The 71,813-nt window shown below is 45.3% G+C and overlaps 1 protein-coding gene and 2 long non-coding RNA genes across 3 annotated transcripts in view; 1 reads left to right on the forward strand and 2 right to left on the reverse strand.

Annotated features, from left to right (window-relative positions):
• Positions 1-2,358: 2,358 nt before the first annotated feature.
• Positions 2,359-11,398, reverse strand: LOC112944570. The gene is made up of 3 exons (XR_003248803.1): positions 11,337-11,398; positions 6,031-6,268; positions 2,359-2,443 (listed from the first exon to the last, which is right to left on the reverse strand). It is a non-coding gene; the product is annotated as an uncharacterized LOC112944570 (long non-coding RNA).
• Positions 11,399-18,747: 7,349 nt separating this feature from the next.
• LOC112944569 lies at positions 18,748-55,329 on the reverse strand. Its single transcript, XR_003248802.1, has 3 exons — positions 55,259-55,329; positions 22,558-22,733; positions 18,748-18,942 (listed from the first exon to the last, which is right to left on the reverse strand). It is a non-coding gene; the product is annotated as an uncharacterized LOC112944569 (long non-coding RNA).
• A 6,846-nt stretch (positions 55,330-62,175) lies between these two features.
• Positions 62,176-71,813, forward strand: part of CAMK1G (calcium/calmodulin dependent protein kinase IG) — a 13,296-nt gene continuing 3,658 nt past the window's right edge. The window contains exons 1-9 of the mRNA XM_026036135.1: positions 62,176-62,294; positions 65,933-66,050; positions 67,675-67,803; positions 68,387-68,461; positions 69,176-69,314; positions 69,631-69,754; positions 70,163-70,238; positions 70,794-70,906; positions 71,670-71,748. Coding sequence (XP_025891920.1) covers positions 65,959-66,050; positions 67,675-67,803; positions 68,387-68,461; positions 69,176-69,314; positions 69,631-69,754; positions 70,163-70,238; positions 70,794-70,906; positions 71,670-71,748 — 827 coding nt within the window. The 5' untranslated portion in view covers positions 62,176-62,294; positions 65,933-65,958. The remainder of the gene's footprint in view (positions 62,295-65,932; positions 66,051-67,674; positions 67,804-68,386; positions 68,462-69,175; positions 69,315-69,630; positions 69,755-70,162; positions 70,239-70,793; positions 70,907-71,669; positions 71,749-71,813) is intronic.

Raw genomic sequence — 71,813 nt, forward strand, 5'->3', positions numbered from 1 at the left:
CGCACCAAGCCACAGCCAAAGCCCTGTTTGTGTCTGGGCCAAGGAGGATGAAAGCCTGTTAGAACTAAATGGAGGCTACATTTACGCCAATTTTAAGGAATAATTGAGGTGCAGCGCAGGGGAATTTGCTGAACCGCTGTCCTTCTAACAAGAAAGAGCTTCTTTTGTCAGGCAGCACAAAAAGTCACCCTCATTAAATCAAGCCATCTTTATCAAAACCACATGGAGGATTTATCATCTCACCCATATGCCGGTGCCTTTCAGAGAGATGGGGGGGAAAGAAAGTGGGGGGAGGCAGAGCACGGAGCCCTGGTTTCTAGAGGGCTAATTATCAAAGCGCCAGCTCCTCGGGTTGGTATCAATCTTGGCACCACGCGTGTGGCTGTGCCAGTGTTTTAATCACGCAAACCCTACCTGTGTTGCCTGGGAGTATCACTGCAATAAATACTGGGTAATTGGCACAAAATGAACAAATCAGACCCAATGTAACTGTATGAAGGAGGACAACCAAACAATAACATTAAGATCTATAATTGAGTTAATATCAGACGCTCTTCCCCCCCGTGAACCTGCCTTCATCCTCAGAGTAATTGTATAATGACATTTATGTATAATAGACTTGTGACATTATAAATGACACTTATGTCAGGATTGTCAGGCTGTGACAGCCTCGGAGACAGCTCCAGCGAGAAATTAATCACTTCTGAGGCTCCAAAGTTGCTCATTTATCGCTGCCAAACAGGACGGTGCAAAAACAGGAGGGCGGCTGCGGCRGAGGCTCCGTGGCCTCGTGGCCGTCCCCCCGCGCGGCCAGCGTGGCAGGAGGTCCCAGCGCCCCCCAACCTCGCGACGGGTCCCCCAGGACTCCTGGCCACTCTTTCGTCTAACTCTCGTGYCTGCCTCTCCCCCGGCTCTTTTGGCCCGGACTCTACACGCTCATGGAGAGCTTGAGATTTCTTTAATAGTTTCCTGCCATCGGTAACAGAGAAGTCAGCATTTTTTCCCTAATAATATAGACTTTTTTGGTTCTCTTTTCTTCTCCAAGAACAACAAGATGTTATTAAATTCCAGTTTCTTCCCTCCCCTTTTACCTGGCCAGTTCCTTATAGTGTGCATATATCTTTCACTATATATGCATTTATTAATATCTATATATTTCAGTTTTCCAGATCTTAGAAATGGTTAAATTATTTGTTGAGGAGAAAAGGACATTTTGCAATGTACTGTACATAATGAGTAGAAAAAAAAAAGTGAGAAAACCTTCTCCAGATCAGTATAGGGGCTATTATTAGACTATCAAACTGTCATTTTTCAAAGCATTTCAATTGTCACAATTTTTTCTAATAGCTTCTAAAGCATTATCTAATGCCTGGGCCAAAAAAAAAAGGAGGATCAAAGCGTGTTGAAAAACACTAGTCAGACTGCATGACAAATAAGTGTTTGCAGGCTAAACTCTTCCTTCTCCATCTCCCTTCAAAAGATATTTGTGAACTTCAAATCAAGATCGTTTTATTTGTTTTTGGAAAATACTCGCGTCCTTACAGTTTTCCTCTTCTTCATAATCTAGAAACGTGTCAAGGAGAAGGATGACCTGGTTTTAGTCCTTTAGTACTGCTGTTTTAAGCTGCCAGGACTGACGCACAGGGCCACGCAGAGATCCAGGAGGATCCAAAAAGCACCCTGTAGAACAAGGCTGGAGAAGGCTGGAGGACAGAGAAGCAGATAGACACAAACATGCAAACGCTGTCTGATGTAGGAAATATCCTGCCAAACCATGAGGCAGGATTTGTTTTCAGTGCCTTCTGAACTGCACGGATCTGGTGGATGCAATGMCCACAGGAGCTCCCGGAAGCTCATGGCCATAGCCATCATTATGGAGAGGGGAATGTTTTCTCTCTGGGCAATGTGTTACCTTCTCCCCCAGGATGCTGAGAGATCCAGGAGCGGTGTTCTGGGCACCAAGGTGTGCCAGGAAGGTGCCGGCGTTTCATTTATTTCCTTCTGCCACCTGGTGGGTTTGCCCAGCTCTGCAGGAGCTGCAGCSTGCGGGACTCCGAGCCGCCTCTGCTCTGCTCCTCACAATCTGCACCGACAAGGAGGTTGCTAATGGAACATCTATTGTTAGCAGCCCAAAGGACAATGGAATCTACAAACTGATCCAGCTCAACAGAGTGTGACTGCAGGAGGCTAATTCCACATTTCTAATTAAATTACATAATTTTCTAGGTGGAAGCTTATGAGCAGAGGTGCAGAGTAATGATATGAGCAAGCCACAGAATCRCAATATAAATGTGTCAGATCTTAGGCTCCTGTCTAGATGGCAAAATGAATTATTCTACTTACATCTTCTTTAAAGTCCCAGTTTTCCTGTGTGTAATCCAGGCCTTGCGCAGAGCCACTCTCAGAAGACGGGGCCTCTCCAGTGGGTAAACGTCACACGCTCCTGCACAAGGAAAGCAGCAACTCCCCATCTCCCTGTATTTTCTGAATACCACCACTTTCTATRGACAAATGCCACTTCAAAACCAGCAACATTCCTGCTGTGAGGTGACTACTGGATGAAGGCACAGAATTGGAGTGCAGTCGCTTGTTCAGTGCGAAAACCATCACCACAACATCCCCACAAGCATCCAAGTGAGCTTGTGGTGGCACTGCTGGGGTGGCTGGCAATGGGGACTGGCAGTTTGGGCTCTGTTCCCAACCCTGATGCGTAGTGGCAGCTCGTGGTTACAGGTCAGGAGACAAAGCTCAGGACTCCTCTTCTTATCTGTGCCATCAGTTCCGTACCATCATTTAAGCAGCTGGAATCCAGTTTTGTGTTTTAGATATAATAAATAAATAAATAAAGATCCAAATGAAGATTTCTTGTGCCACGCACCTGCAAGTGAACTAGTCAATCAGTTCTCCAAAGCGCTGAGGACAGGGCCGTCCTCGGGTGTTTTTCTTTCCTCTGGTGGCTGCTAGATGCTAGTTTTGATCATTCTGGCTACCTTCTCTGTAATGTTCAATTTCAATACATTGATTTGGATGATGTACTGAAAATTAGGCAGATACTTCATTACATTGACTTGGGACCAAACTTGGAGAGACATAATCGAGCCTCTATGAATCCTRCAATCTCATTTAAATGATCAATTCTTTTGCTTACATACTTAAGCATGCTAAAAGGAGCCAAATAGGGAAACATGAATTCTCTCCTTAGTTGCTGGTCCTACCTAAATAYGTTTACGCTTTTAACAGTTTTAACTGGAATTTTCAGAAATGTCCAAAAGAGGTAGATACTGGAAGTGCACTAGAAATTAAGTTGTTAACTCATTTAAGTGCTTTTAAAAAACTCAGGCACAATGATCATCATCATTACATTGTACTGTTATTACTAACAATGACATGAATAATAACAATTATTACTGCTATTACAGTTACTGTTATTATTACTATCATTACTTCCTATAATACCTGGGATCAATTCAGCTAAGAGACAAATGCACTTCAGGCTAGGGAGGTAGATGGAAAGGCTACTGACAAAGTGAGTGCTAGAATAAACAATCCTATTCCTCTTCTTCGGCAACAAATGATAAAAGATATCCAGCTGTCCTAGCTCCAAGGAGGGGCATTAATATATCACCTGATGCAGTTGAGAAGCTTACAAAAATCTGGTTATATTTTTTAATCATCTTGCATTTTAGACCTTTAAAGTACAAATATGGATTTCAAACATATCAAGGGAACAAATTAACTTAGAAAAATGGCTGTACTTTCCAAGGTTGCACCTGCCATGAAATTGCTCCAAGTTTGCATTTTCCCTCAGTCTCTAGTGTGTCATTACAGCAGATTGATCGCCCTCCTCTCCCCAGCAACTCCCCCATTAGAGGGTTATTGTATGGAAATTAATGGGAGGCTAGAAACATTTCTTTTGCAGCTGCAGTAGTAGAAGTCAGTTTTGATTAAGCACTTAAAACCCAGCAGACTGGGGTGATCTCTTCGCTTTAGTTCCCTCTTTTATTATCACTGGTGTCAAGTTTTGTTACTTTAGCCATTCCCCTGGTACTCCCACTCCATCCTCGGGTAATAATAGGGTTTTTTTTTTATGTGCACATCTATTTTAAATATGTACAGACCGATTCTCATTGGTGCAAAGTCCCTTTACATCCTGTTTAACACGGCTGTCCGTACCATTTATGCTCATTCGAAAGGCTTGTTTGCTCAGCCCAAGGAGAGTAAGGAAGCACTGATGTAAATGAATATCAAGGCCTTGGATATATCTCTGTTCAATATCCCAACAGTAGTTATATTTGATGTCACATTTAATGTGTACCTGCTCTCTCTGATTCATCATGCTGTTAGATCTAAACTGCACAGCTAGATCCAGGTCTCATTGTCAGCTGGCGAAGAGCAGACATACAAAGTGGCTCTTATGAAAACAGCCTGTATTTTACAAAAGCCCAGTTATTAATCAAGGCCATGATGGAAGACAGGTGCTGAGATACCTGTAAATGCGTGACCAGATACAGTGCTCGGAGGATAACATTTCTCTTCCTTCATTGTCCTTAACGGTTTTCTTGCAAACAACAAATTTGGTGAGTACAAAAATACAGGGAGGGAAGTTTCTCTTAAACTGATTCCCCAGCATATCATGCAATAATTGAAAAAAATGAAACTTCACACCGTGTCAGCTAGAATTACAATCCTGGAGTTTGAAAAGAGAATAGAATCACTCTGAGCGCCTGCTGCCCAGAGCTACAAAGAGCAGGGCAGGAGGGGAGCGGGGCAGAGCCACAGCACTAAGTGCCAGGCTTCCTCTCCTGCCTTCACGTGGCCTTCAACAGATCAGCAAAATTTGCTTTGAATTTCATATACATACTCACTATAGGTAGGTCAAAACCTCACTCTAAATGTGCACTTCCAAATTATTTTTTTTGCTGTCTTTCCAACCGCAGATTAGCACAGGGCTATTGAAACCAAGGGCAAAGCGTGGCCTTGCCACACTGGGTCCTTGGACCCGGCCTTGCGGGAGTAAAAGCTGCAGCCTTCTGCTTAGGGCCGCATCTGCACCCGCTAGCAGGGGGAAAGGCAGCCGTGCGGAATCAGAAGGCTCTTGGCTTTATACTTGCAAAGCAGCACAGTAGCTGTGATCGTTTTCTCATTTTTTTGCTGCTTTTTAAAGCCTAGAGAAAAACCTGACACATCCTAGCACTCATTATGCTTGAAGCCACGTGAACATCATCAAGTTGTTTTAACCCACACAGAAAATCCAGCTAAAGGATATCTTCCCGAGCTAATGCATTCCTGGTGTTGGCTGACAACAGGGCCAGCCACTGCGAGGAGGGTCACGAGACTCTCAGTCACCCTCTTGCCATTCCAGGGCGAGGATTTGAATTTCCTATCAGCTGCAGCAGCAGCAATACGCTTTTAGAAATCATTCCCATGGCTGGCAAGTCTCTCTTGYAGATCAGATATGGGCTGACCTCGTGCCACTGAGCTGAACCCTGGGAAAGGTTAGGAATTTGAAATGAAAAATCCAGATCTGTTTTGATTGTTTTAGGCGACACAAATACTACAAATATATGATTTGATTTACACACAGGGCAGTAGCATGTGGCCAGGGAAGATCACRTGGTCAGTGTAACCTGTTTCCCTAAATGTAAGAATGATTTTCCATCACTCCCTACAAAGGCAGTCGAATTCTGGAAAGCACAAAGGAACCACGACAGTCTCAGGTGGTCTTGGGGATTCTTAAAGACTCCCAGGGTTTGAAGAAGGGTCCTGGTGGTACAGAGTGCAAATGAGAATATCAGCAGATCTTGATCAAACAGAAGAAAGTTGAAGCTGTGACAAGGATCATGGTTTAGACAACTGATTAAATGGCACTGAATGAAGGAGAAAAAAGCAGCAACAAAAAAGAACATTTAAGACTTTATATTGAGAGCTCATAAATCCATTCATCATTCATCTAAACAGACAGTGGGTCAGAAAGTCTACTCAGCACATGAGAGAGTAGAAGTAGCACCGAAAGTTGGATATAGCACTCACCTCACTATGTGAAGGATCTCCTCCTGGAAGGTGAGGATCTCCTCCAAAGCACCTCCGACATGTACAGGCTCTTATCCACACTCCTCAGAGATCTCACCCATAGGTAAAGCCAAGCAGCTTGGTGACAGTGATGGGAACAAGCTGCTGAGGGACTTAGCAGACAGCTGCATGGCACAGAACGGGCAGGGAGGATTTCTCTCACKGCAAAAGAGAGAAAATGTCAGCAAGTTTTAACAACCTGTTAAGAATAACAGAAGACAAGAAATGATCTACATGGGTAAAGAACTGAAGAAATTCGGCTCCCAGCCAAAGGACTGTAACTGCCATTAGAGAACAAATAAAACCAAGAAGACAATAGCAACAAAGCAGTGGATGACTGCAACTAGAATAAAGAATAAAAACTGCTGGCTGAGCACCCAGGCTACCGAGGGAACAGCCAGCGAGGGAAGGAGAGATGCACAGGCTGTGAGAGCCTACCAAAGCTGTCCATCACGAGCAATGGGCTCGTGTATTTGACTAATGTTACGGGGGCTTTCCCTGCATCTTGCTGCAGCAGGAATAAACTGCTGATCCACGTCGAAAGTGTCTGGTAGGCCTCCATCTCTTTCTTTGCACTAGCTTTGTAAGGACAACAGTTAAGTGCAGTATCTTGGTGAATTATGGTTGTAAAGCAAGAGCCTTCCTGGCTTCCCTTGTTTTGGAAACTTGTTTAAAGGCATCTTTCTCTCATGCTGGAGATGACATGAGAAAAAGTGCTCAAATTGAAGAGTGAGGTCTATAATTCTGAGCTTAACTGAGCACAGGTGTATTGCACGTGCATTCCCCAAGTGCTAAGCACTGTCAGAGATCCTGCCACAGCTCAGGATAGAACCAGGGAGAGGGTTACAGGGAAGGCTTCTCATTGTTGTTGTCCAATTTAGAAACGTTTCATCCAAGTTTTTTTGCTAAGCAGAACTAAGAAGCTAAAGTTCATGTCTGAAATACGATCTCAGAGATTGTAATTTTAAAATCTGGACTCATCTCTGTCCAATACCATCATGACACCATCCTCTGTTCCCACAACCTTAACAAACGGTTGTTCAGTGGATCGTTCCAGCATACAGCTATTTGAGGCATATTTTTACATTTCTGTCTGATGTGACTTACACATTTAATGACAAAGTGTTGTACTACAGCTCCCCATTTATCTTATTAAATGGACTCAGAACAGCTCTGAGAAAAGTATTTAATGTAAAGGAATCAATTAATAAGCACATTCCTCAGCAATCAATATTCAGTTGATGATACTGTTTAAATTATATATGTATAACACRAATATTTTTCTGCCTTCCTCATCTGTTTTAAGGCACATATTGAGTAGGGCAAAACAGCTCTGTATTAGAAAAGTTCAGCTAAAATTATTTTTTAAATAGACTACTTTTATGAACATATTATACAAAATAAAATTAGCCCTGAGTCAAGACAGTTTATCACTTCAGTCTCTTCACAGCCCATTGATTAGCCAGCTACTAGGAGCAGTATATTCTCTTTATTGCGTTTGTACTCTGTTGTCGTTATGCTGTTACCTGTTTCACATATCCCAACTGAGGCATTCGTAGCAATTACTTCCTCATGGTCTTCAGAGTATTTTCGTGCCTGGTGAGGGACTGACTTATGTTTGCAGGTGCAATACTGAATTAATACTATTTTGCCCCCCCAGACACAAATCAGTGGACTCAGTTCAATCCTATTGGTATTTTTCTCTTTTTTTTTCCATGAATACTGCCAAATCAGAGTTTTTACTACTCAAATTTGGACCATGMTTAGAAGAACATTCTACAACGTGGGTGTAAAAGTATTTGGGATTTTGATCTGCTGCATTTAATGCTTGGGCACCCTTTGGCCAATCAAATCTGCACCAAAATGGTGTCTTCATCTCCACTGAAGGGCAGAYGCATCCCCTGTGGTTGCCAAAGCCCAACACCAAAGGTGGTGCTGTAGGTATGGGAGATGGCCCGCTTTAATTCTGCAGCTTCAAAGCAGCCAAAGATGCTGGCTGCCAAAATAAAATCCCACTGGCATATTGAGACGTTAGGGATTATGGAAATAAATGTGAAAATGACATTTTTCCCCTTGTGAAAACAGGTACRAATTTTTACTTTAGTGTTCCCATGTTAAAACTTAAGAACAGCTACGGGCAAATTAGGACCAAAGGAAAGGCAGGAGGTGGGTAAGTATCAGCATCGAGTTCTTGCTTTTGTATTTTTAAATAAATAAATAAAATGCAAAAGATAATCAAGGTGCAAGGAGAGAATTTCCCCAAGGAATAAAGCAACTCTGTGGCCACTAGGTGTCTGTATTGACTCAAAATCATGACCTGGCAGAAAGGAGGCAGTCGTGTTGGGCGAGCTCTCCTCTCTTGGCCCTGGTTGCACTCATGATGCTGGACGTTCTTCTAAGAGCAACTGGGAAGATCAGAGGAGCAGCTTCCATCCGTATCAGTGGCATCTTTCAGGATAAAGTTCAAGCCACTCTTTCTCCTTCCTTCAGTGAGGACTAATTAACACGAGGTTGTTCTCACCGGGCACGTTAGGGTGGGTGGCTGTGTTGGATCGCTAGGTGCTGTTCTTGGAAGCTTTTCTATTTATGGAAATTAATGTCTTTCATTTCAGTTAATTAAGGCAGCCAGGAGCTATTGGACTCGTATTTCCAAGGAGATTAAAGTGTGCATTTAGAAGGCAGAGAAGGGCCAAAGCCCGAAGGTTTTTTTTTTTTTTTTTTTTCTGAACCAACTGGGTTTTCAGTGAGAAGAAGACATGAGATACAGATCCATCCAGTTGGGATTCAGCAGTATTCTAGCTAAATTCTGAAGTAAAAGGAGTCTAACAAGTTTAAAATGGACAAAATAACACAGGAAGCACCATTTGGGATGCATTTCTGTTTCCCATATTGGCCAAGAGCAGAAGTCTTCTTTGCATCCTTCCAAGATGCACAGAAAAACGTAAGTCAGCGAATATCACCTTGACATTTTCAATGTCCATCTGAACTCTCTGCTGTCAGKCCAAGATTTTTATGCTGATGGTAACTGCCTAGATGTATAGCAAAGCTATACGTGCTTTAAAAAGTCAACATAGCTTCACAACTTTAAATTGCATTTTTAAAGGATATGAAACAGCAGATCGTAGAAAAATACCCAAAAAAGTGGTGCTTTGAGATGTGGCTGAGGCCAGTGGAGAACAGCTACTCCTGCTTTACTCCTTGCTCTCGTATCAGCAAGCAGCTAACTTTCCTCAGGCTTCCCCATGAAAATGCCACATGAAATTATTCCCTGATTCCAGCTGGCCAGCTTGGTATCGGAGCAGAGAACTGAATCTGCTGAGCTAATGAAGCTTAGGCCAGGACCGTGTAAATACTGTAGGAAAGTATCTGCAAACATTTGTCCAAATGAAAGCTTAAAATTAGTTTCAATAGCACCCATGAGTCATAACATCTCTTGTTCACTCTCCTGGAGTACTTGCACAAATGACCTGTTGTTTAAAAGAATATTCAAAGTGTCATAAAAACACAGGAAAATACACGCTCCTATTTGAGTAGCTAAGCAAATATTCCCTCTGACGAGTAATGACATTAATGGTTTCTCATGCTGTTTGTGAACTTGGGAGTCATCTGCCTCGAAGTTTAAAAGATGCCATGTGAAAAATATTGTAGATTAGTAAAAAAGCACTGCAGTTTGAGAGAGGTGCTCTGAAAGAATTTACTAATATTTCTACTAAGACTTAATCTAGCATTTTTCATCTGCATAAGGACTCACTTAAAATATTGTTTAGCCAATGTTCCTTTAACAAGAAAATTATCTACTGGAGTACTCGATGGACTCAAATTTAACAAAGCCAAAACGGGGCAGCTGTTACTGTATAACAGGCACCATCTCTGACCAACTCGGGACGTTTAAGGAGAAGAGGAGRTGAAAAGCAGAAACTTGGGACTCTCAGTGGAAGAGTAATGGGAATTGAGAGCAAGCTGTGCGGGCTGCGGGGGCCTCCTAGGGCCAGGGATGGCRAGGGAAGCCCTGCAGTGCCAGGGCTCCTCAGCCTTCTGGCAACTGCCCACCCGAGATCAAGCTCCTACTAGCTCAGTAATCCTGACACTTGGCCAGAGCCTTTGACAAGCTGGATCTTGAAGAATAAACGCCCTGACAACGTTTGTATTTGCATAAACATCATTTAATCAGTTCTGTGCCATCTCATTTCTACAGTAGGCTGTGCCCAGACAGTTTCCAAAAATGACTTTAAATGGATTTAATTCTGGTGGGAAGAGTTTCATTGTGACAGTTCCTGAAGGCAAAGAGCCCTAGAGAAGAGGCTAAGCAGGGCCAGGTAACAAGAACATTCCTGCTCCGCGCTGCCATTTCAGACGTGCCTTGGGAAGAAACCTGCGCTTCGATGCCGAGTTCAGCCTAYGTGGGCAGACACTTCAGCAACAAGCATTGATGGGCGTATTTTAATAGACCAACTTCTATTCCAGGATTTTAAGACTTACAACTTATTTCAAAGATGATATTCTACAGACCAAAAAATTATGTATTGTCAGTAGCAGTGACAATGGTTTGTTTCAGAGTAATCTCTCTGTTTTCCCCTGGGGTTCTCTGATTTTATTTCCAGAACATTCACGCATATTTGACCCCAAAACTTTCGCTTCTTTCCTTGAAAGTACCTGCCCTGCTGGCTTCCTTGGATTGGTAGTTGGACTGGGAAACCTAGCTGAGAGGAACATCAAGCTTTTGGAGCTAATTTGTACATTGGTCAACAACTGTAATAATGGAGCTAAAATTACAGTATGCTCCAAGCATTAAACATTAAAGATCTTGCAATTTATAAAACTAATAAATCAAATATGCAAGTATTCAACTTCTGGCTAAATCTGGGTAATAGCTGCAGCTTCACTTCCCTGAATCAGAGAAGAGGTTGTGCACTTGAACGAACTCTGCCTCCAAAATCAYTGAATCAGCAGTAGATTTTGCAATGTCTGGTCAGCCTGTTTGACATTCCAAGATTTATGTAAATTTTCTTTATCATTAGAAGCTGATTTGCAGTGGCTCCTTTTCCCTCTCTCAGTCTCTCTTTAAGGTCTTTTACTCTGACTGAATTATTTTGTCCATACAGAGAGGGGTAGTTGCTTCTGATAGTGAAACATTTTTGAAAAACAAACCAGGTACACATTCTCATGTATGAAATGAGGGGATTTTTCTGACTTGAGTTAGGTTAATGAATGCTTCTACAAACACTCTTATTGACTTATATATATTATTTAAGGAAAGAAATACTTACCTTTCTATGGTGTATCTAGGCTATTCTTATGAGAATGCATGAGTAGGCTTCCCACCACCTTGGGAAAATCCTGGGGAAGAAAGAAGAGGAAAAAAAAAAAAAAGAAAAAAACACACAAGTTAGAATTTCTATTCTTTTTTTTCCTCCTCTCACAGCAATTGTAATGTTATACAAACAAAAATAAGAAAAAAAAAATGCAGTCTTTATCCTAGACCAAGATAGCTCCATGACACAATCCGTAGCATTGGGCAGGCAGGGATAAGCCCTTTCCAAAACACCAGCACAGTCACTCATTTAGTTCCAGGAGCAGCCAGAGAAGGTTTAGCTTATTTGTAGTTACTGACAGGATTCAGTGGCATCTGTGAGACTTCTCCTTGCTTTTAATACTGGGTAGTAAATAAATAAATAAGAGCATTATATGACTTCACGTAGCAATTTTGGACATCTTTTTCACGTTATTTGACCCTCACTTTCTTTATCAGCATAAGAGGCACGCTAGTTTGTGTAGCTTAATTCAGGTTTTTGAAGTACTGAGCGCCGCAGCAAAACGGCAAAGACAAGGCAACGASAGATGCATGAACAGACACCAGGTTTTGCCAGCAAGGCACAGGGATTGCCACTGCAGTTCTCCTAGCTCGAGTGCATTTGCTTTCCTTCACACCCTCCGGAGGTTATGGATTCAGTTTGCTGAAAGCAGAAGATCGAAACAAGGCGAGAGTGGAATGGAAATTTACTTCCATTTTGCTGCGACTAGGTTTTATGTGGAAAGTGCACCACACCCTCGCTATCTGAGCATCAGCAGGGGTATAACTCCCAGCGCTGTTGCTCAAGGGGAGATCTTCACTGTCAAGTTGATTTGTGATGGGTTGGAGCTGACAGATCGCCCTGGGGCAGGGAGGTGGTGGGTTTGCAAAGGAAGGAAGAAAGGAGATTAAACCTTGATCAAAATGTGTGGTTACCTATGTGAGGGAAGGGGAGAGGCAATGGGGGAGGTGGAGAGTGAGAAGCATGGGAGAAAACCATATTACCAAATAGGGAAAAGGTGAAAAGACATCAAGACTTCTTACAAGGCACCTAACCTTGTGGAGAACAAAGTTTCCTACCGTCCTGCAGGGTTTCCCAGACTTTGTCAAAATCAGACAGGCTCAAATACCTGAAGAAAAGTTTCAGCAAGAGCAGAGTCAGTTCTGAGCATTTTATACAGCATAGCAGAGTCACAAGACAGAGGAGTCAGTCTGTCCTAATTTTCAAATATACTGAGAATATAAAAATCCATTTGAAGCCACTGGAAAGTAAGAAATATTTAATACTGCCAAGAATAAGTTCCCAAGTGTTTCTTGTGCTCTCTTCATGTGCCTTGTTCCTCCCTTACACAATGAAGTCAATAACCCAAGGCTCCAAAAATTCAAAATGCGAGTATTTCAACAACTCCATCCCTTCCTCCTACCAGCCTAATGGGCTGATATCTCACCTAGGTGCCAGGAAGCCTCTTGCGGTCAGTTTGTTTCTATTGATCATGGTTTCACTGGTGGCTTATGAGAGAAGTAGTTAAGAACTGGTAATGATTGCACACTAAAAGGATTACCTCTTAAAACCATGAGAATCAATAGAAAAATCTCTCCGCCAAGAGCTCCATTGATAACCTAAGGCTCTGAACACAGAGCAGCCTGCCCTGCTCTGCCTTAGCACCCAGCATTTTTCTTTTTAATTGCCCAGTGAATTAAACTTTTGAAACCACTTAATTACTGGATTTATACTTCATGAAAGGAAAAGCTGTAATTACAGGTTCTTTAGGGAAGGGGGTTTCTCCCTTTACTCTAATTGTAAATAATTGACTGAAAAAAGGCATTCTAAATATAATGTTCAAAAAAAGATGTATGCTTTGAAGTCAATATTTGGTTTATACCTTTCTGCAAAGGATATGCACAAGAAACTATGTATTGCTTCAAATAGTATTAACTTGTTATTATGGCAGCCGTTAGAGCATTTAATCAAAGAGCTAGACCTCACGGTGCGAAATCCTGCACTAAATAAAGCGGCTGGTCTCTGCTGGGGGAGCTCGCAATGCATCCACGGGCTGATTCAGTAACAGGCAGCAAGGAAATCAACGGAAAGGAAGCAGGAAGCCCTGAATCCATCCCGACCCGCGCATGAAGGATCACTTTCCAAAGCCTCATTTTCTGGCCTCCTTGCCCTGATTTTAAATGATCTGCCAGCGCCACAAATTACCTGTAAGAAGGGATTTGGAAGCAGGCATTATGTCACTGGGTGGATTTTTATTCCTGCAGGGAAGCACACTTAAGCTGGTCTCTTGGAAGAATGAAGCTTTCTACCATCATTATATTACCTGTTTATACGGGGAGAAGAGTTTTCTGGGAGAGAAATTCACACTTGGACACATGCATTTCAAAGGACAGAAATCAACTTGAAACAAGCCATTGAAGGCTTGGGAAACATGGACACAGTTTGGAAACCTTGACATAAAGTACAGAACCCAGATGGTTTAAAAGCGAGTCTGATCTGGCAATCTCTTTGAAATACCTGCTGCAGGAAAGGAGAAAGGAGCTCTGGAGGCTGCATGCAGGGGTAAATTAATCTATTTATTTAACAAAGAAACAGGCCAACTAAAGAAAATGCATATTAAAAGGAATACAGTTGCCTGTTCTATCCCAGGGAAGAAAAAAAAGTTATAATTGGTCTGGGAAAAAAATCTTTATCTTCATTTTCTGCCAGTAAAGCACAACACTATTGAAAGATATTTGATCATTCTATTCAGTAAAATATTTAAATTATTCAGAACGACTTCTGGTTTGGGGCGTAAGCCGGCAAATTTTGGTCATTTTCTAGAGGGCCTTGAGGGTGTGTGATTCATCAGTCTAAACGTCTAGATCTAAACTAGTCACCTCGGGCTCCCTCGTGAGATAAGAAACAGGCCCTTGCGCGGCGTGACTCCTCGCCGGCYGGGGCAGAGGCTGCGAGCGGGCCGAGCGCGGCCGCTTCCACGCACCTTCCTCCAAACAGCGCCCGGCCGCGGAATCCTGCCCTCCTGAAATGAACCCGCGGAAATAACTGCAATTTCAAAAATAACGAGGGCTCCGGCTTTTCTAACTTAATGTTTGTGAGCTTGACACAACAAATATTAGATCAATAGTTCCTGAAATCTCATCTGCAAAATGAGGAAGAATTCAATTCAATAACATACCAAAGGGGGGAGAACATGAGGAAGAAAAAACCTTTTCTTGTAGGAAAAGCTCTTGCCATGAAGAAACAAGAAAAAGCACAAATGGAGGATTGTTTTAACAACACTGTTTGCCTACAGGATTATCTGTTTTGGGAAGCCTAGCAGTTTAAAGTAACTATAGGAAAGTGACAGGAAAAAAAATGGAGGGGGAAAAAACCCCCCAACTACTGCAGACAGAGGACAGAAAAGGCCAGGAAGAAAAAAAAATAATGAGAAAAATGTCACATAACTTTGAGAGCAGCATCAGCAGCTGCCTACACCTGGAGGGCGAATGAATGCAGACAATAGCCAAGGAAGCAAGCTGCATCTTGCACGCATTCCTGCGGCCAAGACAAGTCTGCGCAGCCACAGGAAAATTCCACTTTCCCGCCCTGCAGAATTACCTCCAACCTTGCTGCTTTTAAAAACAGAAATAAAATATAAAGCCGTTGCTAACATGGCCCTATCCCTTCCCCTTATAATTAGCTGGGTCTCTTTGGAAATCCTGGAGAGCAGCGCCRCGCTTTCCCGCTTCCCGTAAAGCCGGGAGCTGCGGAGAGCAGGACAGACACAGCCAGGAGAGCGACCYGGGCGGTGCTGCAGCCCCCGAGCCCTCTCGGCCTCCTTCGGATGTTCTGTGCAGACAGAACGATGTGCACATGCAACAGCCTGCTCAGTTCCCATTTCACCTCCTAAATGGATAAACAATGGATAAACAACGGAGCAAACAACATGTCACATTGTAAATAATGGAACATTAAAAGGYTAAAATGAACTTCTTCCAATTGCATGCTTTTCAGGCCGTTTTGCTTCTCTCCTGTGAGAAACTCCTCAGCCCTTGGTCAGCTACTGACCTAAGTGTGGGATTTTGCTCCAAAGAGGGTTAATAAGCACTTCATCACTCTGCTGCTGACTGCTCCGAACGCTTTTGGAGTACAGCACATTAACTCTTCTGAGTATTATCTGTGCAGYGAGTGTTCCACACACACAGGCAAACCTGAGGAATCCTATTAGCACACGAGCTGCAGCTGAACGGCATCAGAGTTTCTCAGGCCCCCTGTAAAACTTCAGCAATGTATGAACTTCTAGGACACAACCTTCAGGAAGAACCTGGCGCACTTAGGAGGCTGAATTTATCTTCATGTATTTTATTTGGATCCCAAGTTTGCATTAAAAAGAGCTGGGAAGAATAGATAGATGGAAACGGAGAACAAGCAAGAGGTTCAGTTCAGCAGATCCGTCTTTATGCTGCCTCCCTGCAATCCTCATATGCTGCCTGCTGAGCTGACAAGAGGAATATGGAGCTCCAATTTTTTTCTTTTGCCTCCTGTTGTCTTCACAGAAATTTAGAATGTGCTGCCAGATGCTCATTCACGCCAGAGCAGAATGAATAATAGTTTCTCCATTCCTAAATGAGCCCCTCTGATTCATGCTACGTGCTAGTTATTTGCTTCAAATACCGAGGGAATCAAAGTTTCTCATGAGCTCCCTGTAGGAAGATGAACGTTCTAGCAGCAGCTTGATTGGGGATGTGAATAAATAATGCTCATTTTGTGTATCTGCTCTTTGCCTGCAGTTCTTCCTCTCTAAGCAAAGCCCATCAGCATTTCCATGGATATTACATCCATTATCATAATAAGTATGAGGTAAATCTTTCTCACCCTCTTCCTGCTAATTCTGTCCTGACTTTGCTTCTATAATCTTCCACAGATCACATCTTCCATGGAGCTGCAGGAGCTGGAGTTATGAAGTAAAGACTTCTTTGGGCATGATCTCATATGTGTTGCTTTTTATATTTTTCCAAAGAAAACAGGCAAAGAGGAAACTCATAAAATGTCTGCTCTTTCTTATGTTGCTTCAGAACTAACAGGCTAGTAAATCATCTTTGAATGGGATGCTTTATGCTTTTCTACCTCCATTATGTATTATGGGCAAATTAATAAGTAATGGGCCTTGCAAGATAAAAAGCAAGGRAACCCATAAAGCAGGTGATGGAGAGGCATAATTTAACAAGTCAATGGAAGGTTTGGCTAAATCACAATTAAATTACACTGGTATTCACCAAAGCCATGTGTTATAGTGTTTTTCAATATTTCATTTAAAAAAAAAATCTTTTCACTAATGACAAATGAAGGCTCCTACAACCCAGAGGGAATGGAGGGGATGGCAAGGAGCCCTTCTTTACATCCCACGAGCAGACGCTGCTGTTCACCATCAAGGCGCTACCTAATCCCACAGCAGAGCTCCCTCCAGCTACACTCCTCTTCAGGATGGCTTCAAGAACGTGGAGCCCAAGTTGGTGCTTCCTCAGATATATCCTGCTCTTAGCTCTTGCTCCTAACAAATGCAGTTTCATCAGTTTGGGTAGCCCTGGGAGCCACCTACCTTCCCTTTAGGCTCCTAAAACCACGTCTGCTCCACTCCCTGCGTTCCTCCCCTTGCTCCGTGTTCTCCAAGGAAAGGGGGGGGGTCACCCAGGCACGCTGCGCCGCGGGCCCCCCCATCACCCTGGTTCTCCTTGGCTCTCAGCACATTGAGTCCCTGCTCCGCATCTCAAAGAAATGTACCCACGTGAATAAACTGCCATGGCAGAGGCTGGAATTTCTGTACRTTTTACCTGCAACTATATTGCTGTTCTGTACACACCAAAGAAATCTGTCAATCTTTACAACTTCTGCCACATAATCAGGATAAATTGGTACATAGGCCTATTCTTTCTTTTCTCAGAGAAATGAAAATCCTTTTATTGAAAATTTGCACTTGGAAAACTATTTTATCAATTTGGTAGAAGTGGCAATGGAAATTAAGGGAGTTTAACAGAGTAGGTGCAGCAGAATGATACACTAACTTCTTGATTGCTGTAAGTGAGCTAGTTCAGTGACAAAAATGAGAGCTATTGCTTTTACAGTAGGCTCTTAGAATGCAGAGATGAATTAAGTTGAATTGATGATGTCATCATGACACAATGTTAGTTTGTGTCCTCTAAGAATTTGCCCTGATGATGTCAAAATGAARTCTACTCTGCAGCTACTGGTAAGATCAAGGACAAACTTAAAGCCCTCTTACACAAAAATCACAGTGTCTGATATATATATTCACACACACACGTATAAATATATACTGATATATATACACACACACACGTGTGTGATATATATCTCCTAAATGAAGTCCTGTAGAAAATGGTTCAACAGGGAAACTCTACCACAGATTGCATCATTTTAATGCTCTTTTAAATTTTGTGTTAAAGCTTGTAGAAAGTAATCTCTGTCTTGCAAAGAATTGTTTTGCATTTGGAGACCTTAGGGAAATAGACGGGACTAAGTAATTACCAGGAAGCTTCCTTGAGTTGAATAGAAATGAACTGAACAGTCAGACTGCTATACAGTGCATTATGATAAGGAAACTAAAATTAGGGAATGATTAAAAAAGCTAGTCTAACCTATTTTTGTGGGCTGTAGCCCATTTTAAATTGGTGTGAATTTTTTTTAAAGACTGTATAAAACTGTCAGCTCCAAAGTTGAGACACCTCCATAGAGCAGCGCTTCCTTTGACCCAAAACGGGAGACGCCTGCCTCGACTCAGAGCTTTTCAAATATTTATAGACACGTTTTCTACTTTGACCCTAATTTGAATTTCACATTCATTTCTAATAAAATTTAAACATCTCCATTGTTGGCCAAATCTACTGAAATACGAGGGGAACAGGAGAGCAGGAACCATTACAGAGATAAAAATTCAAATTGGTAGGAGTGAAATTTGGCTTCACGTGAATTGCTGGGCAGAAGCAGCAGGTGAGAGAGGCGCAGGGACATCCGAGGCAGCCGGTGACACGTGTGCCTGGCACCACGGGAGCCAAATCCCGCAGGACGAAGCTCAGGGCCAGAGCTGCCAGCCCCACRGAGGGGACCAGCAGCGCAGAGGAGGGTGCGAAGGGTAGGACACTAGTAGATTCATGTCCAGAAACCGCTAGACGGGGTGACAAGAGGCACAGACAGCGGCTGTTCCAGCTTCCAAACAGTTCACACAGCCTGCCCAGGGCTCCACAGTTMAAACATTAAAACAACCTCCCTTCCCTTCCAATCTACCTGGTTAAAACATTAAAACTTTCCTTTCCCTTCCAATCTACCTGCTGTCCAGGCTGTGCACCTACCGCRAAGGCAGCACTGCTGGCCCAGACAACGGCACAGCAAAGGGCCTGACGTAAAAGTGTCTATAACRCAAACAATTAAAGATTATAACCTGCAAAAGTCCTTTACACGGGTTATCACAGCAGTTTAGCAAAGGTCCTCGCTTACACTGCTGTGAGAGTAAAAACCTGCCGTGAGTCCAGGTGCTCCTGCCCTCTGGTCGGCTGTGCAGCTCGTGTCAGACTGAAGCATGGCTCTGGGAGACGAGAGAAAGCAGGCTGAGGTTTTATGAACACAACTGTTTGAAAAAGCCATCACCTATAGATATAAAGAGAGGCGCCTTCAGCACTTCACACAAGCATTTATTACTACTTGTCATATTTTTTTTAATAAAAACAGAAAGATTTTTTTCTCCTTAGTTGAGGAGAGACAGAAGTTGTGCCCTTCAGGCAAACAGAATGGAGGATTGTCCATCTCCACATCAAAACGCTGCAGTGACTTATTACGATTATTACTGCTTCACCTCAGAGGTCCTGTAGAGGCTGGTTGAGATCTAACCACAGATGACAAAGGGGCTCCAAGAGAGACAAGGGTGCGAGACGGGGACGCACGGGAAGCCATACAGGTTGTAAGGAGAGCGGCCACCCTTCTCGTGATGCTGTTGGGTGGGCAGGGTGCAAACGTGTCCAAAAAGTGCTATTAACTCAGCCCAACAGCTCAGCACTACAGTCCTCCTCAGAAATGTATGTTGGTAGTATTTATGACAGCTAAAGGCAATACTGAAGAAATAAAACTGTCTTTACTAGCTCCTCCCAAGCTGGAGCACCATTGATCTTGCAGTTATTTCTATCACTATGCAAAGGGAAGAGAAATTGGTTTGGGGAGATGCCCCCGGAGGCACCTGGAAATCATCATGAGAGAGATAAAGGGAAAAAAAGAGAGAAATATTTTGCCATTTTGTCTCGTTCCAGGCGATTAGCTGAGCTGTGTGGTGTGTCAGGAGACGCCTCCAAGGAAGCCCAGCTGCATCTCGCCCCCTTCRCAGCCCCAGCTGCAGCCAGGCCGACCCGAGCGACCCCCCGGCCTGGGTCTGGCTTTGCTGATGGAGTCTGGCCAAGCCTGACACGGAGCTGCAGCCAAGGGGCTCCCTGCAGGAGGGGGTTACCCCGAGGCCCCTCCGAAGGCATCCCCCCTCAAAACCAGTTTCTCCTCAGTGCCCCCCTCTGAAGGCATTCCTGCTTTAATGAGAATGGCTAATTGCACCGGAGAGGAGGAAGAGGAAGAGAGAAAAAAAATCCTCCCTGAAAAGAGACTGAAAGCTCAGGTGTAGATCRCTAAGATGTGCTTAAAAAGCAAATYCTCTGCTACACCTGAAATACCCTCTTATCGAGGGCTAAACCACTGTCCCCCCTGAATCTCATGTCACCCTCCCCTGGGTGCTGTGCAGGCTTCTCTGGAGGAGTGACACCAGTGCCCAACAGAGCAGAGGATTTTTTAAGGCTCCTTCCTCCATAGGCTTCTGAAGATGCAGCTAAAATAAAGTTCCTTCACTCGAGGGCACAGGAAAGCTTACAAGGATTTAATTTTAAAGCTAGTTATTTGTAAAGAGAGATCATTTATTACTGAGGGTGAAATGCCAGAGGCAGAGTATTAAATGGCAACAGAGATTTTAATTCTTTGTAAGTTCAGGAGTTTCATTACTTTTCACATTGAATATTTATGCAGTAATRTGGCATTAGCGGCTGCATCTCTCTGTACTTTTTAATATGGCTGTATGGTTTCCAAAGAATTCTCCTTTTGTTCAAGACAAACCCTGAAATAATTTGTCCCTCATTTCCTACAAGGAGTCTCAACACCCGGCGCTTCCCAGCACGCTCACGTTGGGGTCTAACAAGATCCCTAGCTGCAAAACCATTCCTTGACTAAAAAGGAGCGGTTTTCCTCCCAAATTAAACATTACACACGTACCATAACTACAGAGCAAAAATTAGATTTTTGGTACTACTTAAATACTGCTCTCTATTACGTGAAAGTAAAGCACACAGTCCTGTGACTTATTGTTGCTCTTGTTAACATGCATAGAAATATTAATTTTAGAGAAGTTTGAAAAGTAGGGATTAAAGGATGCAATAATTTTCTTTCTTAATGTAACTATCTTAACAACAAAAAAGACAAAGAAAAGATATGTTCCTATTCTTGCATCAAAAACTATTGTCTACTACTTGATTTTTACAATCCAGCAGAGAGCAAATTTACTTGGAGTTAGCATGACAAGCAAAGCTGAAATTTAGGGGCTTTATGGCACATTTTTACAGGGCGATTCCGCTTTTATCACACGAGCAGTTTTGTACGATGCTCTAACAACTGCCCATTGTTCTTTCCTCAGCTTTCACTGGGGCAAATCCCCGTGAATTGGCAAATTCATATTATTCTTGTCATAAGGACAAACACATCTCCTCCCGAGCTGTAAACCTGTAGTACTATCAGCAGCATCTCAAATTTAAAGGCCTCACTCTTGCCTCCTGTAAGGATGGCTCTGTCACAGGAGCATAAAAATAATATGTATATAAACTAATCGAAGAAACCTTAGCATTGCCTTACAAAGCCACATCATGCAGCTCTTCCCACGCCTGCAGCTCCCCAGAGATGGGTAAAATCTAAAGCCATCSTCCCTAACGACACAAACACCCCTGCAGCAGTCACTGAAAGGGATGCAGCATTTTCCAGACCCCATGTACCACTTGCTTATGTGATCCCAGATTTTGATTTGCTTTGGAGCCGCTGCATTTAACCTGCAGTGACAGGAATCCGTTTGATTAGAGGGCTACATATGCATGTGTTTAAAGGGGATTTAGAGTTAAAGATGTAAGAAAATATCATCAAGGAGGGAGGTTTTTATTAGAGGGAGCCATTCTCTCCTATGTCGGCACACCTGACTGGGGGAGGAGGAGGAGGAGCTGGCTGTTGTTTTAAGCCTCCCTTCTCTTTTGTGCTGTGCCTGGGCAGGACCCGTGYGTCTGGAATGCACCTTAAAGCAGCCTTATCTCCAGACCTGATCATTACACGGCAGGTGGTGGAGCCTACTTTTATATTTTCATTTCTCTTATTTTGCTTCTCCTCCTCCAACTTCCCCCTCCACCTCGGGCTAGGAATTTCTGAACCTCAACCAGTAAACCTCTCCTGGCTCATGCACCTGGAATGCACTCTTCTCCATCATTACTTAGAAAAAATATTAAAAAAATAGTGGGAGGAAGGACATTAAAAGCCAGGCTAGAAAGAGTGCTACTCAAGATGACAAATGCCCACAATATTTTAAACATTTACATAAATTAAAAAGTGGATTTTTACTTCTGATCCTAGCTGCTTGCACTAGTCCCTAAAAAAGACAGTTTCTCCCTATAAACTGAGCAGTTTCTCCCTATAAACTAGCTGCTTGCACTAGTCCCTAAAAAAGACAGTTTCTCCCTATAAACTGAGCAGAGGCTGTTGCGGCGCCCCAGGGACGGCGGCAGGCGGACGGGCTCTGCATCCCCTGCAGTCTTCCCCCGTGTCCTACGTCTACTCCCTTTGAACATTTGGGAGAGGAGAGGATGCAGTGATGGGAATACAGCCCCCAAAGGGGGAAACTCGACAGTGCTAAGGCCTAGGATGGCAGATGTTAGAGCCTGGTATTAGAGGAAGCCTCTGCCAGCCCGACAGTGCCAGCCAGGGCCCTGGAGCATCGCTGGGCGATGTGGCTGCAGGAGGCACCCGAGAGCCCTGCCCAGCTCAGCACCCCGCACTCAGCTCCCTTGGATCAACGACCCATCCTACACGTGGAAGATCTCACAGGGGAGAAGCAAAATCCTTGTGCTGAGCAGATACTGATCACCTGGAAGCGTCCTCCGCTGGAGCTCCCGATTAATCACACTGCAGTCCAGGGTGGAAACGGGCTCTTTCCGAAGGCTTCTAAACTCCTGTGAWTCCAACTGTGAAAATATCTGGCTCGGAGCTGCTTCAGGGCCGTGTCTGAAACRAGCCCAGCAGCAGATGAGCCAATACAATAACCTAAACAGAGAGGCAGGAAACCTGCATGAGTTATTTGAATAAAGTCAGTAGTCAGCAAAACTCTGGAATTTCACCTTTGCCTTTTTTCTGAGGCTAGCATACGGCTTATTCACTTAGGTGCTAAGGCACAGATTGTTTATTTCCACGTTAGATTTAATACCACCAGAACGTCTCACRTTAATCTCAGTATCACTGAAAACTTGCTTTTATTTCTGAAAGTTTTAGGTAGTCGTTTACTTCAGAGGCACAGAACTGTTCCAGAGCAGGCAGTGACAGAGGGCATCTGCTCGTGGCAGCGGGCTCATTTTCAGCCTCGTGCATTTCCACAGCAGCTCGGCGCTCCGGCAGGGAAGGAGGATGACAGCATGTTTTGACACAAGTACTACAAGCACAAAGTTGCTTTCATTTCAGTTTCGTAGACAACATATTAGTAGCAAACAGATCCAAAGTGTATTTCTAGCTGCAAAAAGCTGTTTGAATTGTGACCCTGGACATGTTAGCAAGGCTGCCACTTTCAAAATGAACAACAGGAGTGATGCTGTTTGCCTAGACAGTTGCTATAGTTGGATTTGCAYCAAGTTCTCTGTGTTCTTACCACCTTTTTTCCCCCCCTCAGAAGGTCTGAATATGTTTCATATACTATTTATGCTACACTATCCTTAAACACCATTAAAACCTGAAGCTGTTCAGCAGCACACACCACCACCTCACAACGGGTCAGAGCAACAGAAAAAGCAACCGGAATTTCCACGACTGATCACAGAGTCAGCCTGCAATTATCCAGGATGGGGTAGAACTCATGCCTGGGATTTCCCAGACATTGCACGGCTGAGAAATAAAGCTGTAGATCCAGCGAGGATTCTAAGGGCTGACACTGTATGAACTACGGCTCGCCAGCCGAACAGTGCCACTATCATACCCAAGGGCTCGCTGCTTTTGCTGCGGGATCAGAGTCTTTGCTGCAGATGAAAGAATCTAAACAAGGAGAGGGAGATTGGTGTTCACGTCTCCCGGAAAACAAGAGCGAGTAGTGGGGAGCACCACGTGTCTGCACGCGCCACCAGCAGCCACACCACCAATTCCCTCCTTTGCATCATCACACCCTGGCCCTTCATCCTTTACGGGGCATTCATCCTCAAGGCATTAACTGCCCGTGACAATGGGATCTTGTTAGTGCTCGGTGCACGTCACAGACCCAGCCCGCACGTTCCTGAGCCACAGCTATGCCTCTCCCTGCTCCCGTGTTGCACATGCAGAGAGAACCTGTTCCTCACATCAGGAGGGGTAACAGCCACCCATCCCCTCGGCCTGAGCAGCCTTTTCAGCCCAGCAGTGCTAGCAAAACCGCTGTCTTCGTGCTGCAGATGTGGAGTGTTCGGGGATTTTTACTTTAGCTTGTTACAGCTGAAATGCAGAAACTGAAATTCAAATCAGGAAAATGCAATAATCTGAGCCCGCTGTTCACCAGCGCATCACCCGTTAAAGAGCAGGGCCCTTTATTAAAAAGGACATATCTTATTAAAAAGATATGAAACAAGTAATTTTTAATTTTATAGGGGAGATGGAATCATCACCAGAGACAGCCTGTGGCTACGTGTGATGATCAAGCCAAGAGGGAGGGCAGTGAAGCACTAACACAAATATGAAGCTAATAACTTTTTTACTCTTAGGGAAAGTACTGTTCAATCGCTGGTGCTCCAGGCATGTGCAGCTTAAGTGGAAATTTAGAGAAATTACATCCACCTGCTTCCATTTCTTACATTCGAGGGCCAGATCTTCAAGCCCGGGTAAAACAGTTTATCTCCATGCAGTCAGGCAGATTTATGCCAGCTGAAGATGTAGCCCCTGGTCTTGCACTCACAATAAGAAGCTTTAAAATACAAATGAGAATGAACCCCTTAAAACATATTCTCCGCTCACAGAACTCATGGGGAAGCACAGGTCTCCAGAACTGCCTCCTATCTTCCCAACGGGATGGCCTCTAACCTGGTAGTGTTAATTTCTGTTAACACATATCCAGACTTGAAACTACTTTTTTTTTTTTTTTTTTGAATGTTTGGTTTTCAAGTATTGTTTTCCATTCCTTCTAACACCTATAAGGCTAGTATTTATTTATGTATTTGGATAAATACAAAATGAAGAGGAATTGTTATCCCAGGCCAGCCTGCCGCCCGGAAGGGTACCTGTGCACATTAGATTTACCAGTGTGCTCTGTGGCCCAGCACAAGCGAGCACAGACGGTTCCTGTGAGCGCACACCCAGCTGTGGGCAGCCACCCACCCCTCTCCTGCAGCAGGAGCCCATGCACAGAAGGGCTGGTCCCTCAGTCCCGCCCGACGCGGGGCACAGGGGACCCCTCGCTGCCCAGCACGCTGCACGGAATCACTGGCAGCACCGGGGCCAGCACCCGGCAGGGAGCAGCCCCTACGGACAGGCTGCCACTTCTCTGCCCCGCAGCATCTCCACGCTCTGCATGGCCCTTCCCAYGGCGCCTGCACATCCCAGGACAAGGCGGGAGCAGCAGGCGCCCGGGATGCCCTGCACAACGATGCCCTGTGCCAGGCTGCTGCTGCCAACGCTGCTCCGTGTCCTGGCCCGGGGAACGGGCACAGGCAGAGCAGSCGGGGAGCCCCCGGGGAGCAGGGCAGCCCACGGTGCTGCCACACGCCCCGCGGCGCTGCACACCGAAGGAAAACGGGAACGCTGCAGGAACGGAACCCGGGCTAAGGCTAATACGCTGCACTTGGGTAACACGAGGGARCACCAGCTTCTCAAATCCTGTAGCCTTGCAAGCAGCGACGAAGAACAGTTTGCACGTGACTGAGAAACCAAATAGACCTGTAAGACAGCGAAGGCAGGCGGGTTCCCCCAGGGGCCCGAGGCCCCCGCTCCAGTAACTCCAGTGGAATGCGCTGGTGATGCACGACGGCTGTGTGYGCTGCCCATGTGCAGAACTGGTGAGCTCCAAGGCAGGAGAGCWGGGTTGGGGCACCGCGGGTTGCTGCGTTAGGGAAGGGCAGCGGGTACCGTGCGAGCCGCCGACCCTGCCCGCTTGGTTCAGAGCTGCTCAAAGGGGCAAGCCTGGTGAAGGAGGCAGCGGATGCTCCCCAACTCGCACAGCCAAYGGCTGCATTATGCAGCCTTGCAATAGGTGCAGAGCAGCCCGTCCGGCCCAGGGGTGGGCAGCACACTCCTGGCTGCARGGCTACAAGGCAGGCAAAGAACTTTCTTACCCAAAGCCAGCCAGGCAGATGCCTCCCAACACTAAGACACAGTAACTGAACTCGCTGCTTCCATATGAGAGCATTTCTTGGCATGGGAAGTGATCTGGGACATACAGACACACACATACGTGTCTTACTGGCAATGAACTCCACATTCAAGTCTTACTCCTAGTAAGTAAGGCTCTGTTGCCTTACAGGACAGAGCAGGAACCAGTCTCGTTCTGATCCCGTCTTGACTTTTTCCAGCTTCATTTGAGATTTTACCTGACTTAGGACCAACTTAGGCTACATTCAGCAATGAAAAGCCTCAGGCAAGGGCAGGGCATCGAAATACTTGCAGTGTTTCAGCTTGCTTTTCTGCTTCCTTATTCACCTATAAATGTGGAGCAACTCCCGCAAAGCAAAGCGGGCTAAGAAGGGGSCGAGCTGTCCTGCACGAACATGCCAGCTGCTGCCTGCCCCTACCCTGGCACACGGGCAAGGAGGGAGGCTGCAAGAGTCCTGCACAGCAGCCTAACACGTTCACATAAAGCAGGGGGGGTCCGCACTATTTTGCCACGTGCCTCAAGGTCCCCAGCAAGGCGGGCTGTGCCCACGGGGACAGGGGGCTCCAGCCCACGGGAGCCGCTGGACCCACGCGGTGCCGCTTGTCTGGGATAKCCAGGGCGTGCAAGGTTTCCCTTGGGATTGCAATTCCCAGGCTCACAGTTTTGCCTAAACAGCCTTCCTGAGAAAAAACACKGATCTACCGGAGGCCCCGCGGTGCCAGTGCGAATGCTCAGCTTGCTTTTGATCTTCCCAGGGCAAACCTCCGGAAAAGCTGAGCCCCCRGGGCCTCCCACTGCTCCCCATCGGCAGGTGAAGATTTCCGCATTACTTTCAACAAGAGGAATTCTTGGGTGTTTTTTTTTTTTTTCCCCTCCCTGGGAATAGCAATGGTAACAAAACTCCCTTTTGCTCACCCCAAGTAAAGATAATTCATGTGCATCTTTGCAGTAGCTAGCGCGCTCTTTCACYGTTTACAGAGTCAACCTGAGGTAGAAAGAGAAGTGTTTTAACTGTAAAACAGCTCTCATCCTAAAGCAGAGCAGGAACGAAACAAGCTCCGAGGCAGGATGTGTGTTTACATTTAACGTTGATTTCTTACACATCCCCAGAAATCCCTCTCAGAACATGAAAATATGAGATAATGGGGAAAGGCAGCCCAACATCTGATTCCAACACATKCAGAGAACAACGTCAACCTGGGATTACACAGAAAAAACTCTTCTATCAAGGTTTGCAAAATGTAAAACACGGTCTTGCGTGGTAGGGATTTTACTGCGAGTTAGGAATCTTCAATTTTTTTAAAAGGCAGAGATTCTAATCAAACCTGAGCTTCTTCTCTTATCTCATTATAACTGTCMTCATCGGAAATCCGGAGCTGCCATGTCASGCRAGACAGGACGGCACGGGAACGCAGYGCCTAACGCAAGAGGAGAGGAGGAAGCGGTGTTGGATGCCCTTTGCCTGCCTTGCTGCTAAACTGGTGCTATAGACCAGCATGGATTCTTACGAGCTCCGKGAAGCCGGTTCTACCGAGGAAAGTTAGGCTTACAGCTTGTTACCCCTCAGGGCAGCATCTAAATAACTGCCCTGGTAAAAACATCGCACTTCTAAGCAAGATAATTAAACCAGCAGTATTGGTGCTGGCTCGGCCTCAGTGTCAGCAGCCCCCAGCAGAGGCAAAGCCAAAACCTGCAAGTGCATCTGAGCCAGTCCCCTCCATCCTCAGCCACGTGCCCTCTATTCCCCTCCAACTCACATAAAGATCAGAGCACTGGCTAAGAATGATTCAAATTATCAGCCTCTACTTTAAGGGGAGCCTCCGAATTAGCCAGGTCCAGGTGTTCCCACACACCAGAAGATGGAAGGGCACTGCTGGGTCCTTCTTGCCAAGCCTGATGATCAAGCTTGTCCTGCAGACCCCACTGAGCGCAGTTCAACCTGCTGCAGTGTCTCCACGTGGAACCGCCACCAAGCCCTGCTGCCTTCACCTCCTCCCTTGGCTTTTGGGCCAGGGGGACAGGCTGGTGGCTTGGCCTTGGGAAGCTTTGCTTCCCAACTCACTGCAAATAGCATCCATTCTTCACTTCAGCAGAGCATGTGTCAGATCTCAAGATGTATCACACAATTTGCCAGCCCCCACACGTATGTTCCTTAACACTATCCCTGTTCTAGACTGTCGGCAGAACGGAGCCTTTCGCTGTTTTTCAGACCTCACATTAAACGACCCCAGGTCTGTGCATACGCACTCGGTACCGATGGCAGCGGCTGGACTCTGTTCAGAAGGGGACACGAGGCACTCGAGTCCCTAAAGCTCCTCGGCCACAACCAGATACTACATTGGTTGCTCTGAAGTCGAAGGGATATTTGTGTGCTGAAAGCCTGTGTGTCCTGTTCACTCAGAGGGATTGCTGCTCTGGAGWGCGCGCTGAACAAGTTGGGACAACGGCAAAGCTCAGCAAGGCTAGAGAGAAGAGCGTTCCCAAAGGCGTGTCTTTGGCTGGGGGGAGAATCCCGCCCAGATAAGCCAGCATGTATCTTCATGCCCACAAAAGGGAAGGGCTTGGGTTACTCACAAGCGCTCTGAGCTGCAGACAAAAGGCCAGGAATTAGTCGAAAAAGATGGCAGGTGAGCGTGCCAGAACAGATCCGGGGAGCAGGGAGAGGAAGAAGAAAAAGAACTGCTTCCAGTTAAGCTTAATCAATGAAAAAAATGACTTTACCAGGAGTTTTCTAGTCTTGAGGGATTTAGAAAAATATTATAAAAACACAGTTGAGCGCTCCTCCAGAATCCAACACCACCTATTCAAACCGAGCTCAACCTTCTCAGTACTGCACTTAGGAACACAGCTTTGGATAACAGCCCAACTGCTGGTGTTTCTTGGTGTGCACACATACGTACGCTGACACAGCAGTGTCCACTTGGGATACTCCAGTTTGCTGCAGGAAGAGGAGGCAATGGGTAAAAGGATAATTCAGAAGCACCTCTCTTCGAAAGAATGTCCTGGCCCACATTGAAGGCAGGGGAAGCGTCACTGTAGGAAACAGAGCTGAGCTTACAAGCCACAGAATAATTGCAAAAACTGGGAGAAAACCAGCTGCAAACCCCATCAGAGTTGTTAGCAGCGTTGCTGACTGCCCTGGATACAAAYGGGGTAAGATAAGGCAGACAGAGCCACTTCTGAAACCGTAGGGTCAGCCTCGCGCGTTGCAACATCCAGCTCACCCATGTGCTGCAGCATCAAACATCAGGCTGCCATCTGCCAAACTGGCCTGATTCATTAGGAAAGCTAATATTCCACCCTTGTATTTGTAAACTGAGCAGAACTTCACAGAAATGCTCCGTTTGATCCAGGTTAAAGGAAAAGACACACAGCTGCACCAGAGCAGTACAGACCAACCGTTGCACACCAGAGATGCAGAGCAAAGATCTTGGGAAAAATATTTTCAAGGGCTTTAAAGTTTACAGGTGAAATTCACTGGGGACAAGATGTCTAAACTCTCCAGCTGAAATGCTGATTTAAGATTGTTTATTAGCCTTATTTATCAAAGAGTGGCCCGTGAAAGCTGTCTTACAAACAGTAATTTGTTGCACAGCATATAGATCCGTTTACAGTTACTCACAAGTGCCAGGCTAGAAATTGATTTTTTGCAGAACTCAAATGCAGGAGCAAGTAGACAATTGAATTTCACATTTTATCAATCTTCTTCCAATGTTACTGGTTTTAAACACAGCTTTAAAAGACAAAAAAGTTTAATGCAGTTATGATCAAAAGCATGAATTTGGGAATTTCTGAAAGCTTCAGTTCTGGGCCTCTCATAGACACAAAAAAAAGCCAGGAACCTTTAAGTAATTCACACACGGCCATTCTGTCTTATCTTCAAAGACAGAAGAGAAAGAGGGCCAATACCTATAGAGCCTTGGGATACTGTTTTATAATTACGCCATAATCAATCTAATTATTTTGTTTGAAGGTTATTTAAGCCCTTCCCCATGACAGCCCCTTTAGAAACCCTCTGCAGAGTCAGGACAGCAGCTTGCGGAGTCTCCTCCTCTCCCCTGGAGGTGCTTTGGGATTGCGGAGCCGGCTGACGCAGCCCGCCTGGAATTCCCGGCGCTGCCCGGATTTGGGGCTGGTTTAGCCGTGTTGGCAGAGGGCAATTCCTGCACGGAAAGCAGCACGCACCAGCATTCCATTTAGCAGGGACAAGATGCATTGGCACCAAGGTGCCTCATTGTCTTCTCAAGCAGCTGCTTATTCCTGTTAACTGTTAAGCAACATCATTGTATCCTGACACCCGCCACAGCTTTAGACACTGTCTTTGTTCTTCCCCAAGTTTATGTTTTTTTAACTTGTTCCTTGCAAAAGCCTTTTTTGCCCCCCTCCCACAAGCCTGCATCACAGGAATGCTGCTCAGGGATGTTTTCCTGGGTACTGAAACGAGGTAAAAAAATACCACCCATGTACAAGAAGAGGCTGTGCCTCCTTTTTTCTCTGTGGTTTAGTGCATCATGAATCAGCTAGCAAATATTTCATACCTCCTCAAATGTGAGAACTTGAAACAGCGAAGTATCTAATTTTCTACTTTACTGAAATAGTAAATGATCCTTTCCAGTATCTCAGCACCCTCAGGCTGCTATTAAATTCAGACTTAGTTGGCCATCCTATAAATGCTGGCGGGAAATAACACAGCTACCGTGATCTGTCACCAGTGCCCTTTTAAAAACCCCAGAGTGCTGTGTTGAAACATGGACACGGCCTCTGGAAATAAAGGAGCAAGGATGCAGGTCACAGCTTGTTGGCTCTTTGCAGTGGTCCCGTAAATGAATGGCAACTTTTGAAGCAATTTAATACAACTAAGCCAAGAATGCATGCAACTTTTCCTCCAACACTTCCTTCTTCAAGCAGAAAGTGTTTTAAAAGAAGGTGATCCCTATTGCAGAGATGGAATTAAATGCCTTGAAAAGTGGCTCTCCTGGCACGTCCATCACAAACAAGTTCTGAGGTTCTGCAAGGGGCACTTCCCAACCATCTGCAAGCACCTGGTGTCCCCGYGATTGCAACAGTGAGAACACGGACGCCTTCCCGTTCTGCTGCAGGCTTAATGCTAAGCCTTCCAAAATGATGCAGAATTGCCAAGGATAGAGAACACTGTTGAGTTTGATGCCTCCAAAGGAAGAAAAAAGCCAGGTGTAATAATGTGGAAGAGCCTGATATTTAACTAAGCTGCAGAACCAGGTGTGCTAGCGAGTGCCAATTTCCACTGCCAAAGGGAAAATGGGAACAGAACAGAGGCCACATTTTCTTTTAAATCTAAAAGTGAAAAAGAARATGTAAACTTGCATGGAGCCTGGGGATGGGTGAGGATGACGAGAGGCTGCTTTTCTTTCCTCTGCAAGCTGCCAATGAGTAAATATGCCTGAACATTTAAAATAAAATTACTAGATCCCATCATCRGTTGATTGATCTCTGTACAGTTGTCTTGCTAAGCAGTATGCCTTAGGTCTTGGCTATATCCAGCTATTAAGGACCTGGGATCGCTGAACGTTGAAGCTAAGTTATCAGGACAGGTATCCTGGAAACATTTTAGGAGTTTCTGCCTTTTTCCTTGTGCCTTGCAAGAGCCTTAGCCTTAACCTTACTGTAGCTCCCACACTCCTGAGGTGAGTGAGCAGAGCCCACGCACACCCATTACTCACACGGTAAAATGCTATCCCAGAACAATGGAGAACACCAAAGATTCAGCCTTCCTCAGGTTTGTTATTCCCCAAGTATTGCTGCATTCAATTTTTGAGACTAGAACCGACAGGCATTTGAATTACCAGTTATTGCTRTTCCTTTTTAAAGCCTGCATTACAGGGATGGTTTTGCGGGCTTGCCTTTCACCAACACCCATTCCTGCTTCCATCCCACCAAGGCTGCGGCACACGTGGCACCAGGGACAAGCCCAACACGAGCTCATTGCAGTGGTGAGCGAGACCTGAGCTGGGCTCCCACGGAACAGTCACAAACAGCAGGTACTCCAGGCCTTACCAAAGCTACRGTTTTAGACTGGAGCAGGATGGCGCAGGGAAGAACAACTGCCCCGATCAGACAAGGCTTCTGGCCGCCCTGCACAAAGGGGACAGGATGGTTTCCCTTTCGGGCACCCGGGAGGCAGCAAGTGCTGCCGAGAGACAGAGCACGGGAAGGCCCAGCCCGGACCACAGCCACAGAACACAAACAGTCACCAAACACACACAGTCACAGCAGCAAAGCACAGTCACCAAACACAAACAGCGTTGCCAGGGTTCCTTTTACTGTGATGGGGAACATGAAGAATGCATGGTCTCAGAGCTCTGCTTAAACCTCATTCCTACGAAGATAGCTACCTTATAGAGCAGTTTCTTTCACCTATCATGCAAGTTTAGGAGGCAAAGGGGGAAAACCCTCAAGTAATTATTCTCCACCTGCTTATGGGCTGCAATTTCAGGAGTCAMGGCCCTGAGTTTTCCTGTTGTTTGATGTCTCAAACCTGCACACCAAGTAAATCATTGGATTCTGTGTTTTGGACAAATTTAGAGGTCAAGCTGACAAGCCTTCAAGACCACACAGGTTTCCTCTTTCTAAGCCAAGCTGTGGAATGTGCCATCGGATACCGCAGGGAAGAGCCTTCCTCCCTGACATACTCCATCAGCACAGCAGCTTTAGGATCTGTTGGCAGCTTTTTCCACCTACGTGCTGAAAGTTTAAGGGAAGTGATAGTTAAAATAACTGGATGTTATGGAACAGTATTATGTTCTTACCTAGCTATCCATTCCACATCTAGTTCCACCTAGTCCTGACAGCTGTAATAAGTGCTAGAAATATTTTTTCATCACCTTACACTTGTAAATAAACCCAAACCAGACCCTTATTTGCTTTAAGCAGCAGCTACTGCCCTGACTTCAAAGTGTTCAGCAGTGCAAAACTGGAGTGCTTGACTTGCTCTTTCATACAGCCCTAAGAAAATAAAACCAACGAATACGATAAATATAAATAAAATATCCTAATGATAATTTACCAGCACATATTTCTCAAATAGAGAGCAGTTTATTTTGTTCACGTCTCCAACAGATATATTTATTAGCTATTTGTTCTCTTCTGGATTAAATGGGAGCAAAAAATACAAACTTTTGATTTAGGATTGTGGCTAGTCACCACAGATAATGCCATTAAGCATTAAAACGAGCCAGCCTTGTGACGCGTGTCACATTCAAAGCAGCTTCAATCCTGAATGCCCATTTTATCCAGTTTATTCATTTCCTTTCCCAGTTTTTAGTGTTTCCCAAGTTACCCATTGCCTGCTCAGCTGGAACCTGTGTTATTGGACCCCTCGGCTTTGGTTGAGCAGCAGACGGCACTTGCGTGGCCGGAGGGCCCAGGCCTGGCCCACGAGGGCTCCGGCTCCCTCCTCGTCTCGGCCGCCCCCGCCAGTCACCCCTTTGCTCTCACTTCACATCTCGATTGATGGAGCAAAACACACAGGTTCCTAAACCCCTCGGGAGGAGAAACCCAGCCCKGCAGGGTTTCCCAGCTGAAGACCGACCGCCACGAGGACAGAGGTTAGTGCAAGAACCACCACTGGGGCAGCTTGACTCCATGCAAGCAGGAGGACACAAAGATTTAATAAAAAAAGGAAAGCCCAAGGTACTGAGCAGTTGACCTGACTGCTCGTGTGGCTGGAAYGAACATGAACGCTTGGAAGCCCTCTAAGGGACTATCACTAAGCTAGACCAAGTCCATGCGTGTCTGCCCTTCACAGGACATGTCTACTGAGGCTCCTGCTGCCTGGATGCAGGCRTTTCAGAGCTCCGGTCTCACTGAGACCATTTCCACCACTGTATTTAGCTGTGTCCCTGTGCCCAGCTGTGCCGAGCAAGGCAGTGGCGAGCTCGAGGGCCACCGGCACGGACACTGAAGTCAACACAGAGACCAAGACCCACGAACGGGCGGCTCCGCCGGGCAGCCACCCTCACACCAGGGGCGCCCAGAGCCCCTCGCTGCACACAGGAGCTGCCTCTCCCCGTGCCGGCCCCCATGGAAGCGCCCGGAGCCGCCGGCCGCGGGAGGAGGAGCCGGCGCGCGGCCCTCGCATTGGCTGCGCCCGCGGGGCCCTCCTGAGCCAGCGCCGCCATAAAGACGCGCCCAGGGACACCACCTTAAAATGGGCAGAACTGGTCCGCTCCAGCGCGACCACCTTCTATTTTTTGTGTGTGCTTTTTGTTTAAAGAAACCCTTCTCATTTGTTTCTGCTTCTCTGCCTACCTTTCTCCTCCCCTAAAAAACCCTCTCCTTTTTGTCTCACTGCTYGTTTCCAGTCCGTCTGCTTGGACAAGTCAACCCAACGCAGAACCTTAATAAAGGACCATTCGTTTTTCTCCGTTTCTCTGGAATTCCCTCTGAAGACAGAAGAGAAGAAAGAAAAGTCCCTGAATGTATTTACCAACTGCTTTTACTTTTCTGTCTCCTTAGTTATTTTTTATTTTATTTTGGTTTAAAGTTAAGCAAAGCTGTTGCAAGATGGGAATTTTACCTAGTTATCCAAGACAGGTGAGTGAACAGTACGGCTACATGTTCTTAAATATCATAAAACCTGTTGGCTTTGAATGGGATGTGGCTGCAGTCTAAGATACGGGTTTTTTGGAAAGCTGCTTATTGGAAAGAAAACGCGGGAGGTCGTAATGGGCTGCATCAAAGCTGGTCCTACAGCAAAAACGCTTCTTATTTGATACGGGCACCAAAGTGGTGGCCATGTGCCGTTTGGGCACCAAGGCCAGGGAACATTTTAGAAGGAAAAAATCAAGAATCAAGTATTTCTCTTAGGTGTCTTAAGTCTAATAAGAAATTGTTCAAAGCAGCAATTAAGCCTTAAACAAAAATATTTCCTAAACTGTTAAGAATTGGGCACAATATCATTTGTCTTCAGGGTCAGTGTAATTCAGTTAAAACCAAAAGAGCTGCCCTGGATTTGAGCTGGTGCAATGAATACCAAATCTGGTCTACCACTTGGACTACCATATATAAAAATTGAGTTGTTTCAATCAGTCGATGTTCCTCTTTATGCTAATGACTTGAGAATATAATATACACAGATATATCATGAAAAAGTCCAAGTTTTATGAAAGCAGTCGCTCTAAAGAACTCCAAGTCTGGCTTATTTTCCTCATAAAGAACACAACTCATTATTTTGACAGAGTTTGCAAAGTGCATTGAGGTTCCCAAGTAGCGTATTAACGTGGTGTTACGGATGTTAAATATTAGACTAATCCTGTGCTTTCCTTAGGGAGCAGAGCTGATCGCTAAGATCTGAGGAGCCTGGGGATAAGGGTTTTTGCTGGTGCACAGTCTTAATTCCACTGTCTGTTGGGTACAAGCATAAGAGAAGAGTCCAAAGGCCATCTCCACAACCTTGAAGACCAAGGATTGGGAACTTTGCAAGCTCCTTTAGCTACTGCTATAAAATCAGGTTCCTCTCTAATTTGTAATGCAGGTCTGGAAAGCCAGCCACAAATTTAGCTTATTGCTGTGTACAACCTGGTCCAAGTTGCATGAGCCAGAGGAAGGGCCTTGGAAAGGCCTTCCCATGGCAGCATCCTGCAGCCCGGCCATGCCGGGAGGCACGTGTGGCCACACGAGGGTTTGCAGTCCCTGGGCCTAATGCAAACTGCAGCTGACACGGCAAACACAGCAACTTTGGGCTCAGAGCATCTATATCTCTGGCCGCTGTAGACAAAGAAACATAGAAAGTTTTGCTCTTTTTAAAGTTCAGAGGAGCTGAGTATAATTTTATTTGACCTTTAGTTAAAGGTCCGTCACTTCTGTGGAAACAGATCTTTGCTGCCTAGGTGGAGGCATAAGGCTACAGCCTGGCTCAAGACTTCTCTTCTGGGACAAGCAAAAATCCAATTGAGTCTTGTTAATTAAAGGTTGAAAGATAAGATAGTGGTAACCTTTRGTATACTTTAAATCTGTTGTTCCAGACTAAGGGCTAGTCACCCGTTAGATGTGGGTGCCTGCAGGAGGTACTTCAAGCTTTTATTACTCTTTAGATGCAAGGCTGCATTGATAAGAACCTCTGCTCAATGTGGGCTCTTCCCAAGRGAAGGCTCCTCTTGGCTATTCCCTCGCTTGGGCACATGGGCTTTGAGAAGCCCAGGCACCAGGGCCCTAAATGGTTAATAGCTGCAGGCTGCCCATTAGGCACTTACACTGCTAAAGCTCGTTGCAACTTGCCTGATAAAAGGCATTTCAAATAAGCCAGGATTGCGTGGAGGAATTTCTGTTGATGGGTTTCTGCTTAGGCAAAGACCTATCCAAAAGGCTTTTAACAAGTCCTGACAAAACTAAGGGAGAGGCTTTGACACGRCAGTAGGTTTAGATTTAAAATGAAAAGGGGGGAATGGGAGGGGAAAGAATGAGAGAATGGGGGGAGGAAACAGCCTAAGCTGTTTGCTCTGTTGAGTCCCTGTCAGCACCTCCAAGGCTTAGTAAAGCTTGAGATAAAAATCTGACTGTTTTGTGTGTATAACCAGGCATTTCAGTTCATGCCCAAGTACAGCTTTCCCAACCTATCTCTATCTTTTGTACCAAACCCAAAGTAGAAGCTGAGGTTTCCTCCAGTTGCCCAAGTGCTGGGGAGCATTACCCAGACGGGTTACTGGACCACCCCCAACACCTCCACCAGGCAGCTCCCAAATTCCCAGCCTTTTCTAGGCTTCACAGAAGCAGAAGCTTTGGCCTTGGTTCCTGATCTGGTTTGATAGCCCCAGTGAAGCAATATTTCAAGTTCTTTGGATGAGGGGCAACCTGCAAGTCTACATATATGGAGTTGTACTCAAACTTCTGTATTAATTTAGCAGGTAAACCCAGGACATCAAGAGAGTAAAGTCTCAGTCTATAGTCAGAATTCTCTACAAGAATTTTAGAAATATCTTCAGTGAATAGATCCAGTCTTTCTTTTTAAAAAAAAAAAAGTAATTTTGACAATCCTAATTTTCTTTGCTTTTCTTTATCTCTTTCATAGATAGAAAGTTCTTTGGAAGGAGGCATATGTCTTCTAGAGGGTTGGGACAAGACAAGTACAAGWACAGCAATATGCTAGAAACGTTATGTTTGAACAAGTGATCTTTCTTTCTGTACTATTATTTATCCATACTTTACAACAAGCCTCAGACAATTGCCATAGCCAGTGAGATGCCATTAAGGCAGATTATTTTTACCTATACAGGTAAAATTTATATTGAGATTTGATGTCACAAGGGATTACCATGGTCATCTTGTTTGACTGCCTTTACAGAAGGCTGTAGAAGCTCAAGCAGCAGAGCTAGGACAGGATTTAGAGAAGTTCCTGTTTGTTTAGAGACCCTCGGATGATGGAGAACTTGCTACGTCCTTCAGTAAGTTATTCCCATGGTTAATATATTGGCTACTTTGTTAGAGACTAAAATTAAAATGAATAGAAAAGCTTGAACTTCTGCAATGGTTTGGATAGGGAAATCAGCAGACGGAAGCATCAGCAGCCCACATAAGCACTGGTCCTAGTTTCACACCTCCTGTGTCCCGCTGGACATCACAGATGTACCAGGGCTGCGATACTGGCCTGCACTGTGAGTGGATTAAGAACCATCCATGGATTCTGTTGTCCTTCATTCCACCGGAGTCTGTCTCATACCTAACCAGATTTCAGTGGAGTGAAGCACAAGAGACATGGAGCTGAGCCCGCAACGAGGAACCACTTCCCACCAAGGAGGGAACGCTCATCATGGAGATTTGGCTACACCAAGCATCCAGACAGATACCCACGCTGAGGAACGGAGAGCAGCAGTACTCCGAGTGCTTTAGTAACCTGGCTATTTCTTGGAAGTCTTCAGTAAGGAAGCATTTTAAAAATCTGTAATTTCTGCATAATATTTAAAGATTAAAGAGTCTACAAAGACTTTGAGCTGCTTTCTTGAAAGCTTAAATACCTTATTAGCAAGAAATTAAATCCTGACATGGATAAATTAGATGTATAACCTTATTTCTTTCAGTCATCTCCCTCCAGGAGCCTATATCAAGCAAGGAAACCCAACTATCCTCCTTTCCAGGCCCCGCAATGCTGCATTTCCTACAAGATTTCGCTGAGCAGTCTGCCAGCGACACCCACTTCCATCCAGCTTTCCTGCCATGGAGACTTCAGGATCTGGCAAAGCTTCATTAAAGTTCCAGGCCCGCTTATTTTGTAGTGAAATAAGCATAAATAAGATTTAAGTTGAGGGAAGATTTAGATTTTTCAGGCTGAGCAGGAGATAGATCTTCCAAGATGCCAGTATAAATTGCTCAAAGGTTAATACAGTTAAACATATTTGACACGCACACAAATGTCACTAACTAATCATTCACCAGTTGTAATTGCTTTTTCAAAGTGCTCACCTCCAAGACAAATGCTCAAAAAAAATGAAGCCTGGCAAATTTAAAACAAAAACAAATAACGTCCTTCTGCCATCAGGACATATTACTCACTTGGATAGATTTGTACCTAGATTTCAGGAATTGATGGCCCTGTGCTCGCCTAGCCCTGCGCCACGGCAGCCCGGCGCTTTGGGCAGTGTCGGTGCCCCCAGCACGGGCCCTGCTGCTCGGAGGCGACGYGCAGTGCCCGGGCGCACCGAGGGCTCCCGGCTGCCACGGGCACTGGGAACTTCCCGGCGCTCCCGAGGCGGCTCCCAGCCTCACTCGGAGCACACAGCCCATCTTGGAGGTCTTGTAAGACGGTCCTCCAGCTTCATGCTAATTGTAACTAAAGGCACAGTCTTGACTCCAAATTAAGTCACTACAATAACAGAAGCACAACATATTTTCAAATCTGTATTTCACCAATCCTTTTCTCCTTGCCCAGAAAACATTCCATCTCTATAGATTTCCTGAAATACACAGCAGTCCAAAAGAGATCCTAAAATATTTTCATCATGTATTTTTCCTCACAGCATCTCAGCAAGAGCARCATCTTACAGAAGCATTCCTTACAGTTATGATGATTAATGAAGGCGATAAACACATCAAATAGCTTTGGTTCCCCCCACCCCATTATCTTTTAGTTAGCTCTTCGTGCGCCACTCCAAGCGGAGGCTTTGCATCACGCTTTCCAGACGCTCCAGCACAACTGCAAGGAGGCAGGAGCGTGTGCTGCTGGGGACAACCCTCCTCGGTACACGGGGTAGTCRGTAAAGCTGCTTTGGAGGAGGCGGCAGGTGCTCCGCAGTGCAAGATCGCTGTGAGAGCACCCCGGCCTGCTGCTCACCGTGACGCTGCGCTAGAGACAGCAAAAGCTCGGCTCATTGCGAGTACCACACACAGGCTAAAGACCGAGCGTCTCCAGGTCTTAGCAGGCAACCTGGTGACTCAGACAAACTGTTCCGGGCGAAGAGACTGAAGAGCAAACCCAGCAGAGCACCAAGCGCCAGGCTAGTGCCRCACACCCTCGCTGCACACACAGCACCTGCAGCACGGAGAGGGAACCGAGGCAGGGGGCACGGGCCAGGCTACCGTGCTGGGGAGGGAGGCTTGGAGATAAGCGCGGTCCAGGCAGCGCTTGGTAGCGCCAGATAGCACAGCCTGGGAAGAGGTGCAGAGGCCTCCGAACAGGAGGACCTTCCCTATCGGAAATGGACTGGTGCAAATTGGAAGAGCTGCCTGGCACACAGCGAGACCAGGCTAGTTTCCAGCAGCAGGATGTCTGTCCCTTCCGACCTTCCCATAGGGAGAAAGATCAGAATAGCACTGACCATGGAGCGGCGAACACCCAAGCGCACACATTACTGGCCAATGCCACAGACTTGAACCCTTCTAACCGTTGTGCTTTATTGTTGAGTCTGAACAACTCACAGAAACCAATTTCACACTGTAGATGGAGAAGGGAGAGGATATTTGAGGCCTCGCTAACAGGAACCCAATAGTCTTCTTGGAGCTAGACCCAAATAAACATCGCATTGTGTCTGGTGTTAACAGAGCTGCTAAGCAGAGGGGAGGTTTGCATGAAAGGCCTTTAGAAATGGGGACTTGATTGACTGACTGATTGAACTTAATTGCAGACATTCTCTTAATTGTACACTTAATTACTGACACTGTGTCAAAAGATTTCTGATGCAGCACCTGGGAGACAACCTTGTAAGTGCCAGTCACAGCCAGCTGCACAAGATCTCGGGGAGGCACAACACATTGCCTGCAGCTTGGAGGGGAAAAAACCATAATATTTTAATAATATACAATTAGGGTTTCACCCMGTCTCAAACACACGCACGCACACACAATCACAGATCTCTTTGCAGGGAGGTCTGCAATACACGAGGAACAGAAGAGAGACAAAGAGGGATAATTATGGCACCATGCGGCAGCTCCCCCGTTTCGYGGCCTCGGCAGCATCGCCGGCGCGAGTGCTGCAGGGGAGGGCAGAACGCCACGGGCCTTGGCAGGAGCGCAACCGCTGCTGGCCACTCGCGATCCGGGAGCTCGGTGTATTTCATATTTAAGCTGTAATTGGAAACCAGTCCTACATCTTTGCAGAAGTTCAAAGTGAGTGTTCCCAGCAAYGATGATGGGTCACTGCACGTGCAGCGCCGGGCAGCTGCGGACCCCGGGGACGCCCTGCGGCACCTTCGCCCCAGCACTGCCCACAGCAGAGAAGCTGCCACGGCCTAGCAAGGCTCCACTGCCTCAGCCAGGCCTATTCTGGGGTCTAACTACACGGAGAGAAAGTTTGCAGAAAACTTTCCAGACTGTAGTGGTTCACACTTTGCATATTCCCTAAATAGGCTGCAAATATCAACAAGAAAACAAGAGGTGCAGTAATGCGAGGGCAGCATGTCAGGCATGAAATAAAAAACAATTATGCTCAAAGTATTTTTAATATGCTATATTCTGTATGACTAATGAATTATCAAAAGCTTTTATATAGGACAACGTCATTTATATAATGACATTGCATAAGAGTTTTCATCTCAAGAGTTGTTTCTTGCCTCCCAAACTACTCCTTTGAACGCAGGATGACAACCCAATTCCAAATGAGTAGAACTGTCCTGCAGCACAGAAAACCTACACTTTTTTTTTTGCTTCCTTCTTTTGAATCCTTAGCCTCGCAAGTCAAACGTTTGATGAAGACAGATAGCTATTGATAAAAGCAGCCATCCAAAAGCTGTCTCTTATGCTGAGGAATGAATAATACATCACATCAAGCAACATCAGCTACCTAACACSCTCAGAAACAAATCCTGAGTCACACTCTGGCCGCGCTACTGCTGCATGCGGCCAACGCAACCACAGCAACTTTAAGAAAGTTGCTTTGACTATTTCAGTGTAATTCCAGACTAGGCCATGACCAAACTTTCTTGGCATAAGGTCCAAGTGTCACAAGAAACATCAATGCAGACCACTAAGAAAACAGGTTCTTGCACTGGAGCCCCCACAGCCTCGTGGCCCAAGGGCACAAGCCGCAGCAGTCCCGGCTCAGCACCGTTCACACAGGGAGGCTGCACCGTCGCATACGGAGCATCCCCAAAACCTGTCAGAGCTGGGCAGACCCCGAGCAGCGGAGGCGGAAATCACGGCACGCTCACACAGACACAGTTTTCTCAAAACACCTGCAGTCTCATTAATTTACCTGTGACATGTTGCTACAGTTAATTGCCTTTGACAATTAGTAACATTTCAACACCTCCTTTAATGGCCCTATTATGAGAACACTTGTCCTCTGTGCAGCAGATAGAAGAAAATAGATGGGTGTACTTCCCATGCAAAACTCCTCTGCAGCTATTTTAATAAGAAACTTTTAAAAAGAGGCGATTTTAATTTTGCTCTGCTCACATTCTAGATGCACCGTGTTTGTTTCTCTGGATGCTCCTCCCTCCACGAGCCCCTGCAACAACCACCTGAGAAATGCACCGTTAAATTAATTACAGGGAAAAGTGCTGAGCACTTGCTTCCCTCCATTTCTTGTGCTTAATGTTTTATCGATTGCTTCTGTGTTCCTCAGAATAAATCCTATTTCCAAGCCAAGAGAGCCATGGCAGGCGTTGGAATGGAGAAGCTCTTGCTCCCGAGCGCAGCTCCCGCCTCATGGAAGAGCTTGTAAGAGCAACAGCTTCTTGGGCCAGGCGCTGGGATGGACTCCCCTTGCAGCCACAGGCTGCAGCGCCATCCCCTCGCTTGGGAAGAGGAGCGGGAGCAGCAKCTGCTGCCCAGGGGTCCGGACACGCACCGGCCTCGGCTCCCGCAGCCGGCACCTCTGCTCCTGCGGCCACGCTGGGGCTATTTGCTAGGACAAAAGCTCTGCAAGAACATTATTAGGTGCAAGTTTATATGCTACCGGGCCTCATTCTGTTATATGAGTTTGAGAAATCCTTGCTGAAATCTGTGTAAATTCCAGGGAATTCATCTATAAAGTGAGGTAGACACACCACCTAGCCCCTAGCCCTCCAGGTCTGCAGGGCTCCTCCTTTGRTTGTTTTCCCTTTTCCTCCCTCTTCTCACACTTCCCAAGCACAGCCCCACGCCTGGGGCTCCTCAGGAGCAGCGTGACTCTTGCTCCCAGCTCTTCTATGTATTTAGAGAGCTCAAGCTCCCGCAGCTGTCTGCCAYCAACTGCAGATCTCCTTTCAAATCTCTGCTAAATGCTAGGCTTCCTCTCCTGTGCCTGGGCTTCTCCTCCTCCAGATTTACTCTTACAAGATAGCCTGAGCTTCAAAGATTCAAATCCTCGAGCAGCAGCAATCAGTGCAACTCCACTAGTACCATCAAGGGAGACTGACTTACACGGACGTGCCAGTGACACCGACAGGCTTCACCGAAGCTTTTCTAGAGGACTGCCGCTGTAATGAGGAACCCGGCCCTCCAGCACACCCGGGGCTGCTGCTGTCCAGCTCCTGCCTYGGCAGCGGCTCCTGCAGCGTTTGCCAAGGGCCCCCTTGTGCTCCGGCCCCCCAACGATGCTGCGCTGCCAAGGCCGCCCCTGCAGCAGCAGCGCCCCGAGGTGCTCGCGGCTCCCCGGGGTGCTCRCGGCTCCCTGCGCCCTGCTCCCTTCGCTTCTACAGTCAAGTGCAGCACCTCGTCGCCAGCCCCGCTGGGTGTTTTCGTCACAGAAGCCCSACGGCCCAGGCAGGGCTTGGTTCCCACCGCAGGGTGGGCAGCCTGGCACCCTGCRGAGGGGAATGCGGCTCCGCTCCGTGTTGTGCCCACGTGGCATCTCGCAGGGGTCACCACGCGTGCGGGCCGGGGGCAGCACAGCAGCCAGAGCTCACCACCGCTGCCTTCCTCACAAGGAAGCCAGGCAGTCTGGATGCTCGGAGTTTATGAATAAAACAATGTTTTATTAAATTACTATTACATTTTGATTGAATAGCATTTGGGCTACACAGGAGCAGATATTCCTGAAAGTAATTGGTTTTCCACATCTGCTTTCCTTTCTAATTGGACTAATTACTTCAGTGTAGGATCATGTTCACTACTCTCCAGAAAGCAAGAAACCTTGATTTACAGTGAGAAGAGCAGCAATTAGAGTGAATTAATTCATAAGGCAACATCTAAATAAATCATATTACGAGAAGACAGCAATGTAATTATTGTGACTGGTGGCTCCCTTGTGGAGAAACATCGTGCTCAAGCCTAAACCAAGCAGCTCAGTTCTCCAAGGAATCCAGCACAGCACCTCTGATTTCACAAAACACGTACCACCAGTTTTATTTTTAAGACCTAATTGAGGAGCATTGTCAAAAACACGCAGGTCTAACTCAGGCAGCTGAGAAGCAACAAAATCCCACACCTCAGGATTGTCCTCTGAAACCACCCTATGGGCAACATCAGCAGCTGCAGAGCGAAGGATGCAAGCGAACGGGAGCAGAGGGCCGGGCTGCCTGTCCTGCCGCTCCCGCCTGCCCGCGCCCCTGCCCCTCACAAGGCTTTGGGGGAGCCTGGACAGGACTCGGCCTCTCACCTGCAGGATCCCATTGACACGAGCAGGGTGCGTCCTCCCTTGCTCGTGGCGTGCCCAGCGTGCCCATGAGCAGCAGCTTGGCTGCCCTGCACCTCCCTCACCAGCAGCAATGTCCTACCACGTCCTCGAAGACACCAGATCTTCCCCCGCTCCCAAAGGCATGGAAAAGGCCACCTCGTTCGCATGCGTTCAGGTGCTCCCAGGGACTCAAGTGCCATTGCCCGTTTTCTTGGCAGGGTTGGAGAAGGCAGCCTGTCCTCCCACGAGCACCTCGACATGAGCAGCGGCCGTTCCCCTGCAGACACCCGCTCCTTTCAGAGGTCACACTCAAACCGTCTCGCGCTGTCAGGCGCGTGTGTGAGCATGACAAGAATTAACATAACGTGAGGGTACAGTTTGTGTCCACAGCCTGACACCTCATAGCTGCTTTAGATCAGAAAGGCAAGTTTCACATCCTGCTAATTACCCTCTTCTAGCAAATGCCTGATCCTTCAGGAATTCGGGTGAGAAACTGTCAGTTCAGACAGGTGGAAACACATCCATTGATTTCCTATTCCTTTGCCATGGTAAATATAACCATCAATTATAGTTCCTGATGGCTTTAATATTAACAGAGGGGAAAAAAAAATCTTGTGGCTTTGGGACTTCAAGAATTCAAAGTTTAATTCTAAATGCAAAATAAAAGTGGATCTGATGATTCAGAATCATGGAGAAGGCTGAAAAAATTTGATTGATTTTAGCCCTATATACCCATAGTAAAAAGATACAAATGCAAAACTACTACAGAGCTCGCAAAGAAAAATATAAAAGTTACAGGAACCCCATGCATGTTAAAGAAATCAGAGAGGCACAAAAATAAATACATGCAAGTATCACAACAATGCAAGAACTATTTGCAAGGTAAGTGGAAGAGCTAATAATTCTCAGCCTTTATTCCTTTATCAGCCTTTATCATTGTTCAGCTAAAGGTTGAGAAGATTAAAACCACAATTATCAGCAACAGGCTTGCATAGAAATAGGCTTCTCTGCTGCATTTCATTCTTCTCCCCTCCTCGCCRATAACGCAGTGGAAGCAATGAAGAAATCAACATCTTCAACATGGAGAAAGAGCTAAAAAACATCCAAAGCAGCCCCAGCCAGGCCCTGGCCTGCCCGGCTCCACCTCTCGGGGCGATTTGAGGTCTAGCCCATATTTCATCCCATCCGATCTTCTCAGACAASAAATTTCTCTCCCTTAAATAATGGCAGATTTTTTTTCCCCCCTCCCCACAGGTCAAGCACTGCCCAGTTTGCATTTCCCTTGCCTGGTGCTCTTTCTTCCGCACTGCTCTCCTAATAGACATGGATTAATGAAAAATCACAAGGCTTCATCCTTATTGCCATGCAGCTCCAAGAAAGGAAGAGCATCTTTCTGGAACATTATGCTTGAAAAACAAAGAGCTTTGACTGTCAAGTCACTGATGTTCCCTCTTCACTTAAAAGCTTTCCAATTTACTTACAAATTATAGTGTTTTTAATGCAAATTAAGCACTAGAGAACAGTCTTTCCTTCCCCCAGATTAGCAAGAACCAAATTGACCAAGAAAGCCAAACATGGAATCTGGACACAATGAATATTTAAAATAAAGAGGCTGTTTAATTATTCTGATTGGTGAAGTAGGAGGTTATTAAAAGCCTCAGAACTGATGACAGGGTTTGAGCATGTGTTTTGGCTTTCTCAATGCAAGGAGAATATTTTGTGATGCTTTGTTTCTTTGTTGGAATTAACTATAGGCATGAAATACAGCTACACATGCTCAGACACCTCTGGGAAATAACTTTTGTTTCTGAAGCAAATAACGTGTTGGGAAAGGGAGAGGTTCCCCTAGAAAGCTGTGAATGAGAGCACACAGTCGGCCAATTTCTGCACCAGTTACCTAGATCATTTCAAGATCTCCAAAAATAAAGCCAATTTAACTCTGCCCTTCCTCCAATATGTCACACAGTTAATGCTCAGCTGCTATGTTTTCACTTGCACACACAGGAAAATCCCACGTCACCAGTACTTGCTAYACAGATGGACCACGCACAGCCTGACCAGAAAATAGTCCTCAGTTATCTGGTGGCTTATTTGCAGCGTGGTGAAGGCTACTCGATGTTTCCATGGCAAATCTGCAAATCTCTAGCCATTATCCCACGGGTGTCGCTGGGTTTGGCTGCCTAGCTGTGCCTTTCACTTGGAAAAACCCATTACGCAGCACTGTCCTCTTTGGCCCACGCTTCACCAAAGGAAGCACCATTTACTAAGGGAGAACGGAACAGGGGAAAATGCCCTTGCTCCGAGTGCCCAGGCAAGCAGACAGCAAAGCTACCCCTTGTCCTGGCACCAGGGGAGGCTTTTCCCTGCTCTGCTTCTGTAACATCCATCTATACAGTTCATCCTGGCAAAGATACTAGGGAGTGTGTTGCTTCCCCATGGTACAGCACAGTTGGACCCTTCCTGTTGGCTTTTGGATTTCATTTCCAGAGAGACTTGTGTTTTTCCCACGCATTTTCCATTTAGAGTGCTCATCTCTGGACAGCTGAGAAAACGGAGCGGGTTTCTCCCGCAGGCCCGGCCGCCTCTAGGTCCCGAGCGCCTGCCGCCTCACTCCATTTCACGGGCCTCAGAGTCAGCGCTGCTCCCTGCACTCAGCCACAGAGCTAAGGTGTTCTGGGCAACCGATGGGCAGAGGTGAACAAGCACAACTGGTCTGTACCTCCCGCTTTGATGTCTTGCCCTTTAGACATCCCTAACATTAGCACTGCCGAGGCCATGGTGGTGCCTCTGCCTTTTGACGGGCAGTGAGAAAGGTCAGAAGCCAGCAGAGAAATTCAGTGTTCTTGGGTGTTTTAGCATGGATTCCTATTCCTCTGGTTTCCTTGCTTTGACTTGGACGGTACTCACCAGACCCACCTCTGCCCCCCATCCCCTGCTCTGCACCAACTGCTTCATCCCCTCAAGACTCAAGCTGGAAGCAGTGCAACACAGTACCGCTAATTACCTTGTCTGCAACTTCCTCTAGGGCAGCAGGAAGGTACGGGGGGATTCACCCAGCCCAAGCCCCCCATCTGCCCCTTCCCCTTGGCTTCTTGCCGTGCAGGGCGATCACCTGCCCCATGAAGAACACAGGAACCGCGGGCCCACAACAGGGCTTCTGCAACAGCGCAAGGGAACACAAGCAAGGAGGGGACGAGGAACTGCTGAGCAGGCTCAAAAAAAGACCAGAGGGGAAATATTTAATGGCTGCTGAGCCAATTTCTCCATCATCTTGTCAAGGTATTTAAACATTTACAAATAAGGTCAAACTGAAAATGCTTCCAAGACATCCAGTCCGCCAAAAGCRGAAGCCTAGAGGCCCTCAGCTGTATTTTAGGTACCCAGGAGAAACTGCATTGGCTGTTTGGCTCAGAAACCCCAAAACGTGTTTTGCAGGGTCCCCTGCATCGCTCAGGCCCGGGGAGCATCTCCGGGGCACACAGCTRTTCCTGGAGCAGCTCCGCACGGGAGCAGCTACGGAATGCGGAGCCCGAGAGATTGGGACGAGCGTCTGGGAGCAGCAGGTGCCCCCACAGACCCCTCTGGAAGCTGCTGGTGGTTCCCGGCCGGGCAGCTCTGACCCTGGGCACACAGGAGCCCTGGGGCGCACACTGAGCACCCAGCTGGGGCTGAGCCCTAAGCTGGCCGCGGGAGAGCTCCAGATCTGGCACCTGCTCAGACAGAAACACGTTAATCTCCCTGCCTTTCGTCCGCTATAAATCTCGATCATATTCAGCTCAAGGGTTTTAGCAGGTCTCTCACTTCTGCTGCCAAAATAAAGCTTTCTGAATGCATAGGGAAAATCAAGGCAGTGGTTAATATGCAAGAACCCAGTTCTGCTCCAGCTTAGCCTCCTCCTTCATTCTGTCTCATTTTTGCCTCTGTTTGTAACAGGTCAGCAACACCTGACAAAAGCAGCATGATGAGTTTGGGCTACTTTGAAAATTCCCTAGAAAGCATCATTTTTGACACTGATTTAGGTTAAAATGTGGGAAGCAGAACACAGAAAAACACAGCTTCTCTGCCTCCCTATTTCTGCACTGTTCTGTCAAGAATATTGTAGTTTCTATTGCTGAGTGGTACCCAATTATCTCATTGCAAATGTGGACACTTCAGAATCTACAGGCAGGAGAAAAACTGTGTTCATAGCACAGAGAAACCTAAGGATTGATCCAGAAAGCGCCTGAACACCTGGGCGCCACCAAAAAAAAAAAGCCCTGCAGAGCAAAGGGACATTTCCTGGGCAATGGGAGCTGAGCCAGAGCCCTCTCCAGCCAGGAGGAGAAACCTGCCCAGGAAGCCCAGGCCCCTCTTCTCACTGCAGGGCCCAGGTTCCACCCGTGGGTGGCTCTTCCCAGTTGGATCACCGGCTCTTCCCACGTTTTCCCCCTGCCAGCAAAGCAGCAAGAGGCAGATGAAAACCTCTACCTACACCAGCTACCGAACAAAACCCACCAACTAACTGAGCAAACAAAAAGAGTTAAAGGAGATAAAAGCAGTTTGCTTTAAAGCAGCAGCTTTTCTGAAAGCCCACAGTAAATCTACGATTATCAATAATGAACACATTCAATGTCTTTTTTTTCCTTCCTCTTTTAAATCACTCCCTCCAGTGAAGAGGAATTAGTCTGGGGGTTGCTCATACRCTAGCTGCATTTTTTATCAGGGGATTGAGACTGCAAGAGATGGAGAAGTAAAATGAACATCAACAAGGTCTGGAAAAAAATAAGCAGCTACTTTATAGATCTTCCTCCACCTATTTGTCACAGCACCCCAGTAATGAGCAGTGGAATTCATATTTCTCTAATGACATTCACAGTGGTAGATGTTTTCCCAAATTCAGTCAAGTGACAATACAAAGTCTTTAATATGCAAAGGAGCCCTTTGTGCAACTCACCATAACTTTGGCACCTTGTCATGCTCTACAGATATTTCAGGAGAAACAAATTGTAATAATCATAGGAGTGAACAAGTTGAAGGAACATGTCACAGCAATAATGAAATCTTCAGTTGATTTTCATTTATATGTAGACATATATTACAGAAAACTAAATGTACTTCCTTGTATTACAGTAATCCTGCCCTATGGAGACCACACGCACATCACACCCCGGTGAGAGCAAACACTAACATCTAGTCAATCAGCGCCTCCCATTTTTCATCTCTGCCTCAGACACGCACGCGGATGCTGCCTCTTCCTGTCACACGCAGATTTTCCTCAGCTACCTAGACCTGCTGAGACACCTATAGCTGTAACTGAGGCAGCTGCACGCACCAGGTACTTGCGCTCTGCCAAACCTTCCTGGCAGGTTTGCTCCCAAGGAAAGCTGCAGTAATGACAGGTACCGGCCCTTGAGGAGGGAAGCACAAGCTGGGCCTTTAGAAAGGATGGACTTTACAATCACGAAATTGGAAGAAACTAAAAGAAAACAAGACTTTAAATGTTTCTGCTTCCACACATCTATCTGTGTTCACCRCATCTTCTTTCCCTCCCTTACACACCTGATCTCCAACAGCAAAGCACAGGCCTAACTCATGTCAGCATGCAGGAATTCCCCAAGAACATTGKGCAAGAGACTACAGTACATGCAGCAAGAGGAACAGAGAAACCATCATCGCAAAAAACAAGCAAACCCCCCCCCCAAAGGGGCTCCATGCTGTTGCCACCTCCGAAAGCAGCACRAGTTGGAGCCAAGCAGACCCGTCCGGGTTTGTGCGGCAGCCTCCAACAGTAGCCTTTGCCCCCACCACTCCCTTCAGTTCCAGGAGCTCAGTTCTCCCCAGGGAGGCCGAGGGGGCTGTGCAGAGCAGGACTAATCTCACCTGAGCAGATGCTCTAAGTCAACCCTCCATGAGTCAGGTAGGAGGAACTGGTGGGGAAGGAGCAGCCCCTCCAGAGAGGGATCCAGCCCGTTCCGAACCGTGTCCCTCGGCCGGTTGGAGATGAGTCTCTCCACTGACTAGAGCCAAGCGCAGCCCTTGGTCATTAGCAATGTSCAGTTGATGAATCTCATTCCATTTGTCTTTCATCAGCACTCGAGTCACTGACAAGCCACTCGATGAGAGACAGGTTCTGACAGTCGAGTAAGTGCAATTTCTGCCGTGGCTGCCAGCACACTAACACCCATTTCTGGTCACTGCATCCATATAACTCAACTTGCTAAGCTGCTGTGCACCTTCCCACCCATTTTGCTTCTAACCTTTGCAGAGTACAGTGGGATGCTGCATGTTTTCCCCTTTTGCTAAGTAGGGTGGTAAGAAAATAAAACAAAATTCTTCCAGCCTCCAATCGCTATGCTACCAAAGCCTTCCAGCTAGACATATCAAATTAAAATAATTGTCATCTTCTCCAAATAATTTTTAATTGATCGTATCTACACCACAGGTAGAGCTCATTGGCTAGCAAAGGTCTGCATRAAACAAAAATGTCCTATTTGCTTGTGATTTCCCTCAGGCACGGTTTAAACCATTACGATTTACAAACAACTTGACTTCYTATTAACACAGTTTCTTAATTGCTTTCCTGGGAAAACAGTCAAGTTATTTGCATCTTCTTTCTTAGGACTCCAGGGTTTAGTGCAAACGTTTAAGGATAGCTTTTAAATGAAGCAAAAGCAGCCTAGAAGGAAAAAGGGCTGGCCCGGAGCGTGGGTGCTGCGAGCGGAGCTCTGCGCCTCGGGGCGCCAGCGGGGACATGCTGGTGGCTTTGCACGTGCACAGGTTTGTCACCGCTTCTCTCCCCGGATTCTCCATGGCAGGGTGAAGTCTGAGGCTCATCAAGCAGACAATTGCTTTTTTTCATACTTGCCTTTTTAATACTTGTACACATTTTACCAAAAGTTAGTATCTGTGATCCAGTAACCTGTCTGCTACAGGGGAGGCACATGCACTTGAACGCTTTTGAGCACAGTTATTTATAATCAAACTTTCTTGGCCTCTACTTCTGCCAAAAGGCGCAAGCAAGGAGAGCACCAGAGACCTCAATATCACAGAATTGGGTTCCAACCCAACAGAGGTGGGAAGTGACCTCTAGAGATGACGTAGTCCAACCCTCTGCTCCAGCAGGGTCACCCACAGCACGTGGCACAGGGAGGCATCCAGGCTGGTTTGAAGATCTCCAAATCGCTCTGCACCCTCCCGCTATTCCTGCTCAGCGGATATTCATGGGAATACATGGCAATGTCCCTTACAGCCTGACCTTGGGTGCCTTCTGCATATCAGAATAACACTCAAGACAAACCTAAAACAAGTCAAACAATTAAAAACAAAACAAATCGAACAGCAGTACTTTAGAGTGGGCCTACATGCTTTGTTCCCTGAGATAAACTGATGGAATGAGAGAGTGGAATCGAGAAAAACCCACTGAAAAGCAGTGGCAGGACAGGAAGGAATAGAGCAGGAGGTAAAGGCACCAGCCACAGCTCTCACACTGTTGTACTCACACTCATCATTTCATCACCAGCAACAAGTGTRAGCACTGCCTCACTTGAATCTGTGCATCACAGAACCACGGTGCTCACCAATTCATCGTGGCTCTCAAGCACAGTATATTACAGACAGCTTATAGGCAAATACATTCTTATTCCAATCAAGAATCTCATCATTTTCATGCATTAATCAAATTCATGTGGTTCAAGACTCAAGTCCCCACATTCATCAACAATTCAAGTTGAACCTATTATTTAGCTTCAGAAAATTACCCACAGAACGTAATCAAGCATTACTTTATTAAGATGTTCRTATTACAGAGAGAGTGACAGCAGAGCTTCCCCTTTTCGGGCAGCCTGCTGCTTCCCCTGCCACGGACGGGGCCCGAGGGGTCATCTCAGCTGCGCAAGCTGGGAGACCCGGACGGGCGACCGCAGCCACTCGGAGCAAGAGGAAAGTGTCAAGTCACCCATAGAGTATGGTCAGGCAGAAGAAAGAAGGCCCTGTTCCACTCGTCAGCTGAAGTGCCACGGCTCCAAAGCAAAGACAGACAAAGCTACATCAAGGACAGTGTCCCACGGTAGCTGCCATCTCTCTGCTGATTTGCCTGACACAGCTCGATCCAGGGCTTTTCCACAGCTATCCTTTTTTTAACCCTCCTGAATAGGAAGCTTAAAAAGGGCTTGGAAGGACAAATGAGAGGAGACTGAAAAATAGGCTGCCAGCTTAAGAACATTCCCATGAAGCCGCTGCTGAGGGTCACAAGCCAAGAGACATAACATTAACCCGTTCACCAGGCAGCCTCCACCCGGTGTCTTTGGTATGGACATGAAGGGTGCAGCACAGGAACCCTCAGGCAGTGCCCGCTACGGGACCCTCACAGCTGCCCCGCTCCCTTGGCACCCCCGTCCTCCTCAGGCTCTCAGATAGCTTAAACTTCTGCTCAAGCTTTTCCAACAGTAAATTGTGTTTCTAGCCACAGGGAATGTCTGAGGAGAGCACTGCATTCTGACATTTGATATATGCTTTTTTYCCCCTCTATACATTTAGTTGAAAAATAATCAGGAGACTTTTTGGATCCACTAGATGTCTATGGGTAAATAAGGATGGCACACACACACAYATATATATATATCTGAAATGGAAATCCCCTGCCCTCCCACACATTCTGTAGAGGCCAATATGCTGTTCCAGCCAGGTTACCTGCACTTTTGTGAGCAAAAATCCCTTACAGTGAATAGTAACCGATTTGTCATTTTAGGTTGGAAACAAGCACTTTATATACCAGAACTAAATTATAAATCCCAAAGTTATATAGAAGTTGGATATCACCCACAAGTCACAAGTCTGTATTTCTTAGCTTAAAAAAAAAAAACTGATATTTAAGTTAATGGTAATTATTATTCAGCCTATTAACACCAACTGCATATACTGAGAGATGGGGTGAGAAGCTTCCTTTCATTTTATTGCTGAATCTGTGACTAGTTGCCAAACTTTTATTATGGCTGATAATTAGATCCTGTTAGTCGAGCATCTGCTTTTGCTCCAGCACCAAATACCGAGGATCCTAAGTGTTTTAAGAGGTTCTTAACTGGGACAGTAGCAATATATTTTAAAATGTTCTTTGCCTCCCTGGTCGGAGCTGGCACTAATCTGATGGCCTTTTGCTGAGCTTCTTTCCAACAGACAAATGTAATAAAATGATGGGTGGTGGCAACACCTAGGTTCCCTGCTTGTACCAGTACAATGTGCTAAGGTCTATTTTCACACTTAAGGTATCTGCCAAGGCGAAACAAAGCAAGCTGGAGCATACAGAGCTCACTGCAAGGTGCCTTTCCCAGCACGCCTATCAGTTCATCCACAATTCCATAAAACATTGTTCCCATGTCTCCCCAAGGCAGAAGATATGCTTACGAAATACATATTACATATATGCACTAGGATAAAACCAGAGGTTTTCATATGTAATATTGATAAAATCTCTCAAAATCCGCGAGGCTAATTTCATGAAATGTCAGTTTTGCAATTCCTTTGTTCTACCAGGAAAAGGTACCCGGGGCTCCAGTGACCTCCAGCGGGCAGCAGGGAGAACACAGCCCTCCTCTCGCCCAGGCTGCGGCTGCAAAGTCTGTCTGCCCCCCGGCTTGGGCCGTCCCGGGCACACCAGCTTCCCGACAGCAGGACAGGCTTCTTGACTTGTCTTCATGCCAGGTTTAAGGAAATTCTGCTAAAAGGCACATTTGCAGGTACAGGTGCGGTAAGCCAGCACTGCTGGTCAGAGCATCAGCTTTGGCAGAAATGCACATTTACTAGAAACAGACTCAAGACATAKCCTAAAGCTCTTAGCCTCACTTTTTTTCTTTCTTTTTTCCTTTCCTTCTCCCCAGTGAATATTTCTAACTATGGAGTTAAAATGTATGAAAATAAGACTAAAGAATTGCCCAGAAATCTGCTTCCATTTTCTTTTAAACTTCTCATCAGTTCCGTTGCCTGAGGAACAGGAGGGCAGGCCTCCTCACCCATCCTCCACAGTGCATTCCCAGCCACATCACCTGAAAACAACTTCCATCCCCTTGGGACATGCAGGCAACTCCCAGGGCATCCTCACCTGCTCCCAGGGAGATGAGGAACATCTGTGCAGACCTGCATGCTGCTTCTGCTGAGGCTGCCTCAAGACCCTGAGCAATCAGTGCAGATTAAAGCACGTTAAGTGACCAGGTCCCTGATCCAAGACAAACTAGCCATCGGCTATCAGTGGATGGGCTAACTTTGGGGAGTATGTGAGAAGCCAGCACTTCTAAGTCATCCCCAAAAGCAACAGAACATGCACAAAAAAAGAACCATCCTTCTTCCAAGCCATATGCCCAGGAGGACTCATCTCACACTGTTTTTGCTGTTAACAGTAGAATAATAATTATGCATTTTATCTGCTTCTTTGAACGGCAAGAGAAGTAACATTTCCATAAAAAACCATTTAATGTCCCAAAGCATCATTCCTCACTGAAGCGATACTCCACAGACGAGCAATTCTTCATTAGGGGAAAACACACCAAGACTACTGCCTAGTCTCTATTTGCTACTGTCTGCACAATATTTATGTAGAAGATAAAATATTGGCTGGAATCAATACTTCCCCGACTCCCCTATCCATCAGCCCCCCTTTCATTTGATAAAAGTCCTTCCATGTCACTTCTCCAGACTGATGAGATCACAGCACCTCTTTCCCGCATGACTGATGGTGCCTGCTTGTGTAATTGCCCAATAAATCACCACCTCTAGATCAAAGATTTGAGATCCTCTGGATGCCAAGGAGGCACACCAAACATCATAAAACACAATAAGTTAATTACATCAAGATTTTACCACCTTTAGACATGCTGAGTATTACTTGATGGATAGAGCTACCCTGAGAGATGCAGCTGAAGCCACTTCACTGCAGAACCAGGGTCCCAAGCCATAAACCTTTTACAGCAGGGACTGCTCACAGAGGCAGTGTGGCCAAAGGCCCCCAACTCTGTACTGAGCACTAAATCAGAGCTGTGAACAAGATCAACAAGATTAAAGCATCACTGCTGGCCCTCGCACAGGAGCTGCTCTGCAGCCCCTCCATACAGACACAGGGGCTTTGGTTGGTCTCCAAAGGAGCGTGYTTGTCTGCCCCCTCGTAGCCCTTGTGCCCATGCCAGGGCAACCGCAGCCCGGGGCGCCTCCTCTCCACAGCAAGGCCACTGGGTTGTGTTCTGCACAAAAGTTCAGAAAAATAGAGAAAACAGTGAAAATGCCAAGTACCTTTTTTCTCTGCCAGCTCTTGCAGTCTCACTTCCTCTCCCTGCACACCACGCAGCAGTAGCCTCCACAATGCCATAGCCTCCACTAGAGTCCAGCTCTCCTCTGCCTCCCCTTTCTCAGGGGACCTGCCCCACAAGGGCTAAATAGGCTCTGCTGCTCCCACCTGGTGGAGCCCTCAGCATCAGCTGAGCTTTTGCCCCCACTGTGTCTCAGTCACCTGCTGCTCGTTGGCCAGAGCTGCTCCTGCCCCACACCAGCTGGTGCCAATCGAATTACTAGGGCTGCACAGGTTCAATACACCCGTCCCTACACTCCCCGTCCTCATCAATGATGCAGAATTAAAAAAGGGAAAAAAGCTTTTGAACAAACACTATTCATCCAATGGGGAATCTCATTACATTGCTAAATGTCTTTACTGTATTTTACTTCATGATAGGCTCTCCTAACTTAATAGAGTACTTTGCAAACTCAATCTTTTAAAAGGTTTTCTTACACAGATATTTACTTTTCTTTGAGGATGGGAAAAATCAGGAAAGAAAATTAAATTACTTTGCTTAGTGATCTTAATTACCTGAAATAATTACCTTTAGTCAATTCTCAAACAAGAAATCTCTGGAGAACAGTGTATTTTAGTTTGGAAAAAGGAAAAGGAATTGCATCCAAAGAAGAAAAAAGGCTAATTTTTTAGATATGCCTAATTAATCACCTGAGTGAGGAATCCAATCAAAGCTTCTCAAGTAGACTGCATTATTAGAAGTTAGTTAGAAGGGGGAAAACCCAACTGAAGGGTTTAAATGAAAAGAGAAACTAAGACCAAAAAGTCCTTCAGTCCTCTACTCAGGTAGAATTTACCCTGCTGTTCTCCTTTCTGTAGTATATTATGATGACTAAATCCTAATGAAAGTGCTACTTAGTAGTTATAACATATTTCAGGCCTCCTAGATGAAAAGTAAAACTGTGCTTTTAAAAGCTGGGATGGTTCCACTTCACTTGCACCTTCCGTGTCTGTCTTTGCTTACAAATAGTTTCTCTACTGAATTTCCTTGTGCAGAGAAGTTCAGCCTAACTTGTCACCTTCCAAGGACTTAAAAGCAGGATAGTGTTTAAGGGTTCAATCAAAGCAAACAAACTGCTAAAAATAAACAGGCGTCCCATCTGTTGCCGAGCAGTCAGGGGATGGGATGAAAGGCTGTAATAAACACCTTGAAATGGGTATCTGAGAAGTTCTGTGGCTTCAGGAAAATGGTCTGATTTTCTCTTCCTTTCCTAACACAAAGAGCTTTTCATTTCCTAAGGGGGAGAAGTAAATTCCACGGCATGGGGAAAGAAAGCAAATATATACTGGAGCTCAAAATGTTAATGATTTTCAAATGAGCCGCTGCTGATAAACATGATTTCCCTGGCAGAATGTGAAACTCTAGCCTGTGTGTGATTGGAATTTTGTGCCATCCGAGTGGGTTATATCTGTGCACAAAAAGCAGCAGGACAAGCAGCATGTATTAATCACATTCCCATAATACACAGGGAAAATATATTCCTTTCTTTTCTGAGACCAAAAGCCATTCTGTAGCAAAATCTTTGCACAAGAGATATTTTGCAAATCAACGAATTTATAACAGAATTTAATAGAAACTATTGCTGCGGCAAAACACATGGAAAACAGAGGGTGTCTTTAGAAATGCAGGGCCAGTGCAGGACTGTGCCAAAGGCTAAACTGCCGCCTCCTGTCGCATGTGAGAGCAGGAATTTYCATTAGGAATCATTTTAAAGGTCCCTTACTCAACCTTCACCTACTCCTTTTTGCAGTAGGTGAGGCAGACCCCCTGGGTCTCTATCGTACCTGGCGTGCTGGCGCGACGGTGCAGCGCGGGCAGGACGCAGTGAGCACCGCGGCGAGTCCCCATGGCAAGCCCRGCATCCCTAAACGAGGAACATATGAAAAGCCAGCTGTCACTTCTGTAGGATTGCTATGACCTTATGTATACTTCTACCTATACCTCACTTAACGATACAGCCTGGTAGGAGAGATCACACTGCTGCAGAAACAACGTGACTGCCCCATTCCTGTACCTCAGGAATGACTTGTGTCTTGTCCAGTCTCAGCTTTATGAAGAACAGATAAATAACACGTGATAAATAGTGAACACATTCATTAGAATTAAAAACCATTCRGTCCCTGGCTGCTAGATGAGGATCTGGTGGGTATTCCTCAGGGAGCAAGGGAAGGGTTGCTCTGCGAGGGCTGCCAAGAGCTCCACCAGCCAGGCACGGCATGCGATCCGTGCACCCCAAAACCAGAAAAATTGTGAGTTTAGATTTTATAAATCAGAAACAAAGTGTTTAATTCTGAACAGAGCGCATCATAAAAAACATGCTGAATAAAAGGTCTTCATGCTAGGGAGACGTCTGCACAGAGCATTGCGGGAGCGCGACAGGTCTGTGAGCGGGTTCTGGACACGCTCTGGTTTTGGCGAGCTTCCTCCTCGTCCCCCGCGGGGCYGGCAGCCTGCAGGACGTCACTGCCTGGCTCCTCGTACTGGCACTCATCTACTCCAATGTATCATGTGTGACACTTCTTTATTTTTAACTAGAGCAGAAAGGCAATAAAATAAAAAATAAGAAGAAATGGCTGTGCTGGGAAGTGTCCAGTAAATTGGACTTTGCTGCTCAGCCTACTTCATGTTAATTTATTAATACTTATTGTATAGTATCAATATATATCAATATGATACACTTTCAATAATTATAATAATAATATTTAAATTCAGTAAAGCATCATAGCAGAATGATTTCAGGCCTATATCTGCATCCTGCAGAGAGCTTTCTTTTGCAGAAGGGCCAGCTCTGCCTGAGGAGTTTGGTTTTCCTGGCTCCAAATCCCATGTCTTCTTCCAGCTCCCACTGTGTCTGACCTTCGCGTTTTTCCAAATCTGTTTTTACAAATTAACTTATGAGAAGACAGCACTGACCAAGTGGCACACACATGCACAAGACGCATGAGATGATGATAATATAGCCAAGGAAGCTTTCATGCTAAAGCATCCTTAATTTTGTGTGGAGCTTGTCTATGTGTGTTCTGACCATGGCAAATCTAAACTGTCTTGAATATTTTGGGGCAAATCCTTGTGAAATATTTAGAACTTCTGCTGTGATTTGAGACATGAGATTGTTATGAACCAGAAATCTATAGTGAAACTATTTGTAAGATACAGATCCATAGGGATCACCTCTAGGAAATGTATTTACAAAGGAAAAAGCAAAAAGCTATTTAAGGTCAGGAGAACATGACAGCCAGATAGCAGTGGAGCTCCAAACACAGACTGTTACAAGCAAAAAGAAGAACTAGGTTCTTTCAGTATTTTTGGAGGCTATTTGTAAAGTCCCTGATAGTGCCACATCGTGTGGCAGGAATCTGAAGCTGCTCCAAGAGAGCAAAGAGCCCRTGGGGTGGGATGTGTTCACATCTCGCGCCTTTGGGAAGGATGCTCTGCATACTCAGCTCTTCTCCCTGCCAAAGCCAACCTGGAATCGGACACCTGACAGCTATTTCAGTTCTCTGCCATATAAATAATGAACGGTTTCATAGCGGGCGGAATCCAATGGCACCAGATGACTCTGGTAATAAATCAGGAGAAAGGCAGGTGGTCTCCTGTCCAGCTTCTCAAGCTGATGTGCAGCTGAGGAGGGAGGTGGCTCTGCGGCAAAGCCCATCAATACCAATCTCAGCTGTTGGAAGGCGCAGACTTTTCAGTGCCTTTTTAAAGCCTTGTGATCATTCTGGTCTCATGTGAGAAGTCTGTCTGGTCTCACTAATGACGCTCCCGTCAATACCTACGTGTTTGGGAGTCTGAAAACAGCATCTAAAAACATCTCCTTCCAAATAGCCGTTATTTTAATTGGCTGTGCATCTTCCCACTTTCAGACCTCACTAACACCAATGATTGCTACCTCTTTAGCACTCAAGCCCCCATCATTACTTCTATATCTCCCGAGTGCCCATAGAGATCTGGGAGCYTGCTGGTATTTAGCACATATTTGAGATTTTTTTCTGTTCTTTATTCAATTATTCTAGCTTTATGCTCTGATAAGCCCTGTCCTGTGCACTGCCCTGTTCTACAGGCTGGAAGCGGCATGGTTCCTTCTGAGAGAAGTGGTTGCGTATTCTTTTAAAGTCTCAATTTCAGTTACATATGTTGGATCGATCTTCTTAAACAATGCATACATTTAATCTCTGCATTAGGATCACATAACAAAGGCAGATTCTGAAATTCAAAGGTGTTAGCTGGCTAATTTACATCTTATAATGATGATTTTAGTGATGTATTTTAGAAGATGCTGCCAGAAATACTGCTGAGTTTGAAGGCTGTTTTGTGCACAGTGCTCAGAGGAAGAGCAGATGAGACATTTTCCCTTCATTTTTTTTTGGCAGGCTGAAATTTCCTGTGCGTTCACAAGAGGGAGCAGCAGGCCACAAAATAGGAGGCAGGAAGGCCCCCCCGACTAGGGGAGGCAGTTAAGGATAAATGGAGCCTGACACATCATTCAAGGACATGTTTGGGACATATCCTCTAAGGATTAACAAATTCTTATAAAGGCAACCAAAAATAATTTGAGATTAAGACATAAAAATATTTTGGGGAGCTGTTAAATACCTGGGGTATCACCAGCTGCTCTGGGCTCTGCAGAACTGGAACAGGTCGGGGAAAGGGTGACTGATGCTCAGAGGGATGGAAATGATGGAAACTTCAGTAATTCTTTCCAAAAGAGGCAGTACAGATTCAAAGACAGAATACCTAATTGCAAATCGGCTCTTTTAGAATCACTCTATAAGTAAATATACCTGCTGTACAGGCAGTTTTAAAGCAACACAGAAAAGCAAATAATACTTACATTTCCTCTGTAAGGAGACTAGAACTGAATTACACTTTACTTCAAGGAGCTCTTCTAGTGTAAAACCTTCCCCCTGCTCAGAAATCCCCAATGGGCTGTTCAGAGAAGTCCTTTATTYATTTTTATAAGAAAAAAACAAAACATCCTTGATGAAATGCGAATATAATTTGCCTTTAAATAACCAAGTGAACCAGTTCTCAGTATAAAAACGGCCCATGTTGCTCTGTGTGACCCTGAAGGGCTGCGGGGAGGCAGGAAGTGCAGAGATGCGCTTTGCACACGTGGCCATGTGCTCGCCATCAACACAAGTCCACCAAACCACACATTTTATCATTAATTCTTGGTGTTTACTTTCTGAGTTCGTATTCACATTCAAGGAGTCAGGCTTAGCAACTTTTCCATGCTTGACAACCACCTTGGTTAGGCCTTCAGTACAAGAGGCCTTGCTTGCCCTCTCACTGATAATATTCAGAATTATTTCCTTTTCTTGCTTCTTCTCAGAGTTATGCAGAAATGAGTTCCCATGTCACCAGGGGATATCTGAACTAAAGTCACCCATTTCCTCCTTATCCAAGAGCAAGTGCTCTGACATTGTCTGATGGCTGTGACGTGGGAGCAGGACCTGCCACCAAGGCTGACTTTCTCGCAGGGTTCCTCAGTGTGTTGTGACCTGCGAGTCCAGCCGCTCTCCGGAGCAGCAGCCAGGGCCCGCGCTGCGGCCCCACTTACCCAGGCCTGAGGGGCCTTGCTGACATCCTCGCAATGGGCTGCTGTCATTTGCACATGGTGCTCCCGGTTTTCATCACCCTTCCTCACTCCTAATTCATGCCTTTAAAAACTAGACTGTTACTTGAGTGTCTTTGGTTAATAACTGCTATTTTAACTCAGTCCCATTGAGAGCTCAGGAAAAGTCCCTGAACTGAATTGCCTGTTGTCCCAGATTTCTGCCGGGCAAGGTTGAGAGTCGTTGTCTTGATGGAATCATTTCACAGTGGAAGTTCACAGGGGAACTTTTTCCCTTTCACTCCCACTGCATCGTTGGTGCTTTTCGCAGCGTTTCTGAAGGCCACACACTGAGCAYTGTACAGTCCAAAATGGAGAAAGAGATTTTCATACTAGAAACTTCCTACTTCAAAAGATCAATGCAGATTCCAACAAGAATTTACCTAGTGAGTAAAGGAAAATCTCACGATTCAAAACCACATCCAGATATTCTAACCAAAATCCTCAGCACATCCAGGAAAGGAAGGCAGAATTCTGAGCAGACTTGTGCTTGGAACCAAGCTACTAAAGAAAACAATATTAAGGAAAAATAATGCAATTATCTTCTATCGCATTAGAGTTGATATATTTCCGAAATAAATCTAAACTTTGCTTTACTAACACACACTTTTCTTTTCAGGCATTATTCTAGATAGCATTGGAAATCAACTGCATAGTCAGTAATGTTATTTTTGTCAACTGTGAAAATTCTCCATTACAGAAAAGATGCAAAGAATGATCTATATTCCCTGTATTCCTGTCATGCTTCTCCAGAATTCAAGCACACGGGGTTGCTGAAGGCAGAAATGATGGAGAGCGTCTCGCTGCAGGCGCTGGAGTGAGGGGCCAGCGCAGCCCCTCGGCAGGGCGCATCTCTGCGCTTCCTGCCTCCCTGCAGCCCTTCAGGGTCACACAGAGCAACACGGGACATTTTTATACTGAGAACTGGTTCACTTGGTTATTTAAAGGCAAATTGTATTTGCATTTCATCAAGGAATGTTTTAATGCCATTTTTTTAAGCTGTGAGAAGTCCTTGCTGCTAGGAGGACCCGAGCACCGTTCAGTTTAGAGGGAGAGCAGAATTAACCATGAATGGAGCAGTTCCTGCGGGCAAAGCGCTCGGGCTGCCGGCTGGCGTTGCAGGTAGCGCCGCTGCCGCTGCCGCGCGYGCACATGCACAAGCACATGCACAAGCAGCTTATTCTTTGGCAACCGACTGCCCTTTACGTGCTGCCTAGTTACCGTCACATAAAAGCCATCTCCTTCATCCCTCCCCTCCAATCTGGCTGACTCTTCACGCCGAGGCTGGCTGAATCCCTACAGACCTGGAGGAGCTGAGCAGGAGGAGCAGGGAGCAGCACTTGCTTTGTTTGTGCTGACTTGGGTAAGCAAAATATTTCCTTAATAACCCTTGGCTTTTCCCAACTGTTCTGTGTAACAAAGCAGGCATTAAGTTGGATTCTGGCTAACCCATTTTTAAAATGAACTGCATCCGTTAGCAGGAAAATGCAGGAATATCTCCTTGCACAGACAGTCTAATATTCTACTGTGCTCATCTGTTATATTTAGGAACTTCATAGACAGATCGGTTATAACATTTTTCTTCAAAACTCTTTTAAAAATGTGAAATATTTATATTGAAAAATGTGACTCTGCAAGTGTTCATCAAGGACTCCTAAGTTAATGCATTGCTTTTGAATCAACTGAGTAGTGGAATGAATACAAAATGTATAGATATTTTTCTAATGGCAATCTCATGTCTTCAGTTTCTTCTTTGGTTATTCCATTCTATGAATACACAGGCTGCCTGTTAGTTAATTCATTCATACACACTGTGCTTGTTTTGGTGGGTTTTTTTTTTTTTTTTTTTTTTTTTTTTTTTTTTTTTTTGAAAAGCAAATCCCTTTGACTTTGTATTCTTCTCTTTTTTTTAATCTAAACTTCTAATTCTAATGCCAAAATCATGAGGGAAGCATGCATCTTCCCATACGCCACGTAACTTGTCACAAGATTATTAATCATGTCTTACAATAATTTTGCTAATGCAGTATATCCATTCAGAAGCAGAATGTCTGTCTGTAGATGGATCTGTTACWGTGAGATAGGAAAGCTGAACAAATTTCTTCAGGAAATATTTAAGCAAGGTCATAATAACACTCATTACATTCTAAGCAATGATGTGTCATTTGCTGGATGAGAGAGAATACAGCAGCAGTTACRTTTATTGACTTAGTCTCCAGAACAGCCCAAAGGTCAGACATTAATATTGAAACTACTWTCAGCATATAGTTGTCAGATTAAATCCTGTTACTGCTTAATTTGTTATGAGGGAGGTGGCATGCTAAACACATTAAAGCAATACTTTATACTTGTCTTTTATCACCAGAAGTCTTTACATGCATTAATGAATATTTCCTTTTTATTTTGCAATCTTAATGCACTATTGTTCTTGTACTAGTAAAAGGAGAACATAGAGGCAATCATAAACCCCTCCCTCATATTAGGAATTTATAATGTGTGTTGTTCAAGTGTGGGTCAAGTRTGTGAGAGCAGCCCCCATCCTTCATGGGTCCAGGCACTGCCAGGACAGGAAAGCTGCCCCAAGCCCGGGACTAAGGCGATCGAGCATCAGGATGGAGCTGACCAGTGATGGAAGTGGGCAGACACACACATCACCTGGCAGGAAAAGCTGCCAGCCCAAGGACAAAGTCTGTGTGCCCAACTTGTATGAAGGTGTTTTCTATTCCTAGGGTAAATGAAGCTTCTTCAGCTAAGCAAATAGATATATTACGTTGTGTTTATCCACACACTGTGTACTGGCATTGAGAAAGGTCAGGGCATTGTTGGACAAATTCAGAGCCTGAATAAATAAACAAAATAGGCGTATTTGTCAAACACTGTGTTCTCTAGAACTGCAGCAGAGAGCAACACGTGGCATAGACAGATTAAGTACAAGAGTAAAGGAAGGGTTCACAGAGCATCCATTACCAAATTCACACATCCTGGAATTCAGTCTTCATGGCTGGGTTTTGAGGCTTCACGTACAAAGCTCCAGTGCAAATGGCTTCTTTCTGTACAGAAAGGGGGAAAACATTTAGTAAAATGTGATCCAGTTCAATAAAAGGAGGCAGACAAGTATTTATCATCTGAGAACCTATACAGTTTTTACATTTTAGGCAATTCAAATATATCATTGTTTTGCTCTCAAAATAGCACCACTTATTTCCATTTTTCACAGCAAGGCAGGCTGAGACAGGAAATGATTTGTTCATGATGAAAACTGAGAAAGCAGGAAATCAAATACACATGTATGGAGTCACAGCGATTCATCTGTCCTTTCCTCTAGATATCAGCAAAAACAAAATGCCATATCCATACAGTAACAGAAGGAGAAACTATAAAATGAACAGATGATTCACAAGCGACTAAAGAAAACACACAACTCTTCCTTTTAGAAGCAAAATCCATTAAGAAATAACATGCACAGAACTTTGTAAGGAATTAAGTGTGAAAAAAATAAGAAAATAAAACTTAAATTAGCAAATGTTGGTCAGATTTTATACTATACATATAAGTATATATATCCCCTTCCGTCAGTGCCCATTTTCAATGCATTTCTTTTGTATCCTGACCATGCAATGAGCATGGTCTTTTCTCTCTCATCTACAAACTTCATTGCTCACCTTCCAGTGTATTTCCAACTTCTGTAATRCTAGACCTATTCAGAGCACTGAGATATTTGTACAACTGTCCCATCTTCCAAACCTTGTGCAATTTCTAACTAATTCTCACTCCCACAAGTGATGATAGTCCAGTCTTTGGYATTGCAATAGTCCTGCACAGTCTGTACTCCTGGAGGTGGGAGAGGAGCTCGGGAGGGACAGGCCAAAGAGCCCTTTGGGGCTGGGCTTGCAGGAGCCTGGGTTTCTGGAGCTCCAGTTCAGCAAACCTGTGAGATTGAGAGTGTGTYGCTCATACCAGTATTTAAAAGATGGGTGGCAGATGACTTAGCACCCTGACATATGTGCTGAGCACCTTGAAGTACTACGACACATTTAATAACCAGATTTTGTGTAATTAATTATTTAAATATCAATAACTCAGCAACCGTCCAGCAGAGCAGGGACTCCAGAAGCTGCATATTCCTGATTTTACAGCCTGCCCATTGCGTCATCACAGATCAACAAGGCTGGATTGTTCAGTCTGGATAAACTACCTGTATCCCCCTCTGCATTTTGCCCAAACGAGCCCTTTTAAGTTGGAGAGGCTTTACCAAGAAGAGCAGCTGCTCCTCTTGCCACCCTTGCGCTGGGGAGCTGGAGAGGGGTGGTCGGCAGCCCTGTGCTACGTCACGGAGCACCCAACAGCACTGGGACTTCACACCCTTGGGACTCCCTGCAGRAAGGAAAGGAAAGGAAAGGGAAGGTGATGACTGAGATGCCAGAAGTAATATTAATTAACAAAAATTAAAGAAGACAGCAACACAAACCACACAATACAGACCAAGAAATGTCTTATATTTATTTCCCTTCTGYAGTCATGAATTAATTAAACTATTTAATATTCAAGCCATAAAGCAGCTCAACTATAATCCATCTGCATCCCTAGTTGTATGTAACTTTTTAAGCCAGTAAGTCATAGGTACTTTAGTTAAATTAKCAACCACTCAGCTTGTTTTTTTACTGCTAAATATAAAACACAACACAAATATTTTTAATTGCCAACACACATAAATGGATATATACTCTCCAGGCAATACTATCATATGGTTGCCAGGTGCTTGTTCAGCTGATCTAATAAAGCGTACTGACACTTTGACACGATCAGTGACAGGGCTAGTGCTAACAGATRTGACAAAGTAAGTACAAAACATCATATATTTCAAAGACATGGATAAGTTTGAATCCTCTGACAAGCAAACCAGCATTCATGGCATGTTGTACCCAACTAGCCACTAGTTACTCTTGTTCTTCTTGTGAGTACCTGGCACATTAATCCTTTCTCTCTTGCCCTTCCTGACAGAACTCCCTGCTTCCACTCTGGAGAARATGGGCCGCAAGGAAGATGATGACAACAGCTCCTGGAAAAAGCAGACGAACAACATCCGAAAAAACTTCATTTTCATGGAGGCACTAGGATCGTAAGTAGCACAGCCAGTAGCCAAGCAGAGCCTGCATCCAGATACTGCATTTCCCAACCCGGCGCAGCTGCTCCCAGGCTGGCATCTGCCAGTGCCACAAGCAAACACGTCCTTCCGAGATCTGCGAGGAGCTCTAAATAAGAGCTGGGGGGTACTTTATAGATGCACAATTAGTTCTTTACTAATTTATGGTTCTAAATTTCATCGTATCCAAATTTTTTGTAACTTTACAACATATGGAAAAGCTTCCAAACATATTTATTCTAGAGTTCAGCAATGCTTTAAATTGTCATGTTCCTGGTCAGCCTCAGTAATTAGTTAAATTATCCAATAACTTTCTTCTAAAGAAATGAGGTTAGAAACCGTTTGTTCTCTCCTTGCCAACTTGTTGATTCATGAGTTTTTAATATGAGGCATAATTATTATAAACTGTTTAGGACTGAAATACAGAACAGATGCCCTAGCATCTGATTTGTGGGTTGTTCATTTCCTAATATTACATTGGTAGGAAAAGTTACTATTAGRAAAAAGGATTCTTTCCACAAGCACTGCTTCAACGAGTTCAAGAAAATAAAGGAAGATTCTTGGAGCTAAAACTACCTAGAAATTTATTGAGAGATTTCCAGGGAGCTCAAAAATTCTGCAGTTCTTGCTACTGCTTGCAGAGGCATTGCAGGAATAGGCAACGCTGCACAGGCTCAGACCTACCGTTGCCACTGACCAGTGTCCCGTCCATGAAAGTCTTCTGAATTACATGAAAAAAATCACATACATGGAGGAAAAGACTCCAATACCTATTGGGCTACCTCGCCCTCCCTACCCTGCCCTGCAGCTCTCTTCAAAGCTCTCCCATGCAGCAGCCCTTTCTATTTAACTACCATCAGTTAATCAGCTGCTCGTTGGATGGGCATTATTGAGGACTGACCTGGCAAAGCATGCACTGTCACTATCCCAGGACATGTGCCCGAGAAAATCCTGTAACAGGATTATAAGGTTAAGGGATGTTATAAATATCTCCTCTTCGTTGCACAGAGCTGCGCTCTTGTCAGGAATGTGCTTGGTACTCACTGTAATTTTTTAACTAGAAAATACAGGAATAAGCAGACTCTGTAGACAAGTTATTAGGTGCCACGTGGAAACATGAAGCTGGGGGCTGAAGTCTCTGCTGGCTTTGCCATCTACCTTCCCTGAGGTGTGCTCTGAGGCTGGGAAGAGCAAAGTGAACTCCCAGCCTGGCACATACAGAGTAAAATGAGTAAAATGCTTGGCTGTCTCTACAAATGGGGAGCTGTCCTGAAGAATGTGGCTTAATTTCACTGCCAGGATCTTTTTTTTTTCCCAAATTTCTTCAACACAACTATATTTGCATGATATACTATGCAAATGTGACCTTTTCCTTACATAACAGAGAAAATGGGATTTTTCTATATATTGTATAATTATTGCATTGAATATCCTAAATTTGGGGCTGCTGGAAATGTAGCTCTAGCTTTACAGTTAGCATCCACTTARAATTATTTACTTTTTTCTTATTTTTCTGACCTTTTTCCTTCCTCTCTGCAAGTTTCCTTCTAGTTCCCAACAGCAACATACGTTGAAATGCACTTACCTTTCCTCTCTGCAGAGGTGCCTTTTCAGAAGTTTTCCTAGTGAAACAAAGAAGCACTGGCAAGCTCTTTGCTYTGAAATGCATCAAGAAGTCTCCTCTCACTAGGGACAGCAGCTTGGAGAATGAAATAGCAGTATTGAAAAAGTGAGTGTACATATATAATATATACATATATATATATATAAATGTAGAGTAAAACAAACATCGCTTCCCAAGGCATAAGACTCTGGAGACTTACAAGAATTGAGGGTAGGAATAAGTAACATTTGCTCCCAGTCTCATTGCACAAAACTGTGTTATCTTAAGAAGTGGAAGTGTGAGAATAAAAACATATTTTTTCAAACAAATATAGATATTACTGTAAATGAATATATTAGCAGAGTTTCTTCTCCTATTCCCCTGCTGTGGCCGTAACCTTAACACAGCAATACTGCCTCAGATCTGAGAAACTGATTAAACAGAACAGTACACAGCAAAGGAAAGTTAGAGTTAATGCTTTATCAGCATTTAAATACACGTGATGCAGAGGAAGGGAAGCTGCTTAAAAATGAAGAGCCTGCTCCTTCATTGTTAGTGCCTGGAGAGAAGGCACCACATGAGCGTGCATAGCCACGATGCAGATCAGTGACTCTTCTTTCATGATTAAAGCAAGAATAATAGGCTTTCAGCTTGAAAAACAAATGYTGTCCTTGTCAGATATGTCTGTAACCTATGTTTATCTTTGCAGAATAAAACATGAAAACATTGTGACTCTGGAAGATATTTATGAGAGCACAACTCACTTTTACCTGGTCATGCAGCTGTGAGTATTAGCAGAGTCATGTCTTTCTGGGCCACAAAAACAGTGGTAGGAGCAGGGTTAGCTGCCTGAGCTCAGGGCCATCAAGAGTCCATTACATTTAAAAGTCACCTGCACAAACATTCCTCACTAATGAGGTGTCAGCTACATGATTTGAACTAACATCGATGTTTCTCGTACTGTTTCAGCCTATGTTCATTCTAGCAGTTCCTGATTAGGATCTACTTATGCAAATTAATTAATCCCAGTTTAGCAGGATAGAGACAGAGGCATTTCTAATTAAAGCTATGGCATGCTGCGGTTCTGAGAACGAAAGCAGGCAATATGTGAGCTGCAAAGAAAGCAGCTTGCTGTGGGCACCAGCTTCAGGCTGCTAACTTGCAYATTTACCTACACAAAAATATACATCAGGCTGTGCATTAGGTTGGTGGCAGTTCTACACCCACTTCTGAAAGCCCATCTGAAAGATCAAACATGCAGGCAATTGCAATACAACCTGTGGCTTTGCCAGGAGTGGTTACTGTGCTCCAGAGCCTGCTGCTGTTCCAGTCTCCCAATTATCCCAATTATCCAGTCTCCCATATTGCTATGGCCACTATAGTAATATTTGTGCTGTAAATGGAGTTGGAAAAGGGTTGGAAAATCAGCTTGACTCAAACATGAAAGTATATTTGTTTAATATTCAACCTTTTTCTTTCTGAACTATCATTTCTACAGGGTATCTGGTGGAGAGTTATTTGATCGAATTCTGGAAAGAGGAGTTTACACTGAAAAAGATGCGAGTGTGGTAATCCACCAGGTCTTGACAGCTGTGAAGTATCTCCATGAAAATGGAATAGTTCACCGAGACTTAAAGGTGAAAGGTGTTCCTGAGAAATAACAATGTCCTATAGGCATCTGCAAGCTTCTCTAAAGCTCACAGGGCAATCCTCCAAATCCTCCCATCGAGGTTTGCCTCCCAGCTGCTCGCAGCATGTGCAATAGCAGGGTGATTCTGCTGGCAGCACCAGCCTGCCCCAGGACACTGCCCTTCCACTGCCGTGTGTCCAGCACGTTAGTCTGGCTAACCACCAGACATCAGGAATATGCTCATACTCGATCCCATGACCTTTCATTGTTTCTTTTCATTTTTCTAGCTCAAATTTCAAACCCTGTCCACTTTGTGTTCACAGCCTGAAAACCTTCTTTACCTCACTCCCGAAGAGAACTCTAAAATCATGATTACAGACTTTGGCTTGTCCAAAATGGAACAGAATGGCATCATGTCCACTGCCTGCGGCACTCCAGGATACGTTGGTAGGCCAAGGGTCGGGAATGGGTTTTTACTGGTGGTCTGTCTGGAAAAAAGATGACACTTTTACAGTACGCTRCTGAGCAGAAAGGATAAAAATATATAATCACCTTAACACACACTAGTAATAGATGCACTGTGTGTGCAGACTACAAACACTGGATTACGGGTTAAAGAATGCAAAGTCACAAAATATTTGAAAATGCAAAGAGAAACATAATAGGAATACTTCACTACCATAAAACTAAATGTCTTAAAGCTGCAAAAAGGACAGATCAAATCCTTCAGTAAATAGAGCTTTTACTGCCTGGGTTCTCCTACACTGGCATTTTAGAGGCCATCTCACCTTTTTTTCCCAGCACTGAGGCATTGAATATTGCTGGCTTTCTTAAGAAGTTTTTGCTTTTCTGCAGCTCCAGAAGTCCTCACCCAGAAGCCATACAGCAAAGCCGTGGATTGCTGGTCCATTGGAGTCATTACCTACATCCTGTGAGTACAAGCAAGCAGGGTGCCACTTACTCTCCCAGCAGTCTCCCACCTTTTTTAGAGCTTCACACACCTTCACAGAGTGGAAGTGACAATGGTGCTAACCCTGCACCTCCCAGCTCCTGCTTACAGTAGCAACACATTCTTCCTCTGCACTGATTCACTAGATCATAGAAGACAAAGGAATGTGGGGAATTAAGTATCAGGCAGGAGATGAAAAGAATCACATTTTCTCCACTACATGCTTCATCCCATGGTTTTTTTTTTCAGTTGCCTGCAAACACTGTTCCATCTTCCTCAGTACTTTTTGTTTCATTTCCTCCCACACCATGTAGCTACGTACCAGCTGTGGCTTTGTCCTCTTGCTGCTGCAGATAAATTTTTACTTTTCTGCAGTATTACAAATGCACTTAGATGGGAGGGACAGATGGATCTGTGGAATCTCTTCCATTCTTCTCCCAGTCCCGTTGCACAAGCAACCAAATGGAGCTAAAGAAGAGCTTGTGCACACTCCRACTGGGGCACTGAGGGGCCGCTTTCTCTTCTGGTCTGTTCCAGGCTGTGCGGGTATCCTCCTTTCTATGAGGAGACTGAATCTAAACTGTTTGAAAAGATTAAGGAAGGCTACTATGAGTTTGAATCGCCGTTTTGGGATGATATCTCTGAGTCAGGTAAAACTCAGACACTGGGAAGCACTTTGCTGTCTCTCGCAAATGCAGTGCCTGCAATCCAGAGCCCTCTTATTCACGGGTGAGCCCAAGGACGCCACGCTGCATAAGCAGCGAGGCTGCCCCACTCCAGCATCTCCCCGGGCACCTTTCCATGCACCAGCAGGGACGGAAGGGCAGGAAACACTGCACAAGGGCAGTGAGCTGGGCTAACAGAGCAGCCAGCCCAGCCCTGGGGKCCGAGGCGCAGCTCTGCTGCAGCGGGCGAGCACAGCGGGGAGGCTGCACAGGCACCCTAGCACTTACCGACACCAGCAGCTCAGCAGTGTTTTCTGAGCGCCCTCCTTCTATACCTTCCAAAAAGAAGTCTGTCAGAAGATCAGTTTGCCTATAACATGAAGCAACATTACCCTCCCCGCAAAGTAAAAGACTAGAGGGATGTAAATCTTCTTAAGCCACCTCTTAAAGGTAATAGGGTAGCACAAGTCTGCTCTGTTGAGCCTTTCTTAGACTTTCCATTGGCAGTGGAAACAATCTGCTAAAATCATCTAACCTAAGCATGAATTTGGTACATCCTCAGTTTTTTTCATAAGGAACATTTCATTATAAAGATTTGATGATGTTATAACACAGTATTAACACGTCCTTCTTGGGGTTGACAGTTGCAGTGTTTATCCACTAGAGTCTGCCATGTCCTGTTAAAATCATATCAAGGAACAACCAGAAAATAACCTTTGCTCTTTGCTTCTCCTCCTCTCCAAACCAGCCAAGGATTTCATCAAACATTTACTGGAGAAAAACCCAAACACAAGGTTTACCTGCGAAGAAGCTCTGAGACACCCATGGTGAGAGGAACACGGCTCCTGGGGGTCAGCGCGCGCAGCCAGTGACAGCTGGTTGCCTCTGCAGT

Source organism: Nothoprocta perdicaria, unplaced genomic scaffold, assembly GCF_003342845.1.
Source record: "Nothoprocta perdicaria isolate Ctin4 unplaced genomic scaffold, notPer1 scaffold_170, whole genome shotgun sequence".
Lineage (NCBI taxonomy): Eukaryota > Metazoa > Chordata > Aves > Tinamiformes > Tinamidae > Nothoprocta > Nothoprocta perdicaria.